The sequence below is a fragment of the Nicotiana tomentosiformis genome, chromosome 7 (genome assembly GCF_000390325.3).
Source record: "Nicotiana tomentosiformis chromosome 7, ASM39032v3, whole genome shotgun sequence".
Taxonomy (NCBI): Eukaryota; Viridiplantae; Streptophyta; class Magnoliopsida; order Solanales; family Solanaceae; genus Nicotiana; species Nicotiana tomentosiformis.
The window spans coordinates 11208681-11280769 of record NC_090818.1 but is presented as its reverse complement, the minus strand read 5'-3'; the positions used below and the strand labels follow the sequence as shown (position 1 = coordinate 11280769).

Sequence of the window (72089 nt, the reverse complement as noted above, 5' to 3'; positions counted from 1 at the left end):
GTCTTGTTCCACGACCCTCGATCTAATGATATTAGCCAAGCTGCCTGGATCAATTAACACACGCTTAATTCGAGCTTTATTTATGAGTACAAATATTACCAGTGCATCGTTGTGGGGCTGTACGATGCCTTCAGCATCCTCGTCGTTGAAAGACAAGGTTCCTTCTAGTATGTAATCTCTAGTCCATTTTTCCCTCGTGATTGACACTTTGGTGCACTTTAACATCAGCCCCTAGGGAATGTCGACCCCATCGATGATCATGTTAATGACGTGATGAGGCTCCTCCTACCCGATCTTCTTACTAGAATCTCTATTCCTGAAATGGTTTTTGGCTCGATCGCTCAGGAACTCCCAGAGATATCCGTAGTTGAATAACCTGGCTACTTCATCTCTCAATTGTTGGCAATCCTCTGTTCTGTAGCCATGAGTGCCATGATATTTACATATTAAGATGGGATCCCTTTGGGCTGGATCGGAATGTATAGGTCGAGGCCACTTGGTGTCTTTGATACGTCTGATGGTAGACACGATAGCAGCAACAGTATCAACGCTGAAGTTGTACTCTGATAGCAGCAGCATCACATCTCACAGGGGTTCGTCCAGACCCGTTACCCCTACGATCACCGTTGTATGGTTTATACCGATCTCTACTTGACCTTGGTTCATGATCAATGTCTCTTTTGGATCTGTCACTAGCTCAGACGGGATAAACATACTCGGAAGGGGCCCCAAGCTGATCATCTTCGACCCTAATTTTTAATTGGTATCGGTTATGCACATCGGCCCAAGTTGAAGCTGGATATTCTACCAGATTTTGCTTCAACTGCTGCGAAGCCAATGAGCTTCGAGTATTGAGTCCTTGGATGAAGGCATGAACGGCTCAATCATCTGCCACCGGCGGCAGGTCCATCTGTTCCATTTGAAACCTTGACACAAACTCCCTAAGCATCTCATTATCTCTTTGCGTTACCTTGAAAAGGTCTGACTTCCTGGTCTCGACCTTGATGGCTCCGGCGTGCGCTTTTACAAAAGCATCTGCAAACATAGCAAATGAGTCGATAGAATTGGGGGCAAGTTGTGATACCATATCATAGCTCCTTTTGACAAGGTCTCTCCGAACTTTTTCAGCAGGACAGATTCGATCTCATCATCTTCCAAGTCATTCCCCTTGATGGCGCACGTGTACTAGGTCACATGTTCATTTAGATCAGTTGTTCCGTTGTACTTAGGAATTTCAAGCATGCGGAACTTCTTTGGGATCGGCTTCGGAACCGCGCTCTGAGGAAAAGGTTTTTGAACAAACGTTTTGGAGTCTAGGCGTTTCAATATTGGTGGTGCTCCGGGGATTTGGTCGACCCTGGAGTTGTAGGTCTCCACCTTCTTGTGGTTGGCTTCGATCTTCTTTTCTCCCGTTTCTACCCATTTTGTCAATTCCTCGAGAATCTTTGTTATCTCGGGGTTGGTCCCGGGTTCAGCTTCATTTAGCCTATTTGTGGCTAGTTCATTTATGCGAGTGTTTTCCCAGGATGGTTCGGGCTCAACTCTACTGTGAGCGCGGCTTTGGTTCTGCAGTTGGGCTATTGTTGCCTGCTGAGCCTGCAGCATTTCGAAGATCACCCGTAAATTGATCCCATCTCCTTCACCATCACGAGTATTTTGGGCTACTGATCGGACTCTCCCGCGGACGTTGTTCTCAGTATCAGTAGGCAAATTCGTGTTAATGGCCATATGTGAGTTGGCATCGATCGGGTCCGCGATCGAAATTCCATTGGGATCGGAAGGGGACAACTCATTACAGAGCACTGTATTATTGTTCTCGCCATGGTAGCCAGACTCAACATCCGTGTTTAGAGGGGCAGATTGGGAGTTCGACATTTTAAACTTTGACCTGAAATCAAAGACACTTCAAAGAAAAAGTGTAAAGTAGGGTATGTTATGGAAATTTGTATCAAATTGCCACTATTATCCTTATCCCCACGGTGGGCACCAAACTATTTACCTCAAAATCGGATAACAATTAAATTTTTGAGTGATTTTAATGATATGCGGATTAATTCGATACAAAATAATAAACTAAATTAGAATGGACAAGTAAAGATACTATAAATTCAAACCGTACGAGGAGGATGATTCCAGCCTTAGTGACTTTTTCACCTTCGATCCAGGCTCACAGTAAACAATATTAATGAACGAGAGAGAGAGAGCTTGCAATAGTAGTGAAAGTAGTAGGATATTGCTTTGGAATACGTGTTACAATGTACCTAATGAATTATCAGACCTCCCTCCCCCCTTTATATAGTAGGAGAATCCTACTCTAAGTCCAACTCTATAAAAGGTAAAAAAATCTTCTGTTTAACTGATTGCCGATTATTCATCGATACGTGCCGAGATCCAAGCCATATTCGGCCGGTCGTGGATATTACGACCTTTTGTTGGTCGTTCTTGATTGACCGACAATGTCCTCTGAAATCTTTTAGGATTTGGATCGATCTCGAATCATGACCCCGATAATCTAGAAGGCAGACAACGTGCCCCCCGATTCTGAATTGAAGAGACCTTTGCTTCGATTTTGATCCTTCGCAATCATATCTCGAGCTCGTTTTATCCTATTGGAGGCCGGAGTGTATCATGAACTCAGATTTTACCCGTATACACGATAAAAGAGCATATAAACATGGTATTAAGGATTCATCTGGTCACAAAGTTTAGGTTGTTTAATTATCTTATCACTTTACGGAATTAATTATGTAAACATGATATTGACGACCTGACTTGTCGTTTTAAGAATTTACGCCCCATTCAGTGACTTAAGGTCTTGAGCAGCCTCGCAATATGTATTATGACCCGCGTGTGTGGTCGAGTTTAATTTACGGATGATTCAGAGAGATTTGGGGACACTTAGTCCTTGAGATGGAAGCTTAAGTCTTAGGATTTTTACCGTAGTCAGAACTATGTGAAAACGACTCCGGAATGGAGTTCTATCGATTCTGTTAGCTCGGTTGAGTGATTTTGGACTTAGGAGCGTGTCCGGACTATGAATCTGAGGTTTATAGCCAATTTAGGCTTGAAATGGCGAAAGTCGATTTTTTGGAGAATTGGACCGGAAGTGGACTTTTTGATATAGGGGTCGGAATGCGATCCCGAGAGTTGGAACAACTCCGTTATGTTATTTGGGACTTGCCTGCAAAATTTGACATCATTCCGGGTTGGTTTGATAGGTTTCGGCACGAGTTTTAGAAGTTGTAAGTTTTGGAAGTTCATAAATTCGATTCGTGGTGCAATTTGTATTTTTGGCGTTATTTGATGTGATTTGAGACCTCGAGCGAGTCCGTGTTAGGTCGTGGAACTTGTTGGTATGTTTAGACGGGGTCCCAAGGGCCTAGGGTGTATTTCGGATCGGCTACGGACCATTTCCTTCTATTTTTGAACTGATGTTTCTGTTTTCTGGTATTCTTCTTCGCGCTCGCGAAAATCACCTCGCGTTCGTGAAGTGTTACTGCTGACCACCTTATACTGCTTCTTCGCGTACACGTTCAGCCCATCGCGTTCGCGAAAGTTTGTCTTTTCCTTCACCGCGTTCGCGAAGCTCTTCATGGCAGCCTCATGTTTCTTCTTCGCGTTCGCGGAGAGCATCTCGCGTTCGCGAAGGTTTCCTGTTCTTATTCTTCACGTTCGCGGCCCTTTGCTCGTGTTCACGTAAGTCAGTCGTGGGCCATTAGATTTTTCCTCTCCGCGTTCGCGAACAACCCATCGTGTTCGCGAAGCACAACTGGACAGTTTATTTTTCTTCCTCGGGAACGCGATCCTTTCTCCGCGTTTGCGATGCACAATCACCTGGGCAGAATATAAGATTTCCAAATCGAGGTTTAGGCCATTTTTATCACATTTTGACTTGTAAGAGCTAGGTTTTGAGCGATTCCTTATGGGTAAGTGTTCTTCACCTAGAATCTATTTATTTCCATGATTCTATCTTTATATTTATCATTTAAATTGTGTTTTGAGTTGAGGAAAAAGGTGGTTTTTGAAAAAAAAAATTCAAAATGAAAAATCACGATTTGAGGGACGAAATGGTATCGGAATTTGATAAAATTGATATGGTTGAACTCGTATCGGAATGGGTGTTTGGATTTCATGAAAATTTTGTCGGGTTCCGAGAGGCGTGACTTTTGTTGACTTTTTGGAATAAAATTTTAAGTCGACATATTATTATCCGGAATTGTTTCCAATGAATTTTAATGAAATTATACAATTAATTTGGATAGATTTGAACGGCCCGGAGGTCAATTCAAGCAAGAAGGCGATTTTGGAATATCGGCATAACTTCAAAGAAGTAAGTGTCTTGCTTAACCTCGAGTGGGGGAATTTTCCCTTAGGCATTGAGTCTTATGTGCCATTTGTGTAATTGAAAACCATGTACGCGAGGTGACGAGTACGTGCTTGGTTTATATTTGCAAAATTTATTGAGTTAAACTCTTGAGCATATTGTGTAATAAATTGGATAATTATTGGCATATATTTAATCATCTACTTGTCGTGCATAAATCCTTGTTGTCAACTTTGTTGTTATATGACAATGTGATGTGATTGTTGTTTGATTATTTATGAAATTTCATAAATTTGCTGGTTTGATAATTATTGTAATTAAATTTCATTATGGATTTTCCTTCTGCAAATAATTAATTAAATGAGCTTAAGAAGAGGTGTTTATATAATTATTAAATTTAAACGAAGTCTTTGCTTTATGTTGAGTAATTTCTATCTCTATTGATTATTTTTGGGTGTTGTACACATTGTGTGGAGTTTTTGGCTATTTGTTGTGAAATTAAATGACTTGGTTGTAGCTTTAAAATTTAGTTGTGGCCGTTGGGCAAATTGTGATATGAATTGATTTTTGTTATGTTGTTGTGATATTTTCCCGTGTAAATTATTATATTGTGTGAGTTGTTATTTTAGGGAGATAAGGGTGGCATTTCACCATTGATATTATGTGGTAATAAGGGTGGCATTTCACTGTTGTGTTTGTTGGCTATTGATATTGTCTGGGCGGAGAGATAAGGGTGGCTAAAGGAGCGATAAGAGTGGCAATAGGAGCGATAATTGTGGCTATTGATATTGTTTGGGCGGAGCGATAAGGGTGGCTATAGGAGCGATAAAGGTGGCAATAGGAGCGATAAGGGTGGTTATTGTCAGGGACGATATGTGATGATGTGGGGTTGTGGTGTTGACAATTTTCATGTGATGTTGTGATTTTCTTGTGTTATTTTTATACCTTGTGCAACTTGTCTTGTTGTTAGTAAATTGATAATAATCTGATTTATGTTGAAATTGGGAGCATGTGGCTATTGCCAGGCGGTTTATAAAATGAAATGTGGGCACGAGGTGCCGTGAATTGTGATATGAAATGGGAATATTTGGCACGTGAATTGTCCGTGCAGTTGTGATATAAAATATGGGCACGAGGTGCTGTGATGAAATGATAATGATATTTGGCACGTGAATTGTCCGTGCAGTTGTGATATGAAATGAGGGCACGAGGTGCCGGAAAAATATGATGATTTAATTATGGGCACGAGGTGCCGTGGAAATATGAAAATGGGCTGAGACCCGTGTTTACGAAAAAAAAATATAAAATGGGCCGAGACACTTATTTTGATGATTATGAAATGAGGTGTCACATGATGACTTTTTAATTGAAAGTATTATATTAAAGATATTTATTTGAGGAAATTGTATTTGAAAAGATTTATTGAAAGAATTATATTTGAAAAATAATTATTTGAGAAAATTATATTTGAAAGAGAGTTACGTGGAAGAACTATGTGAAAGACATTTATTTGAAGTGCTTGATTTAATTGGGTGGAATTGTGTTTATTAATTGTTGAGTGATATTAATGGTATTCCTATTGTCTATTGTGCATATCACTAGTTGTTTTATCCTGCCTTTATTATTATTAGTTTCCTATTATTTTGTATATCATATTGCACAGGTTATTAGACTAGTGAGTGTATTGACTGTACCTCATCTCTACTCCATTGAGGTTAGTCTTGATACTTACTGGGCACCGCTGTGGTGTGCTCACTCTACACTTCTGCACATTTTGTGCAGAGCCAGGCATTGAAGATAACAAACTTGAGCAGAGTTAAAGCGGGATCGTAAGGATTCAAGGTAGAGCTGCTTGGTCGTCGCAGTCCCTTGGAGTCTTTTCATTTCATTGTACTGTTAACTTGTAATCAAACAATATTGTATATTCGGTCCTCGTGATCATTCTATGTATTCAGTTAGAGTTCGTGACTCAGTTTTACCGGTCTTGGAAGGTTGTATATTCATATTTGTTCCGCTGTCAGTTTTGATTATTTATTTAATTCAAAACAAAATGGCTTCAAAAGGTAGTTGAAATCGGCTTACCTAGTCTTAGAGATTAGGTGTCATCACGACGCCTGTGGTGGGATTTTGAATCGTGACAAATACATTATATGCTTTCTAGTCAAAATACTATACCGAATAAAAACCGAGGCCACTGAAAAATCGAAAAGAAACATTACCACAAGTCCAAAGCCAAGTCAGAATTACATTCCCTAACCCTAATCCTATAGGTGTATATGGTAAAATATGTTATGCTACGTCGCCACCCAAAAGAGGGACACATGAAACCTAAGACGGGGATAGCCAAAATCGATGGCAACGGTCCTGTCTGTCACTGGAAAGAATAAGGCTCATAAAGATGCAATAAATATTCCTCGCTCTGTAGCATTTAATAGAGAATTATTCCACGGCATTAAATATGTTTCTCGTTACAAGCAATTTGGCATTTATGCTCACCCTTACATCTTCGCCCTCATAATTGATATTAAAGAAGGGCACGATCCTAGGACCTCATTTCCTAGACGTAACTATAAATAGTGAGTTATGTAATCATTGTAAGGACACAAATTTTCTGGCAAACTAATACTACAATCTACTCAAAACTCTAATCAATTGTACCTTCTTATTTTCTGTTCTTGTTCTTATTATTGTTGCGCCCGAAGGCTTCACTACCAGAGTCTTTATTTCTATCATTTCGTCTTCCTATTCCTATGCAATTAACAAAAATGTAAACATACCCGGCCGTGAATTTGACGGTGGTGTCGTAGTAGCAGAATTCTTGTCCTCAGGTAAAAGGATTGCGAAGAAGACGAGAAGAGGGCAGAGAAGACAAACGCGTGAGAGAAGTAAAAGCTGGTGAGAAAATATTTGGTCTTTTTTGTGTTGAGGAAATTTAATGGGCGGTAACTTTTTAGCCCCCATTTAATTTTTAGCCATTTCTTTAATGTTGTGCACAAATAGTCAGTATAGTATTATGCTTGAACTTCAGGCATACATGCCTGAATTTCTTTCAAAGAGTTATACCTGAACTTCAAACATGTATATGCATGAACACTAGACGGAAGGAGCAATTCCAGTTCAAATGATTTGAGGTTGTTTCATGTTTCTCAAATAACATTTTTTATCGACAACGTAAAGGAGCAATTCTAGTTCTAGTGTCGAGCAGCATGTAAAAGTTCAAATTAGAAAAAAACAATTAGTTATATAGGAAGGCGGAAGGATGTGTGATAATGTCATAAATAATAATATTGTCTAAAGAATTAGAAACATAAGAATCTATTTGTCGATGCAAGAGTATTCCTCATAGCACTTGACTTCTTAGGTTCTATTTGCTAAATCAAGCTCTGACAATAATAAAATGAGAAACTACGTGGGGAAAATGTCAACACAAACTACTAAACCAAATGATATACTACCTTTTTTTCATCATACAGGATGGCGGAGAGAGATCCATAAAATTGCAAACTACAACACCTCATACAAGTATTATTAGAGGCGGACCCAAGATTTTAACACAGCGGGGACATAATTTTCTATTCAATCAATGCCTCTAAAGGCTTTTAGCATTCAGGGTGCCAAATATTTTAAATTAACCATTTTAAGGTATACACATATACTTATATAAAATTTCTGCTGAAGTTTATAGGGTCTAGTGACCTTCTACATGACACATAGGTCCGCCTCTGAGTGTTGCGCCATGTGTTTGCAATAAATTATTTGTGATACAAAAATAAATTGTAACCACAATATAAATATGAAGAAACATAATTTTATTGATAAAATGATGCGGGTACAATTCTGTTTGTTCCCTTGATTCTTCTCTCTAGATCGTTCTTCATGATTCGAGGGCTTAACCAGCGTATTTCTCGAACATAGGATGATGTGAACTTTCTTAGGATGTATGATTTTCATGAAAAGGAAGAACATTCGTTGATCACTTCGGTGGCTTTGAGAAAGATAATTTTTTGATGTCTTTGATCTCTTTGTAAATATTCCATGATTTTTTATGGAATTTTGAGATGCTTTCAAAGGGAATATATGACCCTTTTTTATAGGTGTAGCTAGGATTTTGGGTAGAGTACCCTCCAAGCTAGGGCTTCAGGTAGAATAGCCTCCAAGTTACGGTTTCATATAGAGTAGCCTCTGATAAATCTCGATGGACTCTACTCGTAGTATTTTAAATTTAAAATTTTGCCCAAATTTTATATGAATTTGATAACATAAAATTTTGATGTCTACACCATATTTTAAGTTATAAATGCCATAAAAGAACATACCTTGAGCTCCTAAAAATAAGTTTTTTCATCACGTAGGTTGAATATAATAAATATTCTTATATCTTTTCTCATTATTTCCTTTTCTCCCCAAACTTAAATGCAATTTAACAAAAACCAAGCAAGCTCGGAGAAGAGAACGCTTCTTTCCAAGACATAAAAGAGACTCTTGTATGAGGGTCTTGAGATTAACCGTTTGGATTGGCTTAAAAAAAGTGGCTTTTAAGCACAAGTGCTTAAAAGCACATTTTTAGAGTTGGAGCTTGTTTTCTAAATAAGTTTATGCGTTTGGATAAAAGTGATGAAGTTGAAAAAAGTTGTTGAATCGTTTGGTAAACAAGTGCAAATAAGCACTTTTAAAATGATCGAAATATCTTTAAAGCTGTTAACACTAAAAATAAGCTTATTACTACAACATTCTTAATGTAAAATTAATTCAAATACGAACTAATTTATGTCTTAATGAACTCTAAATTAAATTAATTAGATCAGATTATTTTTAATAAATATAAACTGAATGCCAATAGAATTGTAACATACTTTTGCTCTGAATATTCAACTACTAAATAAAATTATTTATTTCTAGAGTGAAATGAAAAAACGTAATAGAAGTATAAATTAATGCCAATAAAATTAATGCCTCAGCCTTTGCATCGTTTCTTTCTTTTCTACTCTGCTAGTTCTCACATTTGTCTAATGTCAGGTAATTAAGGATCTTATTAATTACTTATCACAGAAAAAATAAAGCTACTTATTTATTATAATAATGTGAAGAAAGATACCTGCACGTCAAAATGGAAGATGGGAAAAAAAAATGACGTTATGAATTAATTAGTAAACCAAGGGTATTTTATAATTTTTTAAAAAAGGAGGGATAATAAGGTCAATTACTTGGTCAAACATAAAAAAATTTTAAGCCAACAAGCAATAAGTTGGGCATCCCCGACTCGTGGCTTTTGTCTTAATTCAGTTTAAAAGTATTTGACTTAAAAGTTATTTTTAGATTTGCCAAACACTCAAACAAGATAAAATGTGCCTTTAAGCTGGTTTGACCAACTTTTAAGCCAATCCAAACACCCTCTAAATTAGAAGGCTGTAAATGAGAGCTAGACAATCTCTTCTATAATGAGAGCACAGACAGAGGGTAAAAGTTCTTAATTTAATTTAGCTTCAAGTCAGTTCTCTTTTAACCATCCAGGAGCATAATTTTTACATTAATAAAGATGAATTAAAGATTATAGTAAAAGTTTAATTGATCATAATAAGAAAATACATGTTAAAAAAAATTACATACTCATTTCAATACATACTTAGTGTTAGGATCGTGAATTCGGATAGTGCGGAATTTAGCCTAACAACGTTATAATGACAATAATAAAGGCAATGCAAGTTGATAATAACGGCAATTAAAGTAGATAAAGAAGACACCGGATCTAATCGGGTTTGTTTCATTAGCCAATATAACTTTAACAAAGACTTATGTTGAGAAATTTGATCGAAGTGCAAATTTCGGAATGTGGCAATTAAAGATGAAAGCTATCCTAAATTCCTAATTCAGGATGGCTTAGATTTGGCGTTGCAAGGAAAGGAGAAAAAGACGGATAAAATGACGGATGAGGAGTTTGCCATCATAGACAAAAAGGCGAAAGCATGTATCATTTTAAATCTCTCAGATGAGGTTTTACGTGAAGTTTCTGTAAAAACCACATCCAAAGGTATGTGGAAAAAATTAAAAACCTTATATATGAAGATGACAGTGAAAAATAAACTTTACCTGAAGCAGAAGCTTTATACAATTCTTATGGGTGATGGTACCTCTATTCTCTCTCATCTTGACACCTTTGATTCCATTCTTATGGATTTGAATAATATAGATGCTGAAATTAAAGATGAGGATCAAGTCGTGTTACTGCTTTGTTCTCTACCCCCACCTTTTAAGCATATAAGAGATACTATGCTTTATGCAAAGGATAATATCTCTTATAAGGATATTAAATCTATCTTAAAATCAAAAGAACAGATAGATAGTGATATTACTAGGGAAGCTAGTGGAACTCAAGCGGAAGTTGGCTTGTTTGTTAGGGGCAAATCCGACTCCATATCCATATACAATAATTTAGACTGTCGCTATTGTCATAAGAAAGGTCACATTATCTCTGAGTACTATAAACTGAAAAATAAAGAAAAGCATAAAGAAAGAAAAAATGAGCACAAAAATACTGACATCGCCGAAACTAGTGTAGCAACTGATGAGATTGAGGGAACTATATTTTTAGCAATTGAAACTAATTTCAGATTAGACAATGAGTGGATTTTAGATTCCGGTTGTTCATATCATATGTGTCCTAGCAGAGACTTGTTTTCTACATATGATTCAATTGTAGGTGGAGTTGTCCAACTGGGTATCAATGTTACTTGTAACGTTATTGGCAAAGGTACAATTCGGATCTGAATGCACGATGGTGTGGTGTGAACTCTCACCGATGTTAGATATATTCCAGAGTTGAAGAAAAATCTCATCTATTTGGGCACTTTAGAATCCCATGGGTACAAATTCACCGGTGAAGGTGGAGTTCTAAAAAATTTTCAAGGTGCTCTTGTGATCATGAAAGCACACAGATCTGGTTTGTTGTATAATTTATTGGGCTCCACTGTTATAGGCCCTACTACAGATTTGGTATCAGACGACTTGTCTGATTTTGATGGCATTAAATTTTGACATATACCCATTGGGGATTTTGCGGAGAAGGTGGAGCAAATTTACTATACTAACCAAAACTAGGCCAAGGTAAAAATTTGTAATTATGGCCAATATTTTGGCTAGTAGAGTCTATCTCACATAAGCATAAGCATAAGCATATTTGCAAAGTGTAGGGTTTGTTGGCAATATTCTTTGGGACCCAAATATTGCATTATGTGGTGGATATTATATTAGTAAAAAATAAATATTACATGTGAAATAATATGAGGATGACATGGCAAGATACGTGGATTACTAAGAAGATGACAACTGGAGTGTCGCATTAAAAAGAGTCACGATTTACAACAGGTACGAGCAAATCACTCACGAGACAAATAAGGTACGGTTGCCCGAGCCTAAATTATTTAGTGAATAGACACAGGCAGGATGAATCAAGACAGTAAAGAGGGAAAATTCGTGAACCTCAAATTAATGTGGAAGAAGAATTGAAACCGTTTCAGAATCTTCATGAACAGTTACGGTTGCCAATTATAACGTTTCATTAATGTCATTAATGCTCATAATGATTCTGTCATAAAAGGGAAGAAACATTATATTTGTAAATTCCTATATAAGGGAAGGGAATTTCACTTGTAAGGACACGTTCTGATGAACATTAGAATATAATTACTTTCTTGTGCTTTCTACTGATTACTTCGCCATTTTTTCCGATTTCTTTTCTTATTTTTAAGAGAATATTGAATTTCTTGATTATCAGTAACCCGAGTACTTCTAAAGATAGGCTTTGACTGAGAATCTGATTCTTTGGTTAAACAAATTGGTTCCATTACCGGGAATCTGATAATCTTCTCTTACTTTCCAAATCACTCTCTTTCAACTGAATCATGTCGAATATCAATGACAACAACCAGCAGGTGGAAGGAACCCCAGTTCCATCATCTCAAGGAACCCCACACAATTCAAGAGAAGTATCACCAGAAAGATCCACTACTCATAACAATGAACAACATGGAAATGAACAAACTGTAGAACAAGATGTTGTGAAGCAGTTAATTGCTGAGTACGTGAATGATGCTCTCCAAGTTTTCGTGAGGGGATTACCAACTGTACCACCCACACCTCCACCGAACAATGTTGCAACTGTGAAAATTCCACAATCAGGGTTGGCTAATTCTGGAAGGAGAGGAACTCCCAACGAATCACGTGATGGGAGACCAGGTACTCCTAATAATTTTGATTTACAAACTTTAATACTAACCTTGCAGAAACAGGTGAAAGAACAAAATGACTGTATAGAGCAAATACCCGGCGTACCACATGTGATCAAAGGAGTTGATTTCGATAAATATTCACAATAACCATGGAAACCAAGCGCAACTCCATTACCAATTCCCAAAAATTTCAAAATGCCTGACATCCCGAAATGTGATGGAACGACCGATCCACGTGACCACGTTATTGCATTCACCACAGGAGTAAAAGGAAATGATTTAACCAAGCAGGAAATTGAATCTGTATTGGACAAAAAGTTTGGGAAAATACTTACTAAAGGAGTGTTAACATGGTACTCTCTTTTACCTGAAAATTCTATTGATTCTTTTGCTGAGCTTGCAGATCTATTTATAAAAGTACACTCGGGTGCACAAAAAGTTGAAAAGAGAATGGAGGATATATTCAAAGTAAATCAAGGAGATACAGAATTGCTTCGAGAATTCGTAAACAGATTCCAACGTGAAAGAATGTTGCTTCCAAGAGTACCTAACAATTGGGCGGCCATGACATTTGCAAGCAATTTAAACAAGAAAAGTTCAGAAGCTACAAGGAGGCTTAAAGAGAGCCTATGAGAATTCCGTGCCACGACATGGAATGATGTCTATAATAGGTACAGTACCAAGTTATGGATCGAAGAAGATACCGTAGCTTAGTCAAGGGTTGAAGAAAAAACAGTTTCGAGGCGGTGAGAACCTGAGAAGAGGTCCGGTAAAAGTAGGTACGAGCCTTATATGGGACCTTCTGGGCGAGAAACTCGTTCCAAATTCCAAAACGTGCGGGCTGATCATAGGTTCGCTAATAGAGATTCAGGTTCGTCATCAAGATTAAAAAAAAATCAAGATGAACGTAACAGAGATGCTAATGCAAACGCAAGGATTGGGGACTACAATTTGGTAACGACCCGGCTTGTCGTTTTAAGAATTTAAGCCCTGTCTGGCGGCATAAGGCCCTGAGCAGCTTCTTATTATGTGTATTGACTTGCGTGCGTGGTTGAATTCAGTTACCGGATGATTCTGAGTGATTTGGGACACTTGATCCCCAAAACGGAAGCTTAAGTCTTAGGATTTTTACCATAGTCAGAACTGTGTGAAGACGACTCCGGAATGGAATTTTGATGATGTCAATAGCTCCGTATGGTGATTATGGACTTAGGAGCGTGTCCGGAAAATTATTTGGAGATCTGTAGAGGAATTTGGCTTGAAATGGCGAAAGATGAATTTTTGGAAAGTTTGACCCGGGGGTTGACTTTTTGATATCGGGGCCGGAATCCGATTCTAGAAATTGAAATAGCTTCGTTATGTCAATTATGACTTGTGTGCAAAATTTAAAGTCATTCCATATTGATTTGATGTGTTTCGGCACAAGATATAAAATTTGAAATTTCAAAGTTCATTAGGCTTGAATTGGGGTATGATTCATGGCTTTGATGTTGTTTGATATGATTTGAGGCCTCGAGCAGGTTCGTGTTATGTATTGGGACTAGTTGGTACAATTGGACGGGGCCTCGGGTTTAATTCGGGGTGGTTCCGGACCAAGTTTGGGTGTTTTGATACTGCTAGTTGCTGGTTCTGGTGTTGTTCTTCACGTTCACGAGGAGACTATCGCGTTTGCAAAGAAGGATTTTGCTGTTGAGACTTTGTTCTTCGCGTTCGCGAAGAGGTTCTCGCGTTCGCGAAGAAGGAAATTTTGATGTTCGTTGTGTGACTTTAGAGGCTCATATCTTGCAATCTATAAGGAACTTAGAGATAATCCAAAATGAAAGTTGTAGCCATTTGTGCCTAGTTTTCATAAAGGTAAACCATTTGTCATTTGAAGTTGTGTACAAAGAGTTATGGTAGATACACTATAGGCTATCCAGGAAGAGTTTGGAAATCTCTGTTGCACAGGGCTAATTTTGGAAGCTTATATCGCATAATATATAAGGAATTGGGAATGCGCAACAAATGAAAGTTATAGCTTTTGGAGTCTAGTTTTCAGAAAGTCAAACCATTCATAATTTGGAGTTTTGTACAAAACGTTATGACCATTATACTTGAGGATGTCTGAGAAGAGTTTGAAAATGACTTTTGAAAAATTTGTTCATCGCGAATGTGAGGAGGTGTCGCGAACGCGAAGAACAAACCCCTAGGCACCAGAATAAAGTCCAAATTCGTGTCATTGTTCCATTTTTGGTCCAAGGCAGCTCGGGTGAGGTGATTTTTTGAGAGTTTTTCAAGGAAAATATTGGGGTAAGAATTCCTAACTTGATTTTGGTTAAATTACATGAATCTATTGTTGTTTTTATCACTAAATTAGTGAATTGGGTTGAAAAATTTAGAAAACCCTCTTGGTTTAAATTTAAGATTTGGAGGTCGATTTATTATTGGAATTCGATAAAATTGGTATGGTTGAACTCGTATCGGAATGGGTGTTCGAATTTTATAAAAATTATGTCGGGTTCCGAGAGGCGAGTCCCGCGTTGATATTTGTTGACTTTTTGGAATAAACTTTTAAGTCGATGTATTATTATTCGGAATTATTTCCGATGAATTTTAATGAAGTTATACAATTAATTTTGATAGATTTAAGCGGTACGAAGGTCAATTCAAGCAAGAAAGCGATTTTGGAATATCGGCATAACTTCAAAGAGGTAAGTGTCTTGCTTAACCTCGAGTGGGGGAATTACCCCTTAGGCATCGAGTCTTATGTGCCATTTATGAAATGTGAAAAGCCGTGTACGCTAGGTGACGAGTACGTACTCGGCTTATATGTGTAAATTTTTATTGAGTTAAAGTCTTGAGCATATTGTGTGGTAAATTGGGTAATTGTTGGTATATATTTAATCATCTATTTGTCGTGCCTAAATCCTTGTTGTTGCTGAATCTGTTGTTATATGACAATTTGATGTGATTGTTACTTGATTATTTATGTAATTCCGTGAATTTGTTGATTTGATAATTATTGGAATTGAATTTCATTATGGATTTTTCCTCTGCAAATAATTAATTAAATGAGCTTAAGAAGAGGTGTTTATATAATTATTAAAAATTTGAATTTAATGAAGACTTTGCTTTATGTTGAGTAATTTCTATCTCTATTGGTTATTTTTGGGTGTTGTACACATTGTGTGGAGCTTTTCGCTATTTATTGTAAAATTAATTGATTTTGTTATATCCTTGGAATTTGTTGTGGCCATTGAGCAAACTGTAATGTGAATTGATTTTGTTATGTTGCCGTGATAATTTGCCGTATAAATTATTGTGTTGTGTGAATTATTATTTTGAAGAGATAAGGGTGGCATTTTACCGTTGATATTATGTGGGTATAAGGGTGGCATTTCACGGTTGTTGTTTTGTTGGAATATTATCTGGGCGGAGCGATAAGGGTGGCAATATGAGCGATAAGGGTGGCTATTGATATTGTCTGGGCGGAGCAATAAGGGTAGCGATAGGAGCGATAAGGGTGGCTATTATCATGGACGATATGTGATGATGTGGGGTTGTGGTGTTGATGATTTTCTTGTGATGTTGTGATTTTCTTGTGTTTATTTGTATACCTTGTGCAATTTGTCTTTTTGTTGGTAAATTGATAACAATATGATTTTTGTTGAAATTGAGAGCCTATGGCTATGGCCAGGTGGATTGTAAAATGAAATATGGGCACGAGGTGCCGTGAGTAAATAATGAGGATATTTGGCATGTGAATTGTCCATGCAGTTGAGATATGAAATGTGGGCACGAGGTGCTGTGATGAAATGATTATGATATTTGGCACGTGAGTTGTCCGTGCAGTTGTGATATGAAATGAGGGCACGAGGTGCCGGAAAAATATGATGATTTAATTATGGGCACGAGGTGCCGTAGAAACTGAAAAATGGGCTGAGACCCGTGTTTACGAAAAATATGAAAATGGGCTGAGACCCGTATTTTTATGATTTTTAAATGAGGTGTCACATGATGACTTTTAATTGAAAGAATTATATTCAAAATAATTATTTGGAAGAATTTTTATTCAAAAAGAATTATATGAAAGAATTGTATTTGAAAGATATTTATTTAAGGAAATTATATTTGAAGATATTTATTGAAAGAAATTTATATTCGAAAGATGTTTATTTGATGAAATTATATTTGAAAAAGAGTTTTATTCGTAAGAAGTATGTGTGAAATATATTTAATTGAAGAACTTGATTTAACTGGGTGTAAATGTATTTATCAATTATTGAGTGATATTAATGGTGATTTTATTGTCTTACTATGCACATCACTGGTTGTTTTATGTTGCCCTTATTGTTATTTGTTTCCTATTATTTTATATATTATATTGAACAGGTTATTAGACTAGTGAGTGTCTTGACTATATCTCGTCCCTACTCCACTGAGGTTAATCTTGATACTTACTGGGTACCGACCGTGGTGTACTCATACTACACTTCTGCACATTTTTGTGCAGAGCCATGTATTGGAGACATCGGACTTGAGCAGAGTTAAAGAAGGATCATAAGGATTCAAGGTAGAGCTGCTTAGTCGTCGCAGTCCCTTGGAGTCTTTTTATTTCATTGTACTGTTAATTTGTAATCAAACAGTATTGTATATTCAGTCCTCGTGATCATTCCATGTATTCAGTTAGAGTTCGTGACTCAGTACTACCAGTCTTGGGAGGTTGTATATTGTAATTATTTCCGTTGTTAGTTTCAAAAAAAATAGCTTCAAAATATAATTGAAATCGGCTTACCTAGTTTTAGAGATTAGGTGTCATCACGACGTCTGTGGTGGGATTTTGGGTCGTGACAAGTTGGTATCAGAGCTCTACGTTCATAGGTTCTACGAGTCACAAACGAGTCTAGTGGAGTCTTACGGATCGGTACGAAGACGTCTGTACTTATCTTCGAGAGGCTACATAACTGTTAGGAAATTTTCATTTCTTTCGTTCCTGTCGTGCGGAATTTGTTGAATTTGGAATTTGAACCTTTGTATCTCCATTCTCTCACAGATGGTGAGGACACGTGCTACTATGTTAGCTGAGCAGGCATCCGCACATACTGCTAGGGCTGTAAGAGGCCGGGGTCGAGGTAGAGGCCGAGGTAGAGGTCAAGGAAGGGCACTTGCTGCGACTAGAGCACCTGTCAGAACAACAGTTGAGGAGCCACTAGTAGCTCCAGTTGGGGGACAGGTACCAGAAGCACATGTTGTTACCCCCGGACTTCAGGAGACCTTAGCACAGTTCCTGAGTATGTTTGGTACATTAACTCATGCGGGATTAATCTCTGTTGCACCAAATATGTCGCAGATAGGGGGAGTAGCTTAGACTCCTACCACAACTCCAGAACAGCAAGTTCACGTTGGTCAGGTTTCGGGTGTAGTACCGGTATAACCTGTTATTCCGGTTCGGCATGAGGTCAGGCCCGAGGCATCAGAAGAAGAACAAAAGAGACTTGAAAGGTTTAAGAAATATGATCCACCAACTTTCAATGGCACAACTACAGAGGATGACCAAGGATTTCTGGAAAGAATTGTCATCGTATTCTCCACGCCATGGGTGTTGTGGAAGTGAGCGGAGTTGCCTTTACTACATTTCAACTGTCAGACGCAGCGTATCGGTTGTGGAAAATATATGAAGAAGGTAGACCAGCCGATGTAACACCACCAACTTGGACTCAATTTTCGGAAATGTTCTTGAAAGAGTTTGTTCCCCAGACTCTCCGAGATGTGTGGCATACGGAGTTTGAATGGTTGCATCAGGGCACTATGACAGTGTCAGAATATGCTATCAGGTTCAGTGAGTTAGCCCGTCATGCACCTATCTTAGTTCCTACAATCAGAGAATGGGTCCGCAGATTCATTAAGGGGCTCGATTATGATATTAAAACATTCATGGCTAGAGAGTTGCAAACTGATGCTCCATTTCAACAAATAGTGGAGATTGCAAGGAAGATTGAGGGTGTTTTAGGCGAGGAAAGGGAGTCTAAGGAATCCAAAAGGTCTCGAAGATCTAGAGGATTCAGTGGATTTTACTCTTCAGCTAGAACCCATTATAGCGGAGGCTCGAGCAGTCGGTCAGCTCAGTTCGCACATCAGATTACTCGAGGTGCTCCAGTTTATAGTGCACCACCGACACGAGATTCTTACAGTGGTTATTCCAGTTACCCGGCACAGACTCAGTATGAGCAGTCTCGACCTCAGAGGGATTGTTATGAGTGTGGTGATACTAGGCATATCATGAGAGATTGTCCCGGACTTGGGAGGGCTGGATTTCATTAGAACACTCCAGCTATAAGCTTTATTTCAGTTGATACTCCACGTGCACAGTCAGCTAGAGGTGGAGGACAGGCGGGTAGTGGGCGCCTAAAAGGTGGAGGCCCGACCCATTGATATAATCACTATGATTTGGTTGGGGCCAATACACCAGATGGTGTCGTTATAGGTACGATCCTGATTTTTATTATAAAGGATAATTTCCCTTAATTTAATTCGGTTCTGAATATTGAGGTGAGTCCTCCTATTATGCTCCACTTATGGGTGAGCTTCGTAAATTTGTGACCTACTTATATGTTTATCCTTGTTGGGAGATTTAAGGATGTGAACCTATGTCTGTCATTTTATTTTTGTACACCAGTGAGGGATATAAGTCCAAAAATAATTTTTATTATTCACTACTGTGGGTTTAATGTATTTCGGAATAATTGATTCCAATTTTTATGAATTATATGCCCTACCGGTATGAGGGTGTATTATGTGTTGTGAAAACTGTTTATGAAATTTATTGAAAAGAAGAAAGAAAGGAAATTGAAATTTCAGTTGGCACAATGTGCAAAATACTTGTGATTCGGAGTTGAGGACGAGATCCTCGTATTTTTATATGGTGTGAAATATTTAAACTGGGTTGCAAGCCGCGATGGAAGTTATATAAGGACGAGGTCCTTGTGGTAAAATGTTTATGAGTTTAAAATTCTCCCTTGTGAAATTTAATTTGTGCAATAATATTAATAGGGAGTCATGCCTGTTAGACTTATTTGATAATGCTTGTATATTTTCTGTTCATATTTAGCCATTTTCGTGCTGTAAATATTGAGTTTTACCCTATGAGGTGAGTGCCTAGGTGGCGTTAAATGTGACTCATTAATCCGAATAAGTAATCATGAGGTCTTCATGCCTCACGTTATGTTGTCAGTGTTGTGAAAATTCGAAACGAGGTGATGATTAATATGAGATTAATTGATGATGCTGGAATTAATTACGAACATCTTTTAAGACCAAAGATGTGGTGATGAACATACATATGATGTACTTCATGTCCTGATATCATTATGATTATGCAATGCTGAGATTAATGGTATTGATATATACCCTGTGGTATTTTGTTGGGTTGAGGATGTGTTGTAAGAGTTATTTTGGTGTTACTCTGGTAGGTGGTTAGGCCTAATTACAGGGGAAACTCTGCCAAAATTTCTGAAAAATTTGGAAGTTAGTAAAAATTTGGGGGATTGAGACGTGCAAAAGAAGAGACAAATTATGTTATGTGTTTGAGGGCGAATGATCCTAAGCGGGGAAGAATGAAACACCCCAGAAAAATTTTGAAGTACTTCAACACTATCAAGAAAATTGATGTGTGCATAGGCACAAGTTGCTACAGCCAGTTGAGACTAATACCGTGCGTTGATGAAAAATCAGTCTTTCTGAAAATGTTTGGAGTGTAAGAAATTGGTCTTAAGGTTCGCAAATATGGATAAAAGAAATAATCTCAAATGAGATGGTGTTGCCGGACTTACCTCCAATGCAGTAGCGTGGGACCAACCATGAGTATATGTGTAAAAGTAAAAATCATCATTTCGGTAACCTTAGAATAATTATTAGCACATTCGAGGACGAACGTTTGTTTAAGAGGTGGAGAATGTAATGACCTGACTTGTCGTTTTAAGAATTTAAGCCCCGTCTAGAGGCATAAGGCCCTGAGCAGCTTCTTATTATGTGTATTGACTTGCGAGCGTGGTTGAATTCAGTTACTGGATGATTCTGAGTGATTTGGGACACTTGGGGCCCAAAACAGAAGCTTAAGTCTTAGGATTTTTACCGTAGTCGGAATTGTGTGAAGACGACTCCGGAATGGAATTTTGATGATCTCAATAACTCCGTATGGTGATTATGGACTTAAGAGTGTGTCCGAAAAATTATTTGGAGGTTTGTAGAGGAATTTGGCTTGAAATGGCGAAAGATGAATTTTTGAGAAGTTTGACGGGGGGTTGACTTTTTGATATCAGGGCTGGAATCCGATTCTAGAAATTGGAATAGCTTCGTTATATCAATTATGACTTGTGTGCAAAATTTGAAGTCATTCCAGATTGATTTGATGTGTTTCGACATAAGATATAGAATTTGAAATTTCAAAGTTCATTAGGCTTGAATTGGAGTATGATTCGTGGCTTTGATGTTGTTTGATGTGATTTGAGGCCTCGAGCAGGTTCGTGTTATGTATTGGGACTGGTTGGTACGATTGGACGGGGTCCCGGGGGCCTCGGGTTTGATTCGGGGTGATTCCGGATCAAGTTTGGGTGTTTTGATGCTGCTGGTTGCTCGTTTTGGTGCTGTTCTTCGCGTTCGCGAAGAAGGATTTTGCTGTTGGGACTTTGTTCTTCGCGTTTGCGAAGAGGTTCTCAAGTTCGCGAAGAAGGAAATTTTTCTGTTCGTTGTCTGACTTTAGAGTCTAATATCTCGCAATCTATAAGGAATTTGGAGATGATCGAAAAATAAAAATTGTAGCCATTTGTGTCTAGTTTTCATAAAGTTAAATCATTTTTCATTTGGAGTTTTGTACAAAATGTTATGGTTGATACACTATAGGCTATCCAGGAAGAGTTTGGAAATCTCTATTACATAGGGCTGACTTTGGAAGCTTATATCTCGTAATTTATAAGGAATTGGGAGATGAGCAACAAATGAAAGTTATAGCTCTTGGGGTCTGGTTTTCAGAAAGTCAAACCATTCATCATTTGGAGTTTTGTACAAAACATTATGACTATTATACTAGAGGTTGTCTAAGAAGAGTTTGAAAATGACTTTTGAAGAATTTGTTCATCGCGAACGTGAGGGGGTGTCACGAACGCGAAGAACAAACCCCTGGGCAGCAGAATAAAGTCTAAATTCGTGTCATTCTTCCATTTTTGGACCAAAGAAGCTCGGGTGAGGCGATCTTTCGAGAGTTTTTTAAGGAAAACATTGGGGTAAGAATTCCTAACTTGATTTTGGTTAAATTACATGAATCTATTATTGTTTTTATCACTAAATTAGTGAATTGGGTTGAAAAATTTAGAAAACCCTCTTGGTTTAAATTTAAGATTTGGAGGTCGATTTGTTATTGGATTTCGATAAAATTGGTATGGTTGAACTCGTATCGGAATGGGTGTTCGGATTTTATGAAAATTATGTTGGGTTCTGAGAAGCGAGTCCCGCGTTAACTTTTGTTGACTTTTTGGAACAAAATTTTAAGTCGAAGTATTATTATCCGGAATTGTTTCTGATGAATTTTAATGAAGTTATACAATTAATTTGGATAGATTTGAGCGGTCCGGAGGTCAATTCAAGGAGGTAAGTGTCTTGCTTAATCTCGAGTGGGGGAATTACCCCTTAGGCATCGAGTCTTATATGGCTTTTGTGAAATATGAAAAGCTGTGTACGCGAGGTGACGAGTACGTACTCGGCTTATATGTGTAAATTTTTATTGAGTTAAAGTCTTGAGCATATTGTGTGGTAAATAGGGTAATTGTTGGTATATATTTAATCATCTATTTGTCGTGCCTAAATCCTTGTTGTTGTTGAATCTGTTGTTATATGACAATTTGATGTGATTGTTACTTGATTATTTATGGATTATTTACTTGATTTTTCCTCTGAATTTCATTAAAATTTTGAATTTAATGAAGACTTTGCTTTATGTTGAGTAATTTCTATCTCTATTGGTTGTTTTTGGGTGTTGTACACATTGTGTGGAGCTTTTGGCTATTTATTGTAAAATTAATTGATTTTGTTATATCCTTGGAATTTGTTGTGGCCATTAAGCAAACTGTAATGTGAATTGATTTTGTTATGTTGCCGTGATAATTTGCCGTATAAATTGTTGTGTTGTATGAATTATTATTTTGAGGAGATAAGGGTGGCATTTCACCGTTGATATTATGTGGGTATAAGAGTGGCATTTTACTGTTATTGTGTTGTTGGAATATTATCTGGGCGGAGCTATAAGGGTGGCAATATGAGCGATAAGGGTGGCTATTGATATTATCTGGGCGGAGCAATAAGGGTGGCAATAGGAGCGATAAGGGTGACAATAGGAGCGCAATAGGAGCAATAAGGGTGGCTATTGTCATGGACGATATGTGATGATGTGGGGTTGTGGTGTTGATGATTTTCTTGTGATGTTGTAATTTTCTTGTGTTTATTTTTATACCTTGTGCAATTTGTCTTGTTGTTGGTAAATTGATAACAATATGATTTATGTTGAAATTGAGGGCCTGTGGCTATGGCCAGGCGGATTGTAAAATGAAATGTGGGCACGAGGTGCCGTGACTAAATAATGAGGATATTTGGCATGTGAATTGTCCATGCAGTTGAGATATAAAATATGGGCACGAGGTGTTGTGATGAAATGATAATGATATTTGGCACGTGAGTTGTCCATTCAATTGTGATATGAAATGAGGGCACGAGGTGCTGGGAAAATATGATGATTTAATTATGGGCACGAGGTGCCGTGGAAACTGAAAAATGGCTTGAGACCCGTGTTTACGAAAAATATAAAAATGGGCTGAGACCCGTATTTTTATGATTTTTAAATGAGGTGTCACATGGTGACTTTTAATTGAAAGAATTATATTCAAAATAATTATTTGGAAGGATTTTTATTCAAAAAGAATTATGTGAAAGAATTGTATTTGAAAGATATTTATTTAAGGAAATTATATTTGAAGATATTTATTGAAAGAAATTTATATTCGAAAGATGTTTATTTGAGGGAATTATATTTGAAAAAGAGTTTTATTCGTACGAATTATGTGTGAAAGATATTTAATTAAAGAACTTGATTTAACTGGGTGTAAATGTATTTATCAATTATTGAGCGATATTAATGGTGATTTTATTGTCTTACTGTGCACATCACTGGTTGTTTAACGTTGCCCTTATTGTTATTTGTTTCCTATCTTTTTGTACATTATATTGCACAGGTTATTAGACTAGTGAGTGTCTTGACTGTACCTCGTCTCTACTCCACTGAGGTTAGTCTTGATACTTACTAGGCACCGACCGTGGTGTACTCATACTACACTTCTGCACATTTTTGTGTAGAGCCAGGTATTGGAGACATCGAACTTGAGCTGAGTTAAAGCGGGATCGTAAGGATTCAAGGTAGAGCTGCTTAGTCATCGCAGTCCCTTGGAGTCTTTTTATTTCATTGTAGTGTTAATTTGTAATCAAACAGTATTGTATATTCGGTCCTCGTGATCATTCCATGTATTCAGTTAGAGTTCGTGACTCAGTACTACCAGTCTTGGGAGGTTGTATATTGTAATTATTTTCACTGTTAGTTTCAAAAATAAAAGCTTCAAAATGTAATTGAAATTGGCTTACCTAGTTTTAGAGACTAGGTTCCATCACGACGCCTGTGGTGAAATTTTGGGTCGTGATAAATTTTAACGTGAGTACCTCCGAGTTGGTCGTTGTTTTAAGAAGCATGGGAGATAAGGTACGATGGCCTAAAGAGATGAGATCAAATCCAAATAGAAGAAATCCAGACTTTTGGTGCGAGTTCCATAATGATCATGGCCATAGAACATCAGACTACAGATTATTACAAGGTGAGGTGGAACATTTACTAAAGTAGGGCTATCTGACAGAATTGTTCAGCGAGAAAGGCAAACAAGCTTACATGAAAAATAGGCAAGAGCCCTCAAAACCTCCGTCTCCAAAGAGAACAGTAAATGTGATAAAAGGCAGAGAAGAAGTCAACGGCGTAACTTATACAGCCGCGAGAAAAACAACAAAGTTCACAATAACTCACGGGAAGCGAACTCGCCAAACTCTGAAAGATGGCAACATAACCTTTGATGATGTAGATGCCGACGGATTAATGATTCCTCACAACAATGCACTGGTAATATCTTTACTTATACATGAAACTAACGTAAAACGAGTTTTAATTGACCCAGGTAGCTCTGTGAATATCATTCTATTACGAGCAGTGAACGAAATGTTGATGGGCGATTGGGTAGTTCCAAAAGCACGTTCCTTATCTGGGTTCGATAACTCAACCGTTATTACGAAGGGAGAGATTGAGCTAAGCACATACGCATAGAGGATCATTCAAAAATCAAGTGATCGATGAAGAGGTACAGAAACTCTTAAAGTTCGATTCAATACGCGAGGTAAAATATCCTAATTGGTTAGCTAATACTATGGTAGTTCCGAAAAAGAATGGTAAATGGAGAGTTTGTGTGGATTACACTGACTTAAATAAAGCATGCCCGGAGGATTCATTCTCTTTACCGCATATAGATCAATTGATTGACGCTACCGCAGGTCACGAATTATTAAGCTTTCTAGATGCATATTCTGGTTATAATCAAATAAAAATGGACCTATTAGACGAAGAAAAAACTTTATTTATTACAAACAGGGGGACTTATTGTTACAAAATCATGCCTTTTGGCTTGAAAAATACTGGAGCCACGTATCAAAGGTTGGTGACCAAGATGTTCCAATAACACCTGGGCAAGACGATGGAGGTGTACATTGATGATATGTTGGTCAAATCTACACAAGCAGAAGATCACTTTCAACATCTTTCAACTACCTTCGAGATCCTCCGCAGATATGCTATGAAACTGAAACCAGAAAAGTGCGCTTTTGGCATAGCTTCAGGTAAGTTTCTAGGCTTTCTCATGTCTAATAGAGGAATTGAAGTAAATCCTACACAGATTAAGGCTATTGAAGAAATACCTGATATACTCATGTCTAATAGAGGAATTGAAGTAAATCCTACACAGATTAAGGCTATTGAAGAAATACCTGATATACTCACAATCAAAAAAGAAGTACAAAGATTGACAGGTAGGATTGCAGCTCTGGGAAGATTCATTTCAAGAGCATCAGAAAAAAGCTTTAAATTCTTTTCAGTTTTGAAGAAGCAAAATCGGTTTGAATGGATTGAAGAATGCCGGCAAGCCCTCAAAGATTTGAAGGCATACTTAACAAATCCTCCCCTACTGTCTAAACCAAGGGATGGAGAAATACTATCTGTATATCTTGCAGTTGCAGAAGTAGATGTAAGTGCAGTTTTAGTAAGGGAGGACAAAGGTAAACAATCTCCTATTTATTATGTTAGTAAAACTTTATTGAATGCTGAAACTAGATATCCTCATCTAGAGAAACTAGCTTTAGCATTAATCATGGCAGCTAGGAAATTGAGACCATATTTTCAATGCCATCCTATCTCCGTAGTAACTACATATCCGTTAAGGAATATTTTGCATAAATAAGAATTGTCAGGCAGGCTAGCCAAGTGGGCAATAGAACTAAGTAAATATGACATTATTTATCAACCTCGAACAACAATAAAGTCTCAAGTTTTAGATGATTTCGTCGCAGATTTTAATACAAAAATAAATCCTGAAGTAGAAAAGGAATTACAAATTTTTACTGGAGCTAATCCGGGTACATGGACTTTATTTACTGATGGCTCTTCAAATATCAAGGGAGTCGGTTTAGGTATTGTCTTAATCCCACCCTCAGGTGAAAGAATAAGACAAGCAATTAAGTGTTACCCAATTACTAACAATGAAGCAGAGTATGAAGTTGTAATTGCAGGTTTGGAACTAGTACGAGAACTCTCCATAGAGCAAATCATGATTAAAAGTGACTCTCAACTGGTAGTCAATTAGATGCAGGGGACTTACACTGCTAGAGAGCCACGAATGCAACAATACTTGGAAAAGGCACGAGAACTGGTAAGGCAATTCCAATCATGGAAGATCGTGCAAATACCCAGGGAAGAAAACACAGAAGCAAACGCGTTGGCTAACCTTGCTTCAGTTGCAGAAGTAACGAGTGAGGAAAATGTTATTGTAATCCATTTATTTCATTCAGCACTTGACCAGGATAAACACGAGGTAAGCTTTAATAATTTAACCTGGGATTGGAGAAACGAGATTGTTAATTTTTTGCAGTACGGGATCATACCTGAAGGCAATAAAGAATCTCAAATGCTTCGACGGAAAGCTGCTCGTTACTGTCTAATTTGAGACAATTTATATCGAAAAATATTTGGCGGTCCTTTAGCAAGGTGCCTTGGACCCAATCAAACGGAGTACATGATGAGGGAAATACATGAAGGACATTGCGAAAATCACGCAGGTGGAAGATCTTTAGTTAAAACACTAATCAGGGCAGGATACTACTGGCCTAAAATGGAAGAAGATGCGGAAACTTTTGTAGCCAAGTGTGATAAGTGCCAATGATATGCCAACAATATGCATCGACCTGCAGAGTTATTACATATAGTTATTTTACTGTGGCAATTTATGAAATGGAGAATGGATATAGTAGTGCCTTTACCACAAGCTAATAGGAAGGTACGGTTCCTATTAGTGTTAACATATTACATTTCAAAATGGGTAGAGGCAGGAGCTTTCAAACAGGTACGAGAAAAGGAGGTGAAAGACTTCATTTGGCGGAACATCATATGCCGATTTGGAGTTCCAAAAGAAATTGTATGTGATAATGGCCCACAATTTGTAGGCTCGAAAATCACGGAGTTCTTTCAAAATTAGCAAATCAAACGAATAACCTCTTCACCTTACCATCTCGTGGAAAATAGACAAGCTGAGTCAACAAATAAGATTATCATCAATAATTTGAAGAAGAGACTAGAAAAATCAAAAGGGAATTGGCCTAAAGAATTACCAGGAGTATTATGGGCTTATAGAACCACAGCAAAAATAGCTACGGGAGAAACTCCATTTTCGCTTGTATACGATTCAGAAGCTTTAATCCCAGTTGAAATAGGAGAATCAAGCACAAGATTCACATTAGCAATGGAAGAATCGAACGATGAGGAGTTAAGAACAAACTTGGACTTACTCGAACAAATAAGAGAAGCAGCTCTAATACGAATGGCAGCATAAAAGAAAATCATAGAACGATACTACAACAGAAAGGCTCACCTTAGGTACTTCAAAATTGGGGACTTCATTCTTAATAAGGTTTTTCAATCAACAAAAACAACCGGAGCAGGAAAGTTAAATCCAAATTGGGAAGGACCCTATAAAGTTCGAGGTATTGCTGGAAAAGGTGCCTACGAGTTAGAAACCATTGATGGCAAGGTTTTACACTCGAGTTGGAATACTGTTCATTTAAAGAAATACTATTTCTGAGCAAAACTTATCACACGAACAATTATGATTTTTATTTTGTACAGTTAAAATTATACTAACAATTTTAGATGATAAACAAAAAGCTAGCCCACACCAAATGATGATATTAGACCTGAAGGACACGCGGAAGCAACATTATTCTCGGTCTAGAGTTGCAACCTTTCTGATGGAAATATAAAGGATTAAGCAGTCATCATCTAAATTATATATACCTCCGAGTCCCGTATGTTTTTCCTTTTCAGGAAATGGACCACATGAAAGGAATAATCAAGTGCTCGAGATTTCATACTTCAAAGCTCAAACACTTGGGGGACTATATATATATATATATATATATATATATATATATATATATATATATATATATATATATATATATATATATATATATATATATATATATTATATATATATATATATATATATATATATATATATATATATATAAGAAAGGCAAAGAAGACTGAAAAAGTCAGAATTCAAGTCAAGCCTATGATCTACCCAACAAATCGAAAGTTAAGAGCAAAATCAAGAGCCAAAAATGCAAGGCTGATTCAAAAACCTATGAAGAATATACTCGTGGATGTAAATTTCAAAATTGTATGAATGTTTAGGTTAAAGGCAATATTTAGCGATGGGTTGCAAGATATACCCTTGAATTTTACAAAATCTGTTGTACAAAATCTATTGTGAAGAAAATAGTTACGAAAGAGTTATAGATGATACTTTAATACATGTAAAGTATTATACAATTTGAAAGTTCGAATAATACAAAACTTCCTCAAAGTTATTCAAAGAAACATGTGTGTTCCTATTTCTTCTTTCGTATGTTTATACCATTATGAAGTTGAGACGGCTTCTTCATTAAGTGTCGTTTATAAAAGGGACCTCTTTTATAATTCGTGCATATTCAGAAAGCCACGGAGGATTGAAGCATTTTTAAATGCAGAGTAGAACAGAAACTCAAAATGAAATATTATATAAACTCGATTAAAACTAAGTGTAAACTTAATTCAAACCAAAGTATTTGATATTAAGCTTACCGACCATTCCACAAATAATAATAAAAAATACAATAAACTTTCCAGACACAAGTTCACTATGGTGCAAATTCTAAAGTAGTACTATCAGCAGCGGGAAAAGTCAAGATGGCATCATCAGCAACAGCAGAAGGTTCGACTTGAGCATGAGAGATTTGAACACTAACTTCACCGGGAATAAGTTAGTTTTTGCAATCTCAGCAGTCAAGTCAAAACCATCCTGGCTAGCCTCCATCAAAGCCTCGAGGCGCGTGCTCAAGAAAGCCCAGCTTACATCAAGAGTTGATTTATCCTCAAGGGCCTCATAATCCCTCTCCCATTGCTCAACTTCGGCCTCCAACTCTGCTTTTTCAGTCAAAGCAACATCATAAAAAGTTTGTAAAGGGGCGAGTGATCTCTCTAAGAACTGGATCTTGTTAGAAGATGCACGGAGGTCTTCTTGAGCCTGAGTGAGCGTTTGAACAAGCTCCCTGGCATAAACTTCCTTCTGATTATGCAGTTCTATCAGACCCCTAATTTCCTCAGTAGCTTTAGAAAGTTGCTCGGCAAATGAAGACTCAAGGAGTTCTTTATCCTTGCCCACTTGACTGGAAGAGGCTTTTTCAATCGCCAATTTTGCTGCCATCATTTTCACTTGTTGTTTCAAAGCACACTTTTCCTCATCTAAAACTTCTTTTTTCTAGTTGAAGGCCTTCAAATTGTTCTTTCCAGTTGTCCTCTTCCGTATGATAGTCGTTGACTAACTGCTCAGTATGGACAATTCTCTTCATCAGCTCTGTGCCTATCAGGTTGATCTACAAAAGAAAGGGAAGAAGTTATTATCAAATAAAAGATAAAGAAATCACATTCAAAATAAAAACTAAGGCTTATACCTTTAAAGATGAATGGACAATGTCATTCATCCATGTCAAAGAACCGTGGTTCTCCAATTTAGACTTCCCAATTGGGCCAATCAGCGGTTTTAGTCATACATCAGCTTGGCCAAACTTTTTCAAAAGATTACCATCCTCGGGGACTTCAACGGTAACCTTTTTCATCTTCCTACTACTACTAGAAGAACCAGCTTCAACATGAGAAGTGGTAGCAATAGAGATAGTTGAGGAAGTAAAAATAGCCGTAGGAGGAGAAGTGACAGCAACAACAGGCACGGAAAACTGAGAACCAATAGGAACAGACACTGGAAAGGAAGCAAGGGGTGCTTCATTAGAAACTAGGCCAAAATCTTCGTTATCAAACCCATGGGAAAACAACTGCTCTGTAGAGTTACGAGGTGCAGCAATCATCTCTTCATCAGAGCTCACCAAAGTGGCACTTTCAGGCTCATTCACGGGAACTGAACTTGGAGGAGGAGTGGCTTCATCATCCGAAATAACATGTCTCCTAGCCCAAGGCTTACGCACTAAGGAGCCCTCCTCTCGTTCCTCTTCACCCTCAAAAACGTAAGCTCTCTCTGCTTTTCTCTTTAATGAAGAACTCAAAATCATCTCTTGAGACATGGATAAAGAAAGTCTTGATGAAGTAATAGACGCGGAACTAACACCCCGTATGGGAAATCCTAGCAAAAGAAGAAGTTAGAAAATCTCCAAATAAATATGAAAGAAAGGAAGAAAGTTAGAGGGGAGCATACCATGAGTTTTAACTTTCCAACCAAACCTATAAAAAAGGTATTTCCAATACCTTTCTTTCATAGGAGCAACCGACAACAATCTTTCTACCCATGCACGGAAGTCTGGTATTTCTTCAACAACTTCCATGGTTGCTAAAAATAAAACAGCCGCGGGATCGTAAGTTTCTTCTTCCTTCATAAAAAAGAAGAAAGATATTTTTTTAAAAAAACTTACGTGCAAAGTTCTATTTTTCTGGAAAAGGCATGTTCTCTTCACCCACTAAATCACTTGTGGGAGCAACAACAAAACGGGCATACCAACCATGATCTTTATCATCTTCAGGGCTAACCAGAACTCTTTTACTCCTAGCCACGAGAGTAAACACCCCTGAACGAAACAACTTAGGGGAATAAAGATGAAGCAAGTGTTGAAAGGTGAAGGGTAAAGAGGCCGAATTAGCCAGGTATCTTAAACATGCAGCAGCTCTCCATACAATAGGACCAATCTGTCCTAACCAAACATTAAAGAAACAGCAAAATTCTATGATGGCTGGGTCAATAGGTAGTTTAAAACCTAACCTAAATAGATATGTTTAAACGAAAGAGTAACCAGCTTGAAACGAAGTAATCCTTTGGTTTGGACCAGAAATTAAAATTGGAAAGTCAAATTTCCAATGGCATTCTATTCGCACAAGAGAAATCAAACCCTCAGTAATCTGCGAAGGGTAAACATTGGCACGATCATGGGAGGTCATAGAAATAACTTGATTTTTAATTGATTCACGATCAGTAGAGAAAGAAAATTCTGCAAGGATAATTTCATCAACAGTTGGTTCTCGAATAGGTTCACTTGAATCCTATTTCTGGCAGAAGATCTATGCGTTGAAGAAGCCCTAGTTCTAGAAGAAGAAGGGGTAACAATGTTAGTTTGAGAAGTAGAACCACGATTGGATATAGATCCTAAATTGCGTAATCTACCGCCTCTTCTACTCCTAACAGGAGCAGTTGAAAGGGGAAATTCATCTACAATTACTACTTTGTGAGGATCGGGGTTTGATGAAGACATGGTTATACGAGAAAATAATGTGTGCTGAAGAACAAGAACGATTAAAGAAGAAGAACGCTATAGATTGAAGGTTTTGTGAAACTAAAAGTGAATGATGCAGCCGCAAGAAAGCCTTAAAATTGCTGAAGAATCGTAGACCCAATCAACGAAGGCCATGTAGCACATACATTAAATGGAAGTGACATGCGAAGCGATGGTTCTGAAGAAGATGCAATGATGTATGAAAAACGGCGGCAAAACATTTCCGCCATAAATACGTGTCACTTCCCAAATATACCATTGCAGAATATTTGTCAAGTGGGGGGACTATCTGTATTGGTAAAATATAAATATTACACGTGGAATAATATAATGATGACAGGGCAAGATACGTGGATTACTAAGAAGATGACAACTGGAGTGTCGCATTAAAAAGAGTCACGATTTACAACAGGTACGAGCAAATCACTCACGAGACGAATAAGGTACGATTGCCCGAGCCTAAATTATTCAGTGAAGAGACACGGGCAGGATGAATCAAGACAGTAAAGAGAGAAGATTCATGAACCTCAAATTAATGTGGAAGAAAAATCAAAACCATTACAGAATCTTCATGAACAGTTACGGTTACCAGTTATAACGTTTCATTAATGTCATTAATGCTCATAATGATTCTGTCATAAAAGGGAAGAAACGTTATATTTGTAAATTCCTATATAAGATAGGGGAATTTCACTTGTAAGGACACGTTCTGATAAACATTGGAATATAATTACTTTCTTGTGCTTTTCTCGAATACTTCTAAAGATAGGCTTTGACTGAAAATCTGATTCTTTGGTTAAACAGACATCACTTGCACAAATATTTGCCATAATTTCACTTATCCTTGTACTGACACACAAATTTTTGATCTACTGGTGAATACAGGACCAAGAATTTATCAATATAAGTAGTACTTGCCTTTTTTTCCCCTTTCATATTTATGTTGGGTAAAATATCATAATGGAAAACAGATACTGTTTTTGATTATCCTAATTATTTTACTCGACTGTGCAAAAATACATAAAAGTGTTCTCCAATCCCGTTATAATTAGCTTTATTTACTTGATCATTTAGGTAAATCGTAAAGTATAATCTGACTTTCTAATTAAATTATCGTCTCATTTTTTGTTACATTTGTGATTGGCAACGCACCAAACGCACTGCTCTACTAGAAATTGACTTCTAACAGCTGGAAGGAAAGCTAGTAGAAATGATTAAATCTACATATAAAGTGAGACAAATCCTTTAAATGAAGTACATTTGCTTTCTTGATTCAAATAAAAGACATAGTAGAATAGTAGCTGTCTTATCATTATCATCATAACAGCATGGCCTATGGGTGCAAAATCTCCTCTGTTTAATTTGTATACCATGTTAGTTCAGTTTTCCCTTGACTTTAAAGCTAAGCAATCTCCTATTCCCCAACTATAATATCTAGTCTTGTTATAACAATTATTTTACCCCGTCCGTACATAAAAATTAAACTCACGCTATACTAAATTTTTCAAAGTGAACGATACACACTGCCTATAATAATTAACTAAACCTCTCTACCTATACAATGTAGGGGTAAGGTCAGCGTATATACTAGTGGCGGAGCCAGAAATTTCCGTAAGAATGTTCAAACTTGAAAGAACCCCGAAAAAGGGTGTTCAATATATATTATACACCTCTAAAACCTTATATTTATCTATATATACGGTGTACTTTTTCGACGTGATCAATTGACCACCCTTCGAATAATGTAGCTTCGCTCCTGATATATACTACTCTCCCTACACCTCACGTGTGAGATTACGCTGGGTTTATGATTGTTGTTTGTTTGTTGTATATTCAAGTTTCTTTGCTTCAAAGCTAAGCTCAAATTAATAAAGCTAATCCCCTCATGATTCATTTAGGACTAGTGCCCAAGCATGATAAAGAACTCAAATAATTCTTCATCAACAAGCATCATATCAAATTAACAAAAACTCTATGGCAAAGTGAGTACCAAAAGATCTATCCCTCCTTTAATTCCTTTCATCCAACCATTTTCATCACACTCCCAATTCACTATCATGTTTCCCTTCTTTTTTCTCCTTTTCCTCTCTTCTTTCCCATTTACAATAGTCTTTTCCTCCCATTGCACAACCTCAACATCAACAAAAACATTTGAAAAATGTATGCCACTCCCTTCTCAAGATGCCTCAATTTCTTGGACTTTTCATCCCCATAATGCCACTCTTGATATTGTCTTTTTTGGTTCTTTTATTTCTCCTTCTGGTTGGGTTGGTTTTGGAATTAATCCTACTTCTCCTGAAATGACTGGAACTCGTGCATTAATTGCCTTTCCTGATCCAAATTCAGGCCAACTTGTTCTTTTACCTTACATAATTGATCCATCAGTCAAATTGCAAATAAATCCACTTCTTTCACGTCCTTTAGATATTCATCTCCTTACTTCTTCATCTACTTTATATGGTGGCAAAATGGCTACTATACATAATGGTGCTACAATTCAAATTTATGCCACGTTAAAACTTGTTACAAACAAGACCAAAAATATACACTTTGTTTGGAACCGTGGACTTTATGTACAAGGCTATTCACCTACAATTCATCCTACTACAATCAATGATCTTTCTTCAATAGCCACGATTGATGTCCTTTCTGGTTCAGAAGCAAAATATCATAACAATTTTATGACACTAAAATATATTCATGGGGCTATAAATGCAATTTCTTGGGGAATTATTCTTCCTATAGGCGCGGTCACAGCGCGTTACTTAAGGCACGTAGAATCACTTGGACCTGCATGGTTTTATGCACATGCAGGGATACAATTATCAGGAATTTTACTTGGAATTGTTGGATTTGGATTTGGAATTCGATTAGGGCAACTTTCACCTGGGAGAGTTTATGGACTACATAGAAAACTTGGGATTGCGACGTTTAGTTTGGGCATGTTACAAACATTGGCATTGTTTTTTAGGCCTAAGACGACAAATAAATTTAGGAGATACTGGAAATCTTATCACCATTTTGTTGGTTATGCTTGTGTGGTTTTAGGTGTTGTGAATGTTTTTCAAGGATTTGAAGTAATGGGAGAAGGAAAGTCTTATACTAAATTGGCTTATTGTTTGTGTTTGTCTACATTGATTGGTATTTCTGTGGCTTTAGAAGTGAATTCTTGGGTTGTGTTTTGTAGAAAAGCAAAGGAAGAGAAGTTGAGAAGAGAGGGATTAATTGGAAGTTCTGGGAAATTTAGTGGATCAAGTCATGGTTGATTCATTCAATTATGAAAATTTTATATTACAAATTGTCATTATTTGTTTTGATAGTTCAAATTTGAACTGAGATTTTGGATCTTGTAGTGTAATTTTCATACAATGATCAATTGCTTTTATTGTATTCTAAAAATTGATGTTGCAACCCACATCTGGGATCTTGGATAATTTTAGCATAAGTTACATATTTGGTCGGTGGGCAAAAAATAATTACATTCACTAGTCAAATATATTAAAAAATATGTATAAGATATATATATATATATTAGTATATGTTTATTATACATCTATATCTATATCTATATCTATCTATATTATTATAAAAGCATAAATACAATATCGGGTTTACAAAAATAACCTTATAATATTAAGCATAATAACTCATAATAAAATGACATAACCAAAATTCTAGATATTAGCCTTATAATCCTATTAGTTTTAGGACATAATACTATACGTTAGTATAATTACCTTTAGGAATCCTATTAGTATAATTACTTTCGGGCGGTCTAATTCATATAAAATTGAACAAGTAAATATCTTTAGTCATGTAATCCTATTACTTTTAGGATGTACTTCTTAAAAATTTCTATTACTAATTTAATTTGAAAACGTATTATAATATCCTATTACTAATTTAACTTGAGAATGTATTATATTGTCCAAATTCATTTAGAAAAAAGAGAGCCTATATTATTATAAAAGCATAAATACAATATTAATATACAAAAATAGCCCTAAATTATTAAACGGAAGAACTCATAGGAAGAGGACATAACTGCAATAACCTATTTTTTGGACTACAGTACCTTCTACGCTAATTTTTAATATTTAAAATTTTAAAATTAATAAAATTTTATCTATTAAATTATTATTAAAATATGTAGGAAGGTTTAATAAAATTAATTTCGTAAGAATCCTCCGTATTGGCAATACATTACCACTCCATAATGTCCAATACTAAGAAAAAATAAAAGTAATAATAAATGGACTACATAAATAGTTGAAATTGAGAAAAAATTACCCCCACAATAATATATTTTTATATTGTATTTGAATTATTTTTCTACTTAAATAATATTTTTTTAATTAATTTTTCGTGTAATATTAAAAAATACCCAATTATTAAACAACTAAGAAAATATTTAAGAAAATAAATGTGTAAGAAAGAGAAAACAAATGGTTAGTAAGAGTCAATATCACTAATGATTCTACAAACTATAACGACCGACCGGTCGTTTTGAGTATCACAACCCTGTTCCCCCATTTACTGCTCAATTTATGCCTTACAGTTGATTTATGACTTATCGGGTTAGTTGGTTCGGGTCCGGAAGGATTTCGGAGTGAAATGAGACACTTGGTCTCATAATTGAAAACTTAAGTTGGAAAAGTTGACCGTATATTCACTTATGTGTAAACGACCTCGGAATTGAATTCTATTGATTCCAATAGCTCTCTATGGTTATTTTGGACTTAGGAGTGTGTCTGGAAAATTATTTAGAGGTCCGTAGTAGAATTAGGCTTGAAATGGCGAAAGTTAAATTTTTGAAAAATTTTACCAGGGGGTTGACTTTTTGATATCGGGGTCAGAATCCAATTCCGAAAATTTAAATAGGTTTGTTATGTCACTTATGACTTGTGTGCAAAATTTGAGGTCAATCGGACTTGATTCGATAGGTTTCGGCATCGAATGTAGAAGTTGGAAATTTCATAATAGACTAAAATTTCAAGTGAGTTCGCACAAGACCCAACTTTGAATGAGAATATATATATATATATATATATGGACTTATGTGATGATCTGCCTATCAAATGAAAGATCTTCGAGTCTAGTTTGTAACGCTTCAAACCGTTCGTCATATGGACATTCCTACAAGAAGTTATGACCAAATTACCAAAGTCTCAAAAAATGCGATTCTGCGAGCAATTTTACGATCGCAGAACCATTATGCGATTGCAGAAGTAGTTATGCGATCGCAAAATGGTCGCAGACCTGTCCAGTGAAGCCTATTTTTGGAAATCGATTTTGCTGTTGCATTTTGCGACGCGCATACCCATTCTGCGGTCCATTATGCGACCGCAGACCTGCTTTCAGAGAGTTAATTTTTTTATTTTTATAACCCGACCCCATTTTGATAAATAGGCTTTGGGACTCATTTTGGAGAAAAAATTGACATTTTTAGAGAGAAGGAAGAGTGTTCTAGAGAGAGGAAGAAGTTCAAGTGATTTGTTCATCAAGATCTTGTTCAAGCTTTGAAATCCAACAAGGAAATATCACAAGATCTTTACCCAAGAGGTAAGGTTTTAACCCCTAGTCTTCAATTTCGAGTTTGGGTAAAGATGGGTGATTAAGAGTATAATTCTTGGGTGTAATAGTATTATTTATACATATCAATAAGGTTTATGGAAAGATTGTTGAGTTCAAATGGGTAAAAATTGGGTTGAAAATGATAAAAATCTTCAATGACTTTAATTGAAGATTTGAGAGTCGAGTTGATGTCGGAATTTGATAAAATTTATATGGTTGGACTTGTAGTTGGATGGGCATTCATATTTCGTAACTTTTGTTGGGTTCTGAGATGTGGGCCCACGGGCGATTTTTTAGTTAATTTCGAATTTTATTGGAAAAATTAGTATTTCCTTATGAAATTAATTACAATAATTGGTATTAATTGAATCGAATTAATTGTGGCTAGATACGAGGCTTTCGGAGACCAATTCTCGTAGCAAGGGCATAGCGGAATAAAGAATTACACGGGTTGAGGTAAGCACCACTTCTAAACTTGGTTCTGAGGGTATGAATCCCCGAATTTGGTATGATATAAATTGTTTGGAGGTGACAGTCACGATAGGTGACGAGCATGTGGACGTGCACCATATAAATTGTGTCTTGAATAAATCCTCTGCAGTTGTAAAGATTAAAGAATCATGTTATTATCTAAACATGTTAGAGAAATTGAGCTGAGGTTTTTTTTAAAAAGATCATGTGTAGGCTACGTGCCGATACTTTGGGACCTATGGGGTCGTATTGCTGTTGAATTAATTATTTCAAAAATATACATTTCACACTCAGTCATATTCATCCATTGTGAGGATATTTATGGGATCGAGCTGCGCGCCGCAGCAGTCCATATTGGCTTTATATATGTTATTATTAAATGGATCGGGGTTGCCCACCTACAGCAGGCCAGAATGGCTTTATACATTATTATTGTTCTGGATCGGGGCAGCCCGCCTGTAGCAGGCCTTATAGGCTTTGTTATTATACGGATCGGGACTGCCCGCCTGCAGTAGGCCACATTGGCTTTGTATTACGCTTGGGCTGAAGGAGCCCCTCCTGAGTCTGTACACACCCCCAGTGAGCGTACATGATTATATATATTCGGGATGGACTTCCCAGGGCATGGACTTGACTTACTTACTGATTATATATATATATATATATATATATATATTCGGGATGGATTTTTCCCAGGGCATGGACTTGCATTACTTATTTGTATTGTAATGAATTTACCTGGACATGGATCTTATTTGTATCATTTACCTTTGGGGATAAATTACCCCAGGGCTGGATTAGTCTTATACAGTACTAAATGACTGACTGTCAGTCGATGTGTATATATATACGGGTTGGAATTATAACAACCCGGCCGGTCGTTTTGAGAGTTATAACCCTGTTTTCCCCATTCCTACTTCTTTTTGTGTTATTCAGCTATATTATGTTATATCGGGTTAGTTGGTTCGAGTTCGGAAGGAACTCGGAGTGAAATGAGACACTTAGTCTCATAATTAAAAATTTTAAGTTAGAAAAGTGGATCGGATATGGGCCTATGTATAAACGACCTTGGATTTGAATTTTGATGATTCCAATAGCTCCGTATGGTGATTTTGGGCTTAGGAGCGTGTCTGAAATATTTTTGGATGTCCGTAGAGGAACTAGGCTTGAAATGCCGAAAGTTTTATTTTTGAGAAGTTTGACCGGGGGTTGACTTTTTGATATCGGGGTCAGAATCCGATTCTGAAAATTGAAATACCTCTGTTATGTCATTTAGGACTTGTGTGCAAAATTTGAGGTCAATCGGATGTGATTTGATAGGTTTTGGAGTTGTTTGTAGAAATTAGAAATTTCAAAGTTCATTAGGCTTGAATTGGGGTGTAATTCATGGTTTTAGCGTTGTTTGAGGTGATTTGAGGATTCGACTAAGTTCCTATGATGTTTTAGGACTTGTTGGTATATTTGGTTGAGGTCTCGAGGGCCTCGGATGAGTTTCGGATGGTTAACGGATCAAAACTTTAACTAGAACAGCTGCTGCAATTTCCTTCTATTGGAAATTGCTTCTGCCCAGAAATCGAGCCCAGATGTGAGCCCAGATCGAGCTCAGGGTCGAGGGCCACGATCGAAGCCCAGAACGAGCTCAGGGTCGAGGGCCACGATCGAAGCCATGATCGAGCCCAAAGTCGAGGGCCACGATCGAAGGCATGATCGAGCCCAGGGTCGAGGGTCACGGTCGAAGGCCGGGTCGAACACATAATCGAGGGCCAGGATCGAGAACCAAGATCGAGGGGCAGGACCGAGGACCAGGATCGAGGACCTCGATCGAAGGCCAAGATCGAGGCAGAACCGAGGATGTCTGGGCAGAATTATAAAAATAGGGACTTCGTCCTATTTGCCATTTTTGACAAATTGGAGCTTGAGGAGAGGCGATTTTTGATATATTTTCAAGGAAAACTTGAGGTAAGTCCCTTGTGATCATTTCTACTCCATAATATTGAATTATCATCGAATAATCTGACTAGATTACATGATTTTGAGGTGTAAATCGGAGATTGGAACTTAGAAATTTGGAAATAAGATATGTAGATTTGAGGGTCGAGTTGAGGTCGGATTTTGGTAAAATTGGTATGGGTAGACTCGTGGTTGAATGAGCTTTCGGATTTTGTAACTTTTGTCAGGTTCCGAGATGTGGGCCTCACGGGCGATTTTTGAGCTAATTTTCGGATTTTTATGGAAAAATTATTATTATCTTGTGGAATTAATTCCAATGAATTTTATTGACTGAAATGAATTATCTGTGACTAGATTCGAGGCATTCGGAGGCCAATTTGCGAGGCAAAGGCATAGCAGAGTAAAACGTTTCACGTTTTGAGGTAAGTAACGATTGTAAATCTAGTCCTGAGGGTATGAAACCCCGGATTTTGTATCATTCTACTATTTTTAGTGACGCACATGCTAGGTGACGGGCGTGTCGGTGTGCACTATTGGGGATTTGTGACTTGGTCCGCCCCGTAGCAACTGTAAAGTTGCATACTTTGTTGAAACCATTGATACTTATATGTTTTAGAAAGATTTTCTATAAGTTGGGCTGAATGTCATGTTTGGGCCTTGCGCCAATGCTGTTTAGACCCTTAGGGGCTGTTTTTTTATCATCCTCTCACTTTTTTCGATTGAAAATCTATACTCAGTCATGTTTATACTTGTTTACCGCATAACTCAGTTTTATGACTCTATTTTGATGCATATAAATGTTTTGGGTCGAATGCCCGATTTTACTTAAATGCCTGAGTGGCCTGATTTGTGAGGATGAGTGTGGATCGGGGTATCCCGCCTGCATACTTTATGACTGAGTGAGGTCGAGGGACTGATTTGTGAGGATGAGTGTGGATCGGGGTTGCCCGCCTACAGCATACTTTATTATTACCGCACGTGAGTTGTCCGTGCAGATTATAGCGCTTGGGCTGAAGGAGCCCCTCCGGAGTCTGTACACACCCCCAGTGAGCGCAGGTACCTACTGAGTGCGAGTGCCGAGTGCTGAGTGACTGGGAGGCAAGAGTAATTGTGAGGTATGCCCGAGTGGCAAGAGTGATTGTGAGGTATGCCCGAGTGGCACGAGTGACTGTAAGGTTTGCCCGAGGGTCTGTATATGAGTGATGTTTTGCCCGAGGGGCTATTTATGATTTCATCATTTTTGCCCACCTTTGCATTGAGCCTTTGTTTGAAAAACTGTTGGAAAAAATGTCTTTAAATGATTTTTACTGGAACTGGGTTTAAACGAGATGTTTGATTCAAATCCTGATTTTTTTTAAGAGCATGTGGTATTTTACTGAGATTTCCTGATATGAACGTTATATGCTTTATTGCTCGTCACTACTGCTCAGTCTTTATTTATTGTTGTTACTTACTGAGTTGGCGTACTCACGTTACTCCCTGCACCTTGTGTGCAGATCCAGGTGTAGCTGGATACGGTAGCGGTTATTGAGTGTTGTGGTTGCAGATTTTCTTGGAGATAGCAAGGTAGCTGTTTGGCGATAGCAACCCCTGCTATTCTCCCTGTTATCTTTCTCTAGTTGTATTTAGCTATTTTCCGGTCTGAGTTAACCTTGATATTGTTAGACAAATTGTAGTATATGCTCATGACTAGTGACACCCCGATGTCGGGCTTTTCTTTTCTGCACTTCTGTTTTTCTTTGATTTGAACTCTTTGAATGGAGGTTTTATGTTAAATAACCTTGAAATTATCTTTGAAATGAAAATATCATTTTGTTTTGAAAATGAGTCGGCTTGCCTAGTTCCACGATAGGCGCCATCACGACAGGGGTTAGTTTTGAGTCGTGACAGGAATACCCCTGGGCTGAATTGGCCATAAACAGTACTGAGTGACCGGATAATTTATGACCAGTATTTACATGAGGTCTTTCTACTGAGATGTTGTATTCCTCATATCATGCAGTATTGATCTATTTCACTTGTACTGAGTTTGACGGTTGAACTTGAAAGCATGCCTACATTTCTGTACCATTAGTTATACTGGAATGTACCTACGGAGCTCATCATTTCTTTCAGTCCAGAGGTTAGTCTTGTTACTTATGGAGTTAGTTGTACTCATACTACACTCTGCACCTCGCATGCTGATCCAGGTGCTCCCGGATACGACGGCTATTAGAATTCGGAGTTCTTTCCATTGGAGACTATCAAGGTAGCTGCTTGAAGATCGCAAACTTGATTCCCTTCATGTTTAGTTATTGTACTGTTCTATATTTCAGACAGTGATTTTTACCAGTCATACTTTGTATTCATTTAGATGCTCATGTACTCAGTGACACCAAATTTTGAGAGTGTTTATATATATATTTGTGAATTTTCTTCCACTGAATTTAATCACTTTGTTTTTAAACATAAAAGATATGGGAGTTTATTGAGATTTTCGGCTTGCCTAGTATGGAGATAGGCGTCATCACGACAGGTGAGATTTTGGGTCGTGACACAAACATAAAGATCTAAAAGTGAAATGTCATATCAACCTTGTACTATTTGAAAATAAAATTTATGGTGGATAAAATTATAATTCAGATTAAATATTCAAAACAAGATATGAACCAATATTAAGATCTGAATCAACAAAGAATAAATTATTTTTTATGTTAAAACCAAATAATTAAATTTTTTAATTAATTATTTGGCAAGAGAATCCAATTCAATTATTTTTTAAATTCATCATATGAGTAAAATTCTTATTCAAGTTAAAAAAATAATCTTAGGGTACATAAATTTATTCCATAAAAAGAGCGTTAGAACACAAAGTAAAAAGGTTAGTATATTATTAAAAATCAAAATGCTATACAAGTGTGTGAGGAAGCACAATCAAAGCTAAATCCTAAACAAGAACAAGCTTTCAATATTATATTATAAAGAGTCGACTCTGCTATAACGGGATTATTCTTTGTAGATACCTCTGGTGGAATCGAAATAATATTATCATGACATGCCATGCATTACTTGCAAATATCATATCAAGAGGCATGACACTGCTAGCAATAATAGCAAGTGATGTGCCAACAATGATTTTATTGTGAGGCCACCCACTTTAGATTTGATGTACCTCTTCAAACAACTTAAATAACCATCACAAATATATCAAAGCAGAACAATGGTGCTAAATTTATAAGGAAAGCAAAATTGATAATATGGGATGAAGCACTTATGGCTAAGTGTCAAACAATCGAAATAATTGCCCGTAGTTCTAGAGATATATTGGATATTAATGAACCGTTTGGTGGAAAATTAATGGTTTGAGATGTGATTTATGTCAAGTTCTACCATAGTTCCAAAATCAACAAAAGCAGAGACTGTAAAAGCTAGCTTGCCAAAGTTATATTTCTGGCCTCAAATGAAAAGGATTTAACTAACAGAAAATATAAAATAAGAACAGATCCAGCATTCAGTGTCTTCTTGCTTTATGTCAGAAACGAAGAAGAGCATCCAATAAAAGATGATTTGATTCTTCCTGAACACTTGGTTATCAATCCTAATGATAACAGTGGTGCATTTAATAAGAGAAATATTTTTATCATTAGATTAAAACGCAAGTTATGCAAATCATATGATAGAATTAAAAAGATATCTTAGCTAATAGAAATGAATATATTGATCAACTAAATAAAATGTTGATTGCAAAATTTTATAGTAAAACAAAATATTTTTTTATTTTTTACTCAGCAGAAAATGATATCAATAATTACTACCAAGAAGAATACTTAAATATTTTAATACCAAATGACCTTCTACAATACATGTTTGTTGCTAAGTTTATTATTTCTTACGTATGTTAGTGTCACCATTTATATAATAGACTAAGTTAAAATTGATCTTCTATTGTATATAGGTTTTTGAAGAAAAATATACCCGCCATGCTATTGAAAAACTTAGATACGCCGAATAGCTTATGTAACAGCGCACAGATGGTATATAGAAGTTTTGACAATAACGTCATACATGCAAAAATTATGATGATGGCCAATGTGCTTCTAAGTATATTCTTATCCCCGAATTCAACTTTCGTCTTCCAAAACTAAGGAATATCCTTTTAAATTTATTTGAAAATATTTTTTAGTATTTTTATGTTTTGCAAACATAATAAATAAAGCACAAGGACAAACATCCTAAATATTGGACTATATTTACCGCAATATATTTTCTTGAACGAACAATTGTATATTTCACTTTCAAGAGAATAATAGTTCTGGTTAAGGCAGAGCAACCAAAGCATTAGGAGGAAACATACATAAACAAATATTGTACAAAAAGAAGTGTTCGTTAAGATATCATCACATTAAATATTTTTAATACATAATTATCCAACTAACATGACAAAATTGATCATTTCTGCAAGTTTTGATGATGTCCTTTTATTTAAAATTCATGTATTATGCTAATGTAGTAATATTTTTAGGCATTTAGACGATTGTTGTATTATTATACCTAAAATTTCTCTCATTAATTAAATTTTATTGCTCCTTCATATAAATAAATGTTTAAATCATCGTGTGTCATTATTAACGTACAGCACACATTCATAGATACTAGTTATTATAAAACCATGAATAAGTGTTGGTTGACACAAATTTTCGAAGTGCTTATTTTCCATTGTTGGGGACAAAGCATTTGCATCCAAATGTCCTTAAATGTGTTAGCTTGGGTTTCCTCTCGTTCATCAGTTCATACGGGGTTTTGTTCAGGAGGGACCTGATCATGCACCTGTTCACCAAGTAGAATGCAGTGTTAACTGCTTCTGCCCAGAGGCTTTTTGCAACGCCACTGTCAATCAACATTGTCCTTGCTATATCTTCAAGAGTCCTATTTTTCCTCTCCACAACACCATTTTGTTGAGGTGTTCTTGGAGATGAAAAATTATGACTTATGCCATTTTCAGTACAGAATTCATCGAATTTTGCATTGTCAAACTTTGTGCCGTGATCAGATCTTATACACACAACATTATGGCTCATCTTCACCTGGATCTTCTTCACAAAAGCATCAAACACTGGAAAAGTTTCATCCTTGGTTCTGAGGAACAAGGTCCAGGTAAATCTAGAATAGTCGTCCACTATAACAAAAATGTACTTCTTTCCTCCTCTACTTGGCACCCTTATAGGTGCACACAGATTCATATGGAGAAGATCAAGTGGCCTTGAGGTGCTCACTTCCTTTTTGGGCTTGAAGGAGGACCTGACTTGTTTTCCTTTTACACACGCAACACACACCTTGTGATTTTTGAAGCTTGACTTAGGCAGGCCACGAACCAGGTCCTTATTGACCAATTTATTTAGCAAAGTAAAACATGCATGACCCAATATTCTGTGCCATAATTCAGCATCATCATCAACAACACTCAGACATGTGAGATTCCCATTTTGTAAGGACTCAAAATCAGCAACATAAATATTTTTTGTGTCTTTTTGCCATCAGTACCACTTCACCAGTTACAAGATTTGTGACTGTGCAGACTTTTGACACAAATTTCACTTTGTTTCCTTTGTCGCAGATTTGGAAAACACTTAGTAGGCTATATTTTAAGTCATTCACATAGTACATATTTTTTAATTAAGTGAGTGAGTGACTTCTCAATTCTTCCTACTCCCAGAATGTATCCATTTTTGCGATTGCCAAATGTGATGACCCAAAATATTATATTTAAATTTAATAAGAAATTCTGTGTTCTAAGACCTCAAAAAGCACCATTTATCATTCCTCGACTTGTGTGCGCAGTCCGAAAAAATTTTCAAAAATTTTTCAGGTGAAAAATGGATTAAAATGTGAAATAGAGCTTTAAAACTCAACTGAGTTGACTTAGTCAACATTTTTAGCAAACAGATTCGGATCAGTATTTTGATAATTCCGGTAGGTCCGCATCGTGATTTGGGACTTGGGCGTATGCCTGGAATCGAATTCCGAGATCCCTAGCCCGAGATATGGAGATTTGATGAAAAATTAAAAGCTTGAAAGCTTAATGATTTTTAAGAAATTACTGATGTTGGATTTATTGACCTCGGGTCCGTATTTTAGTTTTGGAGCTCGGTATAGGTCCACTATAATAGTTATGACTTGTCTGCCAAATTTGGTGAGAATCGGAGTTGATTTGACGTGATTCGGACGCCCGGTTGTAAAAATATAAGTTTTAAAGTTTTCTTGAAACTTTTCTTTGATTTGGTGTCTGATTCTTAGTTCTTGGTGTTATTTTGGCGATTTGATCGTGCAAACAAGTTCGTATGATATTTTAGGACTTGGGTGCATGTTTGGTTTAGAGCCCTGAGGGCTCGGGTTGGTTTCGGGTGGTTAACGGATCATTTTTGGACTTGAGGAAACTGCAGAAATCTGCTTCTGGTTTCCTTCTTCGCGTTCATGAGGGGAGTCTCGCGTTCGCGAAGAGCAAGTTGGGGCTGGCACAATTTGTGCTTCGCGTTCGCGACATAGTGACCGCGTTCGCGAAGGCTTGAGGTTCAAAGCTTCGCCTTCGCGATAGAAGCCTCGCGTTCGCGAAGGGAAAGAGACTGGCCAGGAAAAATTAGCCTTCGCGTTCGCGAAGGCCAAGCCAGGCAAGCTTCGCGTTCGCGAAGTAACCCTCGCATTCGCGAAGAGAAAAATTTGGGCACTAGGAATTTTTGTTTCGCGAACGCGAGGCACTGATCGTGTTCGTGAAGGGTAAAAGTCCCAGAAACAGAACTTAAGTTCTGGAAATGGGGTTTCAACCCATTTTCAACTCCGTCCCATTTTTTAGCCCGGGTAAGGCGAATTTTGGGCGATTTTTACGGGAAAATATTGGGGTAAGTGTTCCTTATCCTATATTGATTATATTTCATGATTCCATACTCGTTTATATCATGAATCCGTGAATTTATGGAAGAAAAATCAGATTTTTCTAAAATCTTCCAAAATCGAAAATTTAAGATTTGAAGGTCCATTTGACATCGAAATTGGATAATTTCTGTATGGTTGGACTCGTCTCGGAATGGGTGTTCGGATTTCGTAAGTTTTTCGATATTTGAGACGTAGGTCCCACTGCCAAATATTTTAATGAATTCCAGATTTTTATCCGAAAAATTAGTAAATTCATATGGAATTAATTCCTATTATTCGTATTGAATATATCAAATTGTTTATGAATAGATTTGAAGCTTTCGGAGTCAAATTTAAAAGGAAAAGCTGTGGTTGAATAATTAATTGGAATTTGCAAAGCGAGGTAAGTGCCATGGTTAACCTTGACTCAAGGGAATAGAACCCTTAAATTGTTTGTTATGTGAATTGCATGTGAACGACGTATAAGCGAGGTGACGAGTGACTATACGTCGTCAAATTAATTGTTTGTCTGCTTACTTGAAAAATCATAAATTGTTTTAAATCATGAATTAATTTTTATAATAATTATTTCTCTCCTATTCTTTGTAAAATATTAATTCTTGAATTCCTGCAATAATTGTTACATGCTACTTGAATTATGTGTCTTAATTGTTATTTGACATTTAGCATATTAAATATTAAACTGCCTATTTTCTCTCTGATTTCTATAATAATTTGCTATTTGACATTGTTTGTTTCATAATTAAATCATAATTATTGTATGCTTGTTGTCTTATAATTTTATATCAATTGTTGCAATTATTTGAGAAATTTCTTCTATAAGAATTGGTAAATGAATATGTTGGAGGAGCGGGTTGCACGCCGCAACAGAATTGATTATAATGAATATATTGGAGGATCGGGTTGCACGCCGCAACAGAATTAATTATAATGAATATATTAGAGGATCGGGTTGCACACCGCAATAGACTTATTAAAAGTTCATATTGGAGGATAGGGTTGCACGCCGCAACAGATTTATTAAAAAGTCCATATTGGAGGATCGGGTTGCAAGCCGCAACGGACTTATTAAAAGTCCATATTAGAGGATCGGGTTGCACGCCGCAACATACTTAGTTAAAAGTCGACATACATATATATATTGGTGGATCGGGTTGCACGCCACAACAAACTTGATTAAAATGAATATATTGGAGGAGCGGGTTGCACGCCGCAACAGAACCGAATGTGAATATATTGTGAGAGCGGGTTGCACGCTGCAACAGAATTGAATGTGAATATATTGTGAGAGTGGGTTGCACGCTGCAACAGAATTGATGGAAATGATAATTGGTTATGACTGCTGAGTTGGCTTCAATTATTATAAATGAGTTACCTGATTTATTTCTATTATTGTTGCTGTTACTAATATTGCGTACAGGTAATGTAAGTGACCCGCCTTAGCCTCGTCACTACTTCGTCGAGGTTAGGCTCAGCACTTACCAGTACATGGGGTCGGTTGTACTGATACTACACTTTGCACTTCTTGTGCAGATTTTAGAGTTGGTCTCAGCGGCGTACCATAGACTTGCTCGGATTTCAGCTACCAGAGGAGACTTGAGGTATAACTGCATGGCGTCCGCAGTTCTGAAGTCCCCTTCTATTTCACTTCAGCTGTGTGTTTATTTTCAGACAGCTTTACTTTATTCAGACCTTTATTTGTATTTATTCTAGAAGCTCGTGCACTTGTGACACCAATTCTGGGATGGTATTTAGACACCGTTGCTTTTATGGATTATTTCATTATATTTCAAACTTTGCTTCCGCATTTGTTTCTTTGATTATTAATAATTTAAATATTGTTAAAAATTGGTTAATATTATTCTAACGTTGGCTTGCCTAGCAAGTGAAATGTTAGGCGCCATCACGGTCCGAAGGTGAGAATTTCGGGTCGTGACACCAAAAGACACACTCCCTCCTTGCAGGGCTTTGAGTGAAAGAAAATCATCGATGCTTCCAGTCATGTGCTTAGAACAACCACTATCCATGTATCATTTTTGGTTGCTTCCTTTCACCGCTCCCTGCACAAAAGAATCAAGGATTAGACTTAGGAACCCAAATAAGTTTGGGTCCCTTGTAGTGAGGAAAAAGGCGAATTAAACTTCTTTTTGTCCAGGCAGGTAATACATATTTTTTAACGAACGGACCAGGTTCCTTAGCAGCAGTTACTTTTTCAATAAAACCTTGTTTTTCTGTTAGGACTGAATTCTAGCCTTACAGTTTTCTTTAAAATGACCAGTGTTGCCACAGTGAGTGCAAAGCCAATTATCAGGGACAGTAGCATACTTGCTATGTGGATTGTAGGGAGTCTTTTCCTTTTGGAACCCGACTCCCTGTATGTTCCCACCATTGCTTGTATATATGGCAGCAATTGTATCAGATGACCAGGTCCACTTTAGAGATTTTTCTAGGTCATTTTTAACTCTGCCTAGATCATCTTGAAACTGTATGTTTCTTTCAAGTTCAGCACACGGACTAGATTTCACAGATTTGAGTTAATTTTCAAGCTTAATGTGTGCCTCATTTGCAACTTCCTTTCCCTTTGGACAGTCCCAGAATTGTTTCCTCTTTTTAATTCCTCCATTGTTTCTTTTAGGTCTATGACAACGACCAACAAGTCATCTCTCTCATTTTCTATGTCTTCACTTTTTTTAATCAGAACACTCTTTTTTCTCATTAGATCCTTGATGGTTTCTTTTAGGTCAGCCACTACGATTACCAAATCATCTCTCTCATTTTCTACCTCTCCTAGCTCAATAGTTAAAGCATTTTTATCATTTATAAGATTGTGATAGGCATCAATTAAATAATTTATCAAAAACATAAGCTTTTTCTGAGAGTAAGACTTTAGATTTCTTTGAACGTCTAGAAAGTTTACCTCATCATCATCATTATCTTCACCATCGTCAGATTTTGCCATCAGGGCAAAAGATAGAATCACAGTCAGTTGCTTCACTTTCAACTGCCATCATGGAACTGTCACCTTGTTCATCATCTCCTCCAGATTCGCTGGAAGAGTCTCCCCATACAACAAGAGCTTGTTTCACAATATTGTCAGTGACATCTTTTCTCTTGAATCTTTTGTCAGGAACCGGGTTCCTTTTGGCTGTTTTATCTGTGTTGTGCTTGTACTGATCTTGCTTGAGGAGAGAACAATCCTTGATAAAATGTCTTGGCTTACCGCACTTATGACATAAGTCATACCCTCTTGGCTTGCTGGAACTGCCCCTTTTGGACTGCCTCAATTTCTGCAAACCGTCTTCTGAAATCTCTTTGTTGGGTAAGTCATATCAGCATCTTCGCCACTTGAGTCATTGTTGTCTGTCTTGAGGACCAGGTTCTTCTCCCTTTTGTTCTCTCTTCTCTCATGATCCTTATTCTTCTTCTTCATTTCATAAGTTTTCAGATTACCAATGAGTTCATCAATAGTCAGCTTTTGTACATCATTTGCCTTCGTGATAGCATTTACTTTGCTTTCCCAGGAACCAGGTAATACACTAAGTATTTTCCTGACAAGTTTGTTCCTTTGAATGATTTCTCCCAGAGAATGAAGCTCATTGATGATAGAGGTGAAGCGAGTGTGCATGTCCTGAATAGACTCATCATCCTTCATCTTGAAGAGTTCATACTCAGTGGTTAGCATATCAATTTTTGACTGCTTGACTTGAGTTGTCCATTCATGTGCTGTTTAGAGAGATTCCCAGATCTCCTTGGCAGATTGACAGGTAGAAATCATGTTGTATTCGTCTAGTCCAATACCATAGACGAGGATCTTTTTTGCTCGAAAGTTTTTCTCTATAGCCTTGCAATCAGCATCGTTGTACTCCTTCCTTGTATTGGGAACTGTCACTGCTGGTTCACCAATGGTCTTCATGGGAACGAAAGGACCATCGTAGATAACGTCCCAGAGCTCTAAATTCTCAGCCATGATAAAATCATGCATCCTTGTCTTCCACCATCCGTAGTATTGGCCATTGAATCTTGGTGGTCTGTAGGTAGATTGACCTTCTTCAAAGTTTGGTGGAGCAACCATGAGGATCATTTCTAGATGTTAGCCTGATAGAAAGAACCTGCTCTTATACCAATTGATAGAAATTGAGGGTCCACAGAACTGTATAGAGAAACGGATTCTCTATCGGTTCCCACAGAACACACACAAAGAGATAAGTAAATGACACAGCAAAGTTTTACGTGAAAAACTTCAAGCTCGCGGGATTAAAAATCACGACCTACACTTATAGAATTTCAACTTCACTAACCGAGCAAGTTCAGATTACAACCTATTGTAACCTAGGAATTAAAACCTTAATCCCTCACTCACTTTTAATAACTCTATTACAAGCCTCTTTGTAATAACTCTATTACAAAGTTCACAACTCGACTAACTCTAGTCAAGACACGAACACAGGGTTTATGATTTTATAATTTATTTCCTGCACAATGCTTCTAGCTAAGCTAAGTAGAAATTATAATTAAATCACACTAATAAATGTACAACACCATTAGGGACATGTGACGATACAATACTGGAAACTGGTCCTTCGTTATATTGTTCTTTGTTCTTGAAGCCTGAAAATCACTTGCAAGCCCGCGACACACTTTTTGAGAGAGCTTGATCAAATCTGGAACGTGCAAGTGTTTAGTTTTCCCCTTTGCTTCATGTTAATATTACACAAGTGACATTAATTGAGTGATGCAAGCATATTTGGTACAAGGGCATTTCCCATAAAGTGACTGCTCCACTGTTTGCACCGTTGCTTGTGCGCAGAGGAACAGTTGCAGCCACTTTACAGATGTGGGGAGATGACTGGTACTGTCAGCAAGGGAACTGATATCTATTTGTTCCTGTTGTTTCTTTGACTCTGAATATTGGAATATGTCCCAGAATTGAGACTTGTTGATGTTGAGCACTTTGAGGATATGGAACGGGTTTCCTATCTGGTTCTTAACATTTAAGTTTGTTAGATCATCAAAACATAACAGGACACATAACCTATCAAGTATTTAATTATAAAATAATTATTCTTACACATACTTAAAAGAGTTTATAAGGACATCCAGCTTTAGTATGATGAATAAATTAACATAATGAAAATTTTAGCATACCAATTGAGCCGTTGAGCATGTGACACAAACTTCTAAGAATTAAAATTGGCTCCTAATAAAATAAATAAAAAGTAAATCGTAGGACAAAATTGTTAACTCTACGAATTAATCAAGCATTCAACCTTGTAGTTGGGGCTTGGGACTTTCAAGTAGCTGCAATGTTGCTTGAATTGAATTGAAAATAGATGTCATTACTTAAATGTACATATGAGAATAATTAGAATTTAGTTTTCAAATAAGAACAAATGTATGAAAAGAACCAGTTTAAACTAGGCATGCATTAATTACCATAATGAATCATAAACACGAGAAAATTTTAATTATATCAATTTGGTTCATCTTTTCTTAAATCATTGAAGAATATTAGTTTTAATAAGAAAATGATATATTAATCGAGCTTAATCTATTAATACTTAAATCTTAATATCATAGGTGAGAGAGAAAGAAAAAAAAACTAGAACGGTAAAGCATGTGGATAGACTGCAAGGCTAACATACATTGTTGGCATGTTTAGATACACAAGTTCTTATAGTTCAATCTTCAAAGTATTCTCATATGCCCACGGAAGTCTTCCTTGCTAGCTTTGATCATATAAATAATTTAAAACATAACAGTGATAATAAAGCATACATGGTACGAGTGAGCTAAAAAAGTGATGTCTTTAATATATCTTCGTAAGAGATAAGTTGCATGAAATTAGCATCGTTTACTACTAAACATGTTTATTGTATTGTACGCTTCTAAATTTATTTTCTTGCTTTACTTCTTTTTAACTTTCTTTTCTAAGTTGGATATTTTTTTTACGTCTGAAACACGTCCATAGAAACTAGTTAATATAAAAATATATATTTTATCAGCTATTATATTTATGAGCGGCTATAGGATGAAGTTTTTCCTTTTTCTTTGTTACTTCTCTGTCTCTCTTTGGTGTATCCCTTTCGTTTAGGCTTAAAGTCTACATGAGAAGCCCAAACAAACTTAACTACCATAGCCCATAGGCCCATTAGCGTGGACCAAAGCCTAAATAGCCATGTTATAGGCTCAATTAGCTGTTGAGGACTATATATCCCTCAAAGTCTTGACTAGTTTTTTTGGAGAAATAAGGTACATGGCCGATCTACCGTGTTGATTATCAGTTCACGTGAATTCAATAATTTTTTCCCAAACTCTATATATTTTAAGAAATTTACTAAATATGTATACATTTTTTTAACTATAAACTCGTTATTATTGTAGTATTAATTTGAGGTTGATATTTGAGCCCATAAATTTCAATCATAATTCTGCCTCTAAACAAGGTAGATGTGCTTCTTGCACTAAATACTTTCATATTTTTCCGTTAAACGCCATACTAAAATCGACAAAGTTAACATGGTCTTCTAATCGGCTCACGTTAAATTCCTAGATAGATATGTGCACTACAATAAATTTAAAGAAGAAAGAAGGACGATTGCTGAAACTTCTAAGTAATGTCACAAAGTATACTAAAAATATTGATATTTGTCAAGAATGGGATTCGAACCCATGCCCTTTCGGACCAGTACCTGAAACTGGCGCCTTAGACCAACTCGGCCATCTTGACTTTTCTGATTACTTTTTCGACTATTTATTAAAACAATGCTAAAGACATTATCAAAAGATAAGCCCTAGGTTTATTTACCATATGAAAAGAAAAAAGAACGACAGAAATATTTTTCTACTGTTATTTAAGTAATTTTTTTCTGCGGTAATGCTTAAAGCATTTTCAAGCTCAGTAGTTGTGGGCTTGGAGCTTTGAAATGAAATCAGAGTGGATAAGAGGTTTAATATATATGGTTATAAATATATGAAATTTAGGATTTATTGTGGAAACGTTTATAATCTGATCTCTTCATTTGGCATCATATTGTAATATATAATATGCTTCAAAAGTAATAGGATTTACAATTCCGTTCCCATTATTACACTGTTGAGTAGTGGTTTTATTGCCTTCAAATAATGTTGTAGAAAACCAAGTCATATAAACCACATAAAATGGATACCAAATCCTATTAGTGCAATTCACATTCTTGACCAAATCAATAATTTTACACATATTTTGACTCAGATTAGTTGAACTTTAGGGACTTGGGTTCTCCACGGACATTTTTAGTGCAATATATAGTAAAATATATTTTTTTTATTAATATTCTTTTAAGGAACATACAAAAATTAAATATAACAAGTAAAAGAGACCGGAGGAAGTATTAATTAAATTAAGAATTGTTAGAACTATCTTAAGTCGTACAAATATATTTGATTTAAACTTAAGAGCTTATAGATATAACCTCTCAGGAGTCGTCTAGTAAGGTGTATAAGAATAGTACTAAATATTGTGTATTAGTAATATAGATTAGTAATGTTGATATTAGTTATGTTGGAATTATTTTTTTATCGATTATTTATTTTGTTATGTTGAAGATTTTAAAAGGGCAATTCTGTCTTTATACATGTTTATCTATGTATTAAAAAACTATAGTATTGTTAATGCTATGTTTTGTTATGTATAAAAATAATACCGAATAAAGTGATTAAAAGACATTGCATATTAATAATATCAAAGATAATATATGTATTATTTTTCCAAATACCCTGACAGTTGACCAGACAAAAGAGAAGTAATTTGCAAATTACGTTATTATTTTCGCACACATTGGAACTAGTAGTCAAATTGTCAACAGTCAGGTCAAAGTAATGTAACAGTTCAAAGATTTCAATAATAGAGGTCCATTATTATTTTGATAAAAAAAAATAATAAGGTCCGTTATTAAAATCTAACATTCGAGTACATAACATTATTGCAAAAGCAGTATAAAAGTAACAAGCTCCAAGTACTCATAATTAATCAAAACCTATTGACTTTTATTTCAAGAACTGGATTCTCTCTACAGTTGCAGTTCAGAAGTCAGACAGTTCTATGAATTTTATTAGCCATCACTCTCCACCTATATTATAGGTAGCAGCAGCCACAAGGCTCCACACAAAACTCAAAGATTGACTTCTGTGCAGAAAAAAACACAACAAGCAAGAAAAAGAAAAAAAGTTTTTTGTCTTTATACTCCTTAAGGAGTGTACTAAATCAGAAAAATACCTAATACCCTTTTCTCTCTCTGTCCTCACATTTATCTGTAATCTTCAAGATACTTGTGAATTATTGGTACCTTTTTATTCTCCCTTTTTCTTGAATTTTTGCTTTGAATTCTTGAATTTGGTGTCCATTAGAAAGTTGGCTGCTTTCTTGGGTATGCTGTCTTTGGTTTTTTGAGGGGCTCTAGAGAAAGTTTAGAAACAGTCGCCCAATATTTAATTCTTGATTTGGTCTGCTAGTTGTGCTACAATTGTTGCACAAAATCAGTTTCTTTTTTTACTTAAGCAATGAATCTGAAGTTGGAAGTTGGGACAAAGTTCAGCTCTGGCTCTCTTATAGGTAAGTGCTAACCAATTCTCCCAATTTCCAAATTCAGCTTATGGTATAAGGGGAGGTGATTTTTCCTAAGGTTTGTGTTTCTGTTTTTTGTATGTCTTGAAATTCTGTTTTTCGTCTGGGGGTTTTAGGAAACAGTTTGTTTTTGTACCTTTGAATAGTATTCTGTTGCTTTCACTTTTGAATACTTGTGGTCACCTTCAATTCTAGTTGGCACCTTTATTTTGTGAGTTCAAAAAAGTGAACATTTTTAATAATGGAACCTCAAAAAGTAGTTACTATGGCAAAATCACCTGTTGTTTATGACCCTTTGAAACCAAAATCTGATTCTATTGGGGTTCTTGATGTTTATGTACATCAAGCTAGAGATATTCATAACATATGCATATATCATAAACAAGATGTGTATGCCAAGATTTCCTTAACTAATGATCCAGAAGAAACAGTTTCGACCGATACTATTAATGGTGGGGGAAAGAATCCAGTTTTTAATCAGAGTCGTCGACTCAATGTCAAGACTGTTGAAACATCAGTGAGATGTGAGATTTGGATGATGAGTAGGGTTAAGAATTATTTGCAAGACCAGTTGTTGGGATTTACCTTAGTTCCTCTTTGTGATGTTCTTGCTGAGAATGGTAAGCTAGAACAGGAATTCTCCTTGTCGTCGAGTGATCTCTTCCATTCGCCATCCGGTTTTGTGCAATTGACACTAACATATACTGGTGCAACCCCAGAAGTCTTAGAGATTTCCACACCAGGCCATTCTTTGGCTGCAGCAAATGACTGTGACGAAGGTCGTGGAATCGCTGACAGTATTCCTTGTGAATTGGTTAACATTGAATTCCCTGATCCCAAAATTGTGAATGAAAATGAAAGAATGGTTACTGAGTATTATTCAATTCCCTGCACTGAATTGGATAGTCAAAGCTCTGAGCATATTGACTCCACGGAAAATGGTGATCACATCTCTCCCGAGAATGTTGAGCGTACACCAGAAAGCGCGGTTGTTGAAGGTCAAGTTGCCACTGAAATCAAGAAGTTAGAGAGATCAAACTCAATCCCAATAAACTCATCATCTGTTTGTGACACCAAACAAACATCAAACTCTCCGAGCGAGGAGTCTGTGTTGCCTCTGAAGGATGGTAGTAAGGACAGTGCCAAAGAGGTCGATAGCACCATGCCTGCTGTTGCTGCTAGCACGTTCACAACGCCAGTTGTCAACGTGAGCATTGTACCAGAGCAAAAGGTTGTGCAGCAAGAGATAGTCGATATGTATATGAAAAGCATGCAGCAATTCACGGAAGCTCTAGCAAAGATGAAACTTCCTCTGGACATGGAAAGTGGATCAGCCGTCCAAAATGGAAATGACAACACAGAGAGCTCCGGTTCAAGTGAGAAACCACAAGCGCGTCCTAGCGGCCAAAGCCCAAGAGTGTTTTATGGTAGCAGAGCCTTCTTCTGAACTGTAGTTCCATTTGAAAAGGTTCACAAAAAGAAGTTGCTTGTATTTTTAATCTGCCTGAATTTACTAGCTTGTAGTTGAGCATAGTCTGAAATATTTCCAGTTTAATTAGGATGATCAGGAAGAGGTTTTCCTTGAACTTCGGCCTTTTCTGTATTATGAATTGTGTTACTTAATGTGACCCTTTCCTTGGTTCCTGTCAATTAACAATCCACTGTCTTTACATCTTTCTTTTTCTAACATTCAAGAAATTATGAATCTTTCATTTCCTAACACTTAGTTCAAGACTTGGTGATAACACTGAAATTGTGCATGTTTTTATGTTGTATGACTAACAAGGTAGAATTTCATTACCTGCTTAAAGTGTCCATGTTTTGTTTAATCTTATCGTGTTTAAAGTTCCAACTTTTTGCATTTTCACTCTCTTAATTCAAGAAGGGGAGCCTTGCAGCAACAGTAAAGTTATATCCGTGTGACCTATAGGTCAAGGATTCGAGCGGTGGAATCAACAACCGAGGTAGGTTGCCTACATCACACCCTTTGGGGTGCAGCTTTTCCCAGACCCTGCATGAATGCGGGATGTTTCGTCCATCAATCTGCCCTTTTTTTACTTTGTTAATTCAGAGTGTTCTTTTAAACTCATCGTGTCGAAATCTGGAGTTTTGAGTGAACCATATATATACATGGATTTAATGTTTGTGCCCATGACAAACTTGAGATCGAAGTGCTCGAAATGGATCTTGATTTCAATTTAATGTTATTATTATGTTTCAAAAGTGTGAAAAAGGGAATGAAAATATCACATGAAATTTAAAAACTTTTAAAGTTGTAATACACATTAATTTGGCATTCTCTAAATTTCTTAGAATTTTTTCATTCAAAGAAAGAAGTTGCATTTTTTGGTTCATTTGTAGCAGAATGATATATACTGTACATCAATATGTGCAAGATTCTCAATTCAAATGATAATAAGTAAATGAGCATCAAAGTATATAGTAATTTATTCATTAGGGGTACCCTAGATGGGTATCCCTAAAATGTATCACACTAAATCAACAACCTCCCTTACATTCAAATGGAGAAAGGAAAAATCCCATTCAAGGGAAAACTACAAAGCAAACAAATTACCAGACAAGAATCTGCAACTTTGCAGCAACATTACTGCGAAAAAAACATTAAATCTAAACATTTTACTCAAAACTTCTGTCTATTTTGTTGTGTATGTATCGCTGCCTCACCAGAGATGCATGATACATTTCTGACTATACGCCGCAATCTGATTTTACACCTCACTCAAGGGAAAAAGAAAGGGGAATTCCTAAAGACATAAACTCAAAACAAAACAAAAAAAACCTTTAGCACAAAATCTTGTAAACTTCTATCTCTAGACCTTCAAAACAGGCACTCCAGTTAGCCCTACAAAAGGATATCCAATTCTTTAACCTCTCTCAACTTCATATAATTATAGAAGTATGCAAAATTCATGATTCAGATTCTACACCAAATTTTTCACCTAATGTAACACCCTTGTTTGGCAATATTCTCCTAGCCACCAATCCCTGCATCAATACAAAATCAGCGGGTTAAGAATAGCATGATTTGACTTTGACATCATAAGCAACAAATAAGTGAAAGTATAAACAAGAAAGAAGAGGGGGAGATACATATGCAACAAGCGGGAAGAGGGAACTACGAAATCTTTTAGATCAGACAGTATTAGGCACCAAGCAGAAAAGTAATAACCAAAAATTGAGAAAGTAACTACCATATTTCTACTTTGAAAAGCTTTGTTAGACTTACCATTAACTTATTCACACGGACAATTTCATTCCGAGAAAAATAGCAAGAAAGAACTAGCATCTAAATAATGTAGAAAAACAAACAATGTTAAGCAAAAAGAACTTCTATTTGCTCCAGTAACTATCAACAAGGTTAACAATATTCAAGTCAAATCTTTGATTCTTTTCTCTTTTTTTGGTTTCCCACTCGGTGTCCGGTACACACATTAAGGACCCGACTAAATCTGGGTTCACGCCGGGAAGCCCCACATTGGGGGGTAAAGCGCTCCCTAACAAAGACAACTTTATACTAAGGGCTCGAACTAGAAACATGGTTAAGGATGAAGGAGAACTTATCACTCCATCACAATCTTTGTTGGTCTTTGAATTTATTTTGTTTCTTCTAAATTGTTGTGTATGTTATAACACTTCCCTGGATCTTTAAAAAAAAGTGATAGTTCGCAAATGTAGAATGTCCAATGATCTCGCAGCCATGTATCATGAAGCATTATTGCTTCCGGACAGTATCTTTATTCTCTTTCTCTCGAACATGGTATATAGTTTGAGAAAAGAAAACATGACGCAAGTACTAGTTTTTTCTAGTCGGATGAGTGTGCAACAAAAAAAAAGCAATTGTGGAGTCACAGAAAATAGAGCCCCCTTATGTCCATTGCCCGGTCAATACAGGCTTCAGGTTAGGGTCCCCGCCCCCTCCCAAACACACACACCAAATACTGCATGCCTCGGTGTAAGCTATAAAATAACAAAAGGATGGCAAGTATTTGAGAAAGTGGAAAAAATCCTTCAAACTGGAAAAAGAAATATGTATCCTTAGATGGCAGACACTTACTAACAGTGTTCTAGATTCCCTACCCACATACGTGATGTCCCTGCTGCCATTCCAGCAACAATGGAAAAGGGATGGACAGATTAAGGAGAACATATCTCTCCAGTTAATCTGACGATATTCTGTCACATTAAGCAAGATGGAAGGAGGAGTAAGGGTCAAAATTCTGAGGGCTCACAATAAAAACATGTTATTCAACTTGTTTTTGGGATACAGCAGAGAAGAAGAGATGCCTCTGGAGCGATTCAAGCAAAGGTTAGCTCTCAGAACCATTGTGCTTGATGTGACTGGCATTGGTTCTTATGGGGTTGGAATATGGAAGTTTTTTAGAAATCTATGACGATATAAATTCGCTGAAAAGACTCGCTTCAGAGTAGGAAATAGAAAAGAATTCCCTGATTTATTCACGTTTGGCGCAAACATGGAGACAGCTGTAGCTCATTGCTTTACTGCTAATGGCTGGGAAGTCTGTTTAGGAGACTTTTTAGACTGGGAAATAGATAGCATACTGGTATGGTCTGAGCAGAAAGATAGAATTCTCTCAGTCAAGTCATGTTATAAGTCCCTCATTACCTCTCCAAGTACCGAACAGAATCGTGGAAGATTATCAGGAAACTAAAGCCCCAACTAAGGTTCCTTGATTGTTTCATCTTGGTGGTTGCTCATGATGCCTTTTGAAACAAGAATTTGCAGAGAAGAAAGAGCGCACTTTGCATCAAATGCTACCTGAGTGAAAGGAGCTCTGACGGTGTATTTCTCAAAAAGGTGATTTGATTGATGGAAGACCGCTATTCGAAATCTAAGTGAAACACCTGATCATTTATTTTTGCATCGCCTATCATCTCACAGTTATAAAGGTAATTTTACAGCGAAGGTATTATAGAGCAGGATGAGGAGTAGGCCCATGTCACGAGCTTAAATATTGACCAGTGCACCAAGCCCTAGTATTTAAGTGGAGAAGTCGTAAGGCGCCCATTCAAAGCTAGAAACAGTGGATTTCTCAGTTATAAAAGAAATCAATATAAAATAAAGGTTTTTCTAAACATCTTCAGAATGTGAAAGAAGATATGGATCACTGTACTGCCGTTGTTTTGTGGGTTACGTGGAAAGAGAGAAGTCAAGTGTTTAGTTAGTTAGGTGGTACAACCTCAGGAATATATATGAAGCAGTCATGTTGATAGAATTCCTAACACCACTACAGGAGGGACTATAATTTTTATACTAATAAAATCTTTTCCTCTAGTATAAAAAAAAACATGGTAGGGAAGGCAGGAACAAATATTCTTTCAAGCTGTTCTCATATCCATATATTCACAAGTCATTATTTATTCATGAAGATGCCCACAAATAAGTAGTCCCTCCATCCCATTCGATGTGATGTTGTTTGACTGGGCACAGAATTTAAGAAAGAAAGATAGACTTTTGAAACTTGTGATCTAAAAAAAGGCATAGATATTTGTGTGTCTATAAATCATCTAACTAAGGGTAAAATGAGATGTTTAAAGTTAAATTATTTCTAAATATAGAAAAGTACCGTTCGACTAAAAAGGTAGGTGTATCACATAAATCGGGAGAGGGAGTAGTATTATTGGTCAAGAGACAAAAGCACCACCTTTGTAGTATCAGACAACACCACATGAGGAAACTGACTACTGTGAGGAAGAGAAGAAATCTATTGGATTTTTCATTTTGACAAGTTTAGGAGACAAAAGATATCAAAAAAGAGTTTAAGTCAGAGTAGTCAAAAGTGAAGAACTCAATAAAGCGCCAATCTATGTTAGAGCTTTAAGCGCAAAGCGTAATTGAAGTGTGGGCTTTAGCGAAGAAAGCACAAACGAAGATTAAATAAAATAGAAATGTAATGCAAGAAAGCGTAACTATAACACAAACAATAACTATTTGGGCAAAAAAAATGATAAAACGATAATTTAGCTACATATATATTGTTGCTCCCTTAAAGACATAACCCATCGGGGAAGGTGCACACGCCTTAACACCTTTACGCCTACACTAGAGTGCCACTTACGCGAGGCAAAGCGCACACACTGGGCTTCACCGATCTTCAGGGCTTACCCGTGCTTTAAGCGAGCCTTTATCAACACTAGACTTTAAATTCTATGAACATTTACATAATTAGGTCACTTAAAAGGTAAGTACATGTAAATCTCTATGATAAGCATTAACTATCAATCAGGTAAAGACGTGAACTAACCCGCTATAACATGTTAAACTACATTGATAGTGTAAAAAATCTTCACACTATATAACTTAAATCAACTAAATGCTTCTAGCTTCAAAAAAAGATGATCACGACAATTCAAAAAAAAAAATTGCTTCTAGCTTTCACTGAGCAATTAGGCTTCATAAAAACTAACTGGTCATCAACTTATAGAAAAGATGATCACAACAAAGAGGTCAAAGATGGAGGTAAACTAGAAAAAGACTGTGATGTTGAGCAAGAGAAATGAAGGTTTATTTGTCAACCTAAAAACTATTGCAATTACAAATGGTAATGCATCACAAGCTCTATCCACGAATATCACTTCACCACATAGCATCACAAATTTTAGAACATCAAAGTATCACCGATGTTACTAGTTTTAGCTCAGTAAATTCGGAAATAGTATGTGTCAGTAATTTGAGTATATATAATTGATTTGGCAGCTTTTTTCCTCTATTCTTTTCTTCCCTACTGGGGCTAAGGTTTGTACGATGCAATAACATCAATCAGTTATCTTCAAACACAGCAAACAAACATTTGGCAGACTAGCATTAAGCTGGTATTTGAATTTTAAGAATTCCAAAAGCTAACACATGATAAAATATGTCAATATTTGCAACTTCTAGGATCAGAAGATTATGTAACAAAAATCATATAAAATATATTGACATCATAAGATCATAACTTAAAAGCGAAGACAAAGAGGTTTCTAACAGAACATAAGCTAAATCAATAGTAGAGGTCTCTCACATAAATGAAGTACATGGGCATTTAAAATTGCGCACGAAATTTTCATTATGGAAGAACTGCTTCTAAAATTTTGAGCTGACCACAACTTGAAAAGGTTGGTGCTCGATCAGTGATAATGCTCAATCTACCTGAACATAAAAGTGTTGTTACTGGCTTTGGTCCAATCACCAATGGACCTCAGAAAGCCTTTCAAGAAACATCTCCCGCACTAGAGATTCAACCTTCACTTAGGAGAAAATGGTGCCCAATTTTTGCTTCTGTGGAGCTAAGAAAGTAATCTTTGACTATTATTTTTAAATGTGTTCTTTTGTCATTTTGACATGGAAAACATCACAATTTATAGTACTTCCACAAACATTCAAAAAAAGTGAATTTTCTTTTCGAAAAATAAATTAACCTATGTCCGAGAACCATAATGTGAAGAACTGCAAAAAAAATCTTTGTGGCAGCAGAACTCAAAAAAGCTTCCAGACGAGCTTGTCAAACTTATTCATCTCACACAATGTGTCAATGCTACAAACCTTACACTAATTACAAGAACTAGTAGTTCTATAGGATCTAACATTTAGACGGAACTTACAAGATTGGAAAATGGGTGCATCCAAAGTCTAGTGGAACTACTTCACAAGCAGAGCGTATCTCACAGTTACGAGATGGGGCACAAGGAGAGATGGGATGTTATCAATTAAAGCTTACTACCAGAAACTGTTGGTGAGGGAGGAATTAGCTTTATCACATTCATCGGTATGGATACCCAAGGCGCCTAAAACAAAGTGTTTTTGTAAGTGGTTAGCAACTAGGGAAACCATCTTGAAAGCCGATAACTGGAGAAACAGGTGGATTACACATGTTAGGTGGTGTTTTATGTGATGATCGGAAGAAGATGTAAATCACCTCTTCTTGCATTGTCATGTGGAAACGACTTTGCGGTGGAAGATCTTGAATTGGTTCGGAGTACAATGGGTGATGTCAAGCACAGTAAAGGGAGCATTGTATAGTTGGCTTTCAGGAAAAGGAAGAGAAGGCCCAAGGAATGGGTTGTTGCCCCTCTGGATCTCATATACGCAATCTGGAAATAGAGGAATAGGAAAGTGTACGAAGGGGCCGAACAATGTAAAGACCTGCGGATTAGCCTAGTATTTTCAGTTTCTGTTTTGTGCGCCCACGAGGATAGAAGCATATCTTTTGTTCTACCTTTCTCTCTTTTTCATTTTTTAAAGCCGCATTGAAAGAAGCAATTGTTTCTAACTCAACATTGTTTTGCGCCTAAAGTTCAAACGGTAAGCTCCTTCAAAGTCACATCACTCGCGTTATATTACTTTGTCACTTTAATCAGTGAAGCAAACGCTTTTAGTAATACCTGGATAGATTTTAAGCAAGCTAAAATAAACCAGAAATAGCCAACTTGTAGCTCCTTTTATGCTTCCTTCTATCAATTGTCCAACTAATTCTCAGAGTTCTTTTCTTGCTTTAATTGACCATAACTTGAAAACGAAATAAGACTCACTTTCCTTTAGGTAAATGGAATTATGCAAATCGACTTGCAATGTTGCTTCTACTTCATATGCAGGTTTCAAAATGAGTAAACAAAAAATCCGAAGCACAAGCATGCTCTAGATAAAGAACTTGATGCAGAAGTAAAATAGCTAGATATCACATCTTATGTGCAAGTATGAAAGATGCTTCTCTACAGAGAGAACCCCTATAATGACTTCCCCAGTTAGTTTCGAAAAGAAAAACCTTGATAACAAACTCGAGTAGATCAGAAAAATGTAAGGACCAAGATAGCAAGTAAAGAGGGGGGAAACATTAAATCACCTGCTCCTAATGGCAAATTATTGTATCAACAAAATCAAGTTAACAAAACCGACCACCAACATCCGGATCAATGTTCATTAGAAAATTAAAGGAATTGAGCAAGGTGAAGCAACTACTAGCTACAAAAGGTTATTGAGAAGCTTACCTCTGTTTGTCTGTCTTTTACCAACACCATAACCGCCAACATAACTAGCTGAACTTTTAGGTGGCATATCCGACGGTGCAGTACCGAGTCCATAACCAATTGAACCAGATCCATCTCGCTCAGAATTTGCAGAGCGCCAAGCGGAATCACTATATCCCAAACCACCACTGTAAAGATCAGCAAGAGCCCCATCATAGCTACCATTAGATGCAGGATATGATGATGCAGGAGCCCCGCTTGTTGTAACATTTCTTCCATAGCCTCCAGCCAAACCATATAAACTATCATCACCCCCATAATCAAGATTACCACTTTGGTTAGAAACATTTCCTCCACCTTGGGATGAAATTGAAGATGATCCCCAAACTCCAGTGTTGCTAAAATTTCCAGACCCCATGTTCCCACTCCCAGATACCGCAAAGTTGGTAGAGCTTGTGGAATTAGTTCCATACCCCAGTCCCCCATTTCCCCACAAATTCCGAGTTGCTGAGCTGAAGAATGAGCTATTTCCTCCATTTCCCCCGTCAAAACCAATAGGACCACCAAATCTATTCGAACTATTAACGTAATAAGGGCTCAGTCCTCGACCGTAGCTCAAGCTGCTGTTGAAGTTTGCATTTCCCCCATATCCTGGGCTTAACCCTGGTTCAAAATTAAGACCCATTCCATAACCAGAACCAAATGGAGCAAAACCACTCCTACCTCCAGCAGCAATGGGGCTAAATCTACCATCCATTCTGACTCCATATCCTCCAACTGTATTCGGAGAGTATCCTTGTGTGTAACCATTAAGGAAGTTATTGATCCTACTTAATGGAAAGTTATTGTAGCCACCAAGTCTTGGACCTGGCGATAACTCTTTGGGGACAGCACGCTTGACCTCAACCATTTTACCATTCAGCTCATGGAAGGTCTTAAGCAATACTTTATCCACTGCATCCTCTGAATCATAGGTTATGAACCCAAAGCCTCTTGGTCTCTGAGTGTTATGGTCGTACATAACCACTACATCTGTGATTGTTCCAAATTGCTCAAAGTAGGTCTTGAAGTCACTCTCAGTTACAGTGGATGCTAAACCTCCAACAAAGATTTTTCTTGTACGTCCTGGACCAGGAGAACCCTGAATGCTAGTACTGCTTCTACTTATTGTGCTCTGGTCATCCCTCGGAACAGCTTTCTTCGCTTCAACCTGAAAAATAAGTGGACCATGATAAATTTCAGTAGAAAGAAGTAATTAGACTGTAAACTTTAACTGCTATTCCAGTCTAAGTTCAAATCAAAGTAGAGGGTAGCAAAGTTAATTGCATATGTGATATGCCATAAAATGGGTACAATGTGCCAGTTTTAGTGCGCAAGGTATAATGACATGGGTACCAAGAAGGCTTAGAAATATACAATGCTAAATGTTTAAATATCCGCTACAATGTCAGAATTCCCTTAATTTTAGGTGTCATACAATGCTAAATACCATGGGTACTAAGAAGGCCTAAATGCCTAAATCTTCATTACAATGTCATACTTCCTTGATTTTAGGCGCCATACAACGTTAAATGCCATCGGTACCAAGAAGGCTTAGATATTAAATGATAGATGCCTAAATCTCCATTGCAATGACATACTTCCCTTGATTTTAGGCGTCATACAAAAGTATATTCTTATCAGAAGGTTCAAACAACAACATTACGTTCCTTGTTGAATAAATCAAAAAGAACTAACAGTAAAGCCAAATTTGCAAAACTAGGAAAATTTACCATCCTGCCATCAATGTTGTGTTTCTCCTTGATAACCCGATCAGCAACAGCAGGATCAGCAAAGACAATAAAGCCAAAACCACGGGCACGACCAGTAGTCCTATCCTTCATAATTACAGCCTCTAAAACCTCACCATAAGTACTGAAATACTCCTTCAGACGCTCTTCATTCGTGTCCCATGAAATTCCACCAATGAATAATTTGCCAAGATCAGATTGCATTGTCCTAACAAAACCAGAAATCAAATTCCTGAAAAAACTCAATCTCCAAATTACACAATCATCATTCTACAATGTTCCAATTAAAGCTTTAAAAAACTTCCATTTTCTCATATAAATACACACATCAAGATTCACTTTTTCAATTCCCAGTTGATTAGATGAAATGCAGATTGATAAAACTAATAAAGCTCACACCTTTACAATGAATAAAGTACTTTGACAACCTTAAACCAATCGGACATTATCAGATTCAATAAATAAAAATCGGATCTTTAGACGATCAATCAAAATTCAGAATCAAAACACAACAACCCAACAAATGAAAATGGTTGGTTTCATTTAATCAAAACAACAGCAATATAATTGTAAAAAGATAATTGAGGAGAAAAAATGAATACCCAAATCAAGAATCAGACGACCCAGATGAGAAAACAGTAAGATCTAAGAGATGAGAAGGGGGAAAGTAGGGCGTTGTTCTATAATTTTTTTTGCCCCTTCAACTTTGTGTCCCCCACTCTTTTCTCTTCTCTTTCCAATCTTTCCAATCAATATATGTAGTACTAACAATTTTGAATACTACAATTTTATGTTCAGCTAAGAAAAAAGATTGTTTCTAGCCTTAAATTTTTTTATATAATTTTTTATCTTTTTTATTTTTTTTGGTAAGAAGAATATGTGGTAGTAAAGGAGAAAGGAAAACAAAAGAAAATTTTGGTGTGATTTGATCTGATAAATTTGGAAGAGATTGCTTTGTGAAATATATACTTTATATACTTACTGGAAAAATCCTTAGCAATAGTTCAGATTGCTAATGTTTGTGTTGTGTGCATGCACGCCTATGCTTTGGCCCCACCACATCTCATCTTATAAGATAAATCCAACCATTGATTTTATGGAACTTGTTTCAAATTCAAAGGATCACAAGATAATGCTTTGATGAATGGTGCTGATTGATTTTGTTCCATTCCACTCTATTGTATGTAAGTTTGACATAAAACATTGAAATTGGAATTAATAACAATATGAGTAATAAATCTTTGGTAATGACATATGATGTTCCCTTGTAAATTATCTTTTATTGTTGATTGGCTAAAATTATTGAAAATATTTTTTTTTTAAATATGAGAAACTGACTTTCATAACTATAAATATACGATTCAAAATCCGTGATCGCCTTAAGTTTGTAACTAAGGGTTGACGGTCGAGCAATTATAAGTATCATTTTTGAGTGTCCACGGTCCACTAACGAGCATTTGTGATTAAGGATCTATATTTTAAAAGGCGATCATACGAGACATTGATGCTCAGATTTGTCGTCAAAATTCGACCAGTAATGTTATTTTTTACATAAGCATTACCTAGTGAACGAGAGGTACTGATCAAAGAACGAGCAAAAATGACTAACAAAACATTATTTGTCGTATTCTTCACTTCATACCTTATGTCGTATACCGATTAAACCTAACCAAATGCTATAGATCGACCTAACAACTGGTGTTTTATATTTAAAATATACTATGTTGTGACAAAAATTGATAAAGTGGTTGACATGTTTTCCCAAAAAGGTTTTTACTACCATCTATAATTATATTATAAACATTTCCACGAGATCTATAAATACTTTAAGAGGGGTTTTTTTTTCTAGTACGTGTCACCGATGATCTAAATCCTCTACTAAGGCAGTCTTTGTGATTTTATACAATTTCTCCTACCAATGGTCTATTTTTCATTTCTTGGTTATTGTCAATTTATCACCGACCACTTTCTTAACCTTTTTTCACGTTTCACATTGTCACCATTATAGAACTTTCATTATTATTTAATATATTTGTGGATTTTAACAAGATGAAATACTCTGGTCAAAGAATCCTACTATTCATGGCAAGTAATCAAGAACAGTAAATACTGAGATTCATATGTAGGCAATGATACATATGTGGAATATTTTTAATAAATCATACATCTGTAATTATTTTTGGGAAATAAAAAAACTAAAAGAAATAACTAATTATATTAATCATGGAAGACGAAAACAATGTTACTTATTGTATCTTATTATTGATCACCGTATGGTAAAAACAATGTTACTTATATTAATCACAAATTTAACTCGTACTCGTTTTAATTTTTTTTGTATCTTATTTTTTTTTTAAATCACAAACAATGTTACTTATTGTATTTTATTTTTTTAAATTTTTTAATTAGTATCCAGAGTACAGACAATTTCAGGTCTTTTCCTCTTCCTCCTCCTTCTTCTTCTTCTCAGTAGTAGTGAAAACAAAGGTGACGTTGAGTTTACATGTTGTTTGTGAGTAGGTTTTACAGTAGTGAACAGCCGTGGCGCTCTTTTCTTTGCTATTGCTTATGGTTTCTTCTCTTTTTTCTTAATTACAAAATGAGTTTGTTGGATCTATTATTTGTTTGACAAATTGATGCTTGTGGGGTGTTTTTTATGATAGTTGGAGGTTATGTTTCAAATTTGAGATTATTAGGAGTAGAATTAGGTGTTAAATCGCGTATTATATTGTTGAAAGAAAATTTTACCTCCTATAGTAAAGGTATACACCCTATTTATTATAAACCGAAATTATTTTAAAATATTATTTTTTTTATAGATATCTTTTATATTTTATAGCAGAATAAGTATTTTCAGTATATACTACCATTAAGGCATGAAATACGCTATTTATGTTTTTCCTCTCTCTTAGACAGCTAGACATACCTATTTTTAAGGTGATTGTTGTTGCTGTATTCATGAATACATGGCGCGAATACATGTGAATACATGCACGTATAATTGGTCTGCCCTGATTTTAGGCGTTTTTACTATTGTATTCATGAATACAGCAGCGCGAATAAATGTGAATACATGCGCGTACAGTTGGACTACATGATTTTAGGCGCTTTTTGCTGCTGTATTTATGAATACATGGTGTGAATACATGCGCGTACAATTGGATTGCCCTTACTTTAGGCGCTTTTTTACTGTTGTATTCATGAATACAGTAGCACGAATACATGTGAATACATGCGCGTACAACTGGACTGTCCTGGTTTTAGGCGCTTTTTGCTGATGTATTCGTGAATACATGGCGCGAATACATGTGAATACATGCGCGTACAACTGGACTGCCCTGATTTTTTTGCCACTTTTTGCTGCTATATTCATGAATACAATAGCGCGAATACAGTGAATACACTACCGTAACAACTGAATAGTAGTTATAGGATGTAATTATGTATATGGTAGCTATAGGAAGTTAATATGCACTAAAAATAGTGGTTTCTGAAAATTAATCTTGTTGAAATTCGAAGAACAAATTTCTATTTATGGGCAACTTGCACTACATACTAGGGGTGAGCATAAAATACGAAAAATTAAATTCTGAACCGAACCGAATTAATTTGGTATTTCGGTTTCGATTTTTTCGGTATTTCACTATATTTCGGTACAAAAATTTCGGTATTTCTGTATTTTGGTACGATATACGGTATTGAGTTTTTGAGATCTCGGTATACCGAAATATCGAAATACTGAAATATTTAAGTCCAAACCCAGCTAAATTTTTATTTTCCAGCTCCCCCTAATTCCCTAATCCTTAGCGCTCAAGTAGACTTATCACTTACGGGCAGTATCTGCTTACCCTTATTCCCTTTTCTATTTTTCTAACCCTAGATTTCTCTATAAAAAAAAAATACAACATTGCTTGGCTGCTGCTGATTCATGACTACAATAGCATAGGGCGACGACGACTTCACCACCTCGGCGAGCGGCGACGACACTCCTCTCCTCGGTAATATGGTATTAAGTTTGTTGTTTGGCAGGTGTTTTATGTTTGGTTGATCCGTTGTAGTTTACTATTTTATGTGTTTGGTAATGTGGTATTAAGTTTGTTCAAGCTTTTCTAATGTAGTAACATCACTGTTCAAGCTTCTCAAGAGCTACACTATTCAAGCTTCAAAGACTTTCCCTCATACATTATGGGTATATTTGTTTGTGAAGGCTCAGTGTCAACTGTCAAGGAAAACATATTCAGCTTTCCAAACATCCCACTACTCTTCAATGTGCCATAGCATTTGTTTGATTTTAATTTTCAATTTATACATTTTTATTTTTTACTCTGTTTTTGTTGGTTTGTCTTTTAAGTTATTTGACCTTGTAATTGCAGAGGATGGAGGAGTCATTTGGGAGTTCGACAAATGAATCATTGATTATTTGCACTTCCTTCGTTTGCACCATAATTTTCCATTTTCTATTCTCAGTTATCACGGGGAGTAGTTCACAACATCACATTGGTCTATATAGTTTAAAATTCTGTATACAGGATAATACACAATTTATTTTCTAGCTATACACTTGAGGAGCAGTGACTACTATACATTGATGTAGTTAATTAATTTTAGTTACATTGAAAGACTTTAGTATGATACCAAAATCGTACCGAACCAAATAAGAAAATACCGAACCGTGCCGAATTACTTTGGTACTGTATTTGATACGCACAATTGATATACCGAACCGTAGACCGTAGTTATTAAATACCGAACCGAAGTACTGAACGCCCACCCCTACTCCATACTTATTTGGCCGTAAGTGCATGAAAACATTATTGCATTTCAGACGTATCTGACCTTAAGTTCATCTTAAGTGCAATTTTTTCATTTCAGACCTATTTGATCTTAACTGCATGAAAATATTTGTTGCACTTCAGACCTATTTGGCCTTAAGTGCATCTTAAGTGTAATTGTTGCATTTTGAACTTACTTGGCCTTAAGTGCATTGCACTTCAGACTTTTTTATTTCTTCAACTTCAGACCCGATAAGTCTGGAGTTGATTCTAAAGTGGTTAGACTTGCAAATTTTTGTGCAAAGTTGGTATAAGTTCAATGATGACCCCACGAATGAGTATAGATGCAAATGCCCCTCATATACCACTGAACTAGAAAAAATCATAAAAATGTTAGACAATGTTTGACCTTGAATGAGACGCTACGCTAATGATCCAAGCCCATATCATTTGTTTTGCTGTATAAATGACATTATATAGCCACTTTTAAACCTTAATTGTGCTATTTAAAACATAGCCAACATTTGATAATATGAAAAATTAGCCACTTCACTTATGCATTCTTCTACTGCGTTGCTGCTTCTCTATGATGGGAGCTATTGAGTCTACGGTTCAACTTTATCTAATGTAAAACATGTGTGCGTATATCTCATTTTTAGTTTAATGAATCAACTACGTAATTTTCTTATTACTTAATTTTCATATTATAATCCTTTACTTTCTAATACCAATATAACTTATTCCCAAATCAAACGGCCCAAAGAAATTAGATAAGATAAAGGGAAAAAAAGAACTATTGTATGAAAGTGAAATCCTCACCTACTACGTGAGAGACTTATCCTAATTTTATTTTTTTAGATTTTCACGTATAACGCAGGGAATTAGGAGAAGAAAAGGATAAGGGCCGCCTTTGGTCCACGGCTATTAATAGTACTAGTAATGCCTCACATAAATAGCACGGGCTAACCAGTTTTCGGACTAATAATCGAAAAATATTCAGCGTTTACAAAATCATTAAAAATAGCCACTGTTTTGCTGAAACACGAAAAGTTACAGCATAATATAATGGATTATGGAGCTTTTACGTATAAACTTCCACCATATTATGTTGGAACTCAGCACACTGAAAGTTTTAGTATAATATGCTGGATTATGGAGCTCCTGCATATTATGTTGGAACTCCAGCACATTATGAAATTCCAGCATAATTATGTAAAAAATTTGAACTCTAGCATAATATGCTGGAATGTTTTCGGATTTTTAAGAGTACTTTCGTTCTGATTTTATCTATATATGAAA

At 36.4% G+C, this 72089-nt stretch overlaps 4 protein-coding genes, 1 long non-coding RNA gene and 1 other non-coding gene across 7 annotated transcripts; 3 read left to right on the top strand and 3 right to left on the bottom strand.

The window, feature by feature from the left end:
• The first annotated feature begins 33645 nt into the window (after window positions 1–33645).
• On the top strand, window positions 33646–35155 carry LOC104121500 (cytochrome b561 and DOMON domain-containing protein At2g04850). The gene has a single exon (XM_009633511.4). It carries the CDS (start codon window positions 33798–33800, stop codon window positions 35004–35006), a length of 1209 nt encoding a protein of 402 aa, XP_009631806.1. The 5' UTR covers window positions 33646–33797; the 3' UTR covers window positions 35007–35155.
• Window positions 35156–50368: 15213 nt separating this feature from the next.
• LOC138895242 (uncharacterized) lies at window positions 50369–50722 on the bottom strand. The gene has a single exon (XM_070179914.1). The coding sequence runs from the start codon at window positions 50720–50722 to the stop codon at window positions 50369–50371; it is 354 nt and encodes a 117-aa protein (XP_070036015.1).
• A 2565-nt stretch (window positions 50723–53287) lies between these two features.
• On the bottom strand, window positions 53288–53368 carry TRNAL-CAG (transfer RNA leucine (anticodon CAG)). The gene has a single exon. It is a non-coding gene; the product is annotated as a tRNA-Leu (tRNA).
• Window positions 53369–54669: 1301 nt separating this feature from the next.
• On the top strand, window positions 54670–56893 carry LOC104121501 (uncharacterized). Its single transcript, XM_009633512.4, has one exon. The coding sequence runs from the start codon at window positions 55485–55487 to the stop codon at window positions 56688–56690; it is 1206 nt and encodes a 401-aa protein (XP_009631807.1). The 5' UTR covers window positions 54670–55484; the 3' UTR covers window positions 56691–56893.
• Window positions 56894–57667: 774 nt separating this feature from the next.
• On the bottom strand, window positions 57668–66949 carry LOC104121502 (heterogeneous nuclear ribonucleoprotein 1). 2 transcript variants are annotated; one of them, XM_009633514.4, is made up of 5 exons: window positions 66621–66949; window positions 66001–66226; window positions 64250–65438; window positions 58204–58249; window positions 57668–58106 (listed from the first exon to the last, which is right to left on the bottom strand). In XM_009633514.4, the coding sequence occupies exons 2-4, from the start codon at window positions 66220–66222 to the stop codon at window positions 58236–58238; spliced, it is 1425 nt and encodes a 474-aa protein (XP_009631809.1). In that variant the 5' UTR covers window positions 66223–66226; window positions 66621–66949; the 3' UTR covers window positions 57668–58106; window positions 58204–58235. The 2 variants fall into 2 exon arrangements, with proteins under 2 accessions (XP_009631809.1, XP_009631808.1); XM_009633513.4 differs by having other exon boundaries at window positions 57668–58249.
• Window positions 66950–69820: 2871 nt separating this feature from the next.
• Window positions 69821–70599, top strand: LOC117273709 (uncharacterized). The gene is made up of 2 exons (XR_004503737.2): window positions 69821–70016; window positions 70392–70599. It is a non-coding gene; the product is annotated as an uncharacterized lncRNA (long non-coding RNA).
• The last annotated feature ends 1490 nt before the right edge of the window (window positions 70600–72089 follow it).

What these genes read in the sequence shown, in the direction of transcription:
- LOC104121501 (XM_009633512.4), top strand. Translation starts at nt 55,485, where the DNA reads ATGGAACCTCAAAAAGTAGTTACTATGGCAAAATCACCTGTTGTTTAT.
- LOC138895242 (XM_070179914.1), bottom strand. Translation starts at nt 50,722, where the DNA reads ATGATCCTCATGGTTGCTCCACCAAACTTTGAAGAAGGTCAATCTACC.
- LOC104121500 (XM_009633511.4), top strand. Translation starts at nt 33,798, where the DNA reads ATGTTTCCCTTCTTTTTTCTCCTTTTCCTCTCTTCTTTCCCATTTACA.
- LOC104121502 (XM_009633513.4), bottom strand. Translation starts at nt 66,222, where the DNA reads ATGCAATCTGATCTTGGCAAATTATTCATTGGTGGAATTTCATGGGAC. An exon ending in ACAACATTGATGGCAGGATG is followed by an intron (nt 65,439 to 66,000) that starts GTAAATTTTCCT and finishes CTTATTTTTCAG; the next exon opens with GTTGAAGCGAAGAAAGCTGT.